Genomic DNA, 72,089 nt, shown 5'->3' with positions numbered 1-72,089 from the left:
ATTTCCTCTAGAAAATCAGTGAACTCGGCTACAAAATTTGCCAACACCAGGCCCTTGATCATCATGTGTGGAAGGTACTCTATGTAGAACTCATTTAGTTCAATTGCCCAGTTAGTCAGCCTATCGGAAGCGTCAGGCTTCTGCAAGATTTTTCTAAGGGGGATGTCGGTGAGCACTTTCATCGGATAGGCTTAAAAATACGGCCTAGCCTTCTTGCAAAGACTACCAATGCAAATGCCAACATCTTCGCTCGAGGGTATTTGGCCTCGACCTCACAGAACTCTCGACTCGTGTAATAGATGGGCCACTACCCCTCTTCTGTGTCGCGGATTATCACGGTAGACACAACATGCGGTGATATGACCAAGTACAATATCAAGTTTTTGCCTGGCTTGGTTTGATTGAGAAACGGTAGGTGGGCAAAGTATTCCTTTAGGTTCTTGAATGCTTGGTCGCATTTGGCGTCCCATTCTTACGCTTTCCTTAGGACCTTAAAGAAGGGAAGGCATCAGTCGGTCGAGCGACCAATGAAGCAATTCAAGGCCGCAATTCATGCTGTGAACCTCTGTACTTCGTGAAGGTTGGGGGGCGGGAATCCCATATTGCCTGAACCTTCTTCGGGTTGGCCTCGATTCCCTGCTCGGAGACCATGAAGCCAAAAACACTTTCTAATTCTACTCTGAAGGCGTGCTTCAGCAGGTTGAGCTTTAATTGGTAGCGTCGTAGCACCGCGAAAGCTTCCTGAAGATTAGATAAATGTTGTTTGGGCTTCTTGCTCTTGACCCACACGTTATCTACATACACCTCCATATTATGACCATTCTATTTTTTGAACATTCGGTTGACTAGCTGCTAGTACGTTGCGCCAACATTTTTCAAACCAAACGGCATGGCCTTATAGCAGTAGAGTCCCCGATCTGTGATGAAGGCCTTCTTTTCCTCGTCGTCTAGGCTTATTCAGATTTCATTGTAGCCCGAGTATGCATCCATGAAGGTGAGCAGTCGGTGGCCCGCAGTTGAGTCAACTATCAAGTCGATGCGAGACAAGGGGAAGCTATCCTTTAGGTAGGCCTTCTTCAGGTCGGTGAAGTCTACGCACATCCTCCACTTCCCGCTTGCTTTTTTGACCAACACTAAATTCGACAACCACTCAGGATAGTGGACTTCCATGATAAAACCAGATGCGAGGAGGTGGTCTACTTCTTTAGCCATGGCTGCATACTTCTCCACGCTGAAGCTCTAACATTTTTGCTTGATCTTCCTTGCAGTAGGGTCCACATCGAGGTGATGCTCGATGATCGAGTTGTCAATCCCGGGCATTTTCTCGTGGCTCTATGCAAAGACGACTTGATGCTTTATGATGAGCTGCTTCATGGCCTGCCTCAACTCAGGAGCCATTTTGGTTCCCACTTGTATGGTGCGCTCGAGCCTTTCTTGATCCAAAGAAACCAGTTCCAAGGGCTCATTGGGCTCCGCCTGCTCGTCTCGAACCTTATCGTCCCATTTGGCCAAATTGGGCAGTGAGGGTGGCCCGAGGACCTCTCATGCTTCTTCGAGAGTTCTGACTTCCTTCCCTTCATACCTCAGCTCCCTCGCATAACATTCTTGGGCCAACACCTAGCCTAGGATCTCTCCCACTCCTGTGTCGGTCGGGAACTTCAGTTTGAGATGGTACGTGGATGTTACCACCTTCAGATCTTTCAAGGTCAGGCAACCCTATATCGTGTTGTATGAGGATGGGGCCTGCACTACTAGGAAATTGGCCATCATGATTGAAGTTCTGGGGGCATTCCCGGCCAGAATGGATAGGGTTATGGCTCCCATTGGCTAGACGATGTCTCCTGTGAAACTCTTGAACGACATCGGGGCTGGGCACAATCGGTTCGGACTGATCCTCATTCTGACAAAGGCCTCCTAGAATAGGATGTTCGCCTAGCTACCATTGTCAACTAAGACCCTCCGCATTGTGCATTTGGCGACTTGTATGTTGACCACCAGGGCATCGTCATGGGGGTGGAGGATGCCTTCTTCATCATTCTCATTGAATGTTGTGGCAAATCTTCCCTCCTGTCTCCTGATGCTGGCAGTAGCGCTTCCAGTCTTGAATACCTCATTATACGAGGCCCTGCAGGCATGAGTCTTTTGTGCCAATAAGGTGGGCCCACCTCCATTGTATCCACCGACGATTGTGATGATTTAGCCTATTGAGGTAATCGCCCTTATTGGGCTTCGGCGTTGTGGAATTCTTTGGTCCTCCTTGTTTCTTTGTCTCCTTGGGCTCTCACTCTGCCTGGGTCTTGGGCGGTTATGTGCTTGCTGTGTCGATGTATCATCCTATTGGTATGTGCAGTACTTGCAGCTCCCCTGACCTCGTTGAGACCCTTCTCACAAGGTTGGAGTGCGTTTTCCCTCTACGGCCATACTCGCATGCACACATGGTCTGCCACGCACCTGGGCAGGTGTCTCATTCCTTCGTTTGACCTTCTGCGAGCCTTTCTTGTTCCCTTCACGGTTCACTTCGTCGTTCTGCCTCGCGGCTTTCTTATATGCTTGTTCCAGCTCGGTTCTCCGGGGGGCTGTCAAAGCCCGGAGGGTATCCTCAGCGTTGATAAAGCTGTCGGCCAGGTCCATGAACTCTCTTAGAGTTGTGGGGGTCTTTCGTGCTATCTCTATCATGAATGGGTTCTGCGGCCAGATCTCCCCTAGCAGGGCTGCCAGGGTGATATTCTTATCCTAGTCATCCATAGTCATACACTCTTGATTGAATCGAGAGAGGTAAGACTTCAAGCTCTCATTGTCACGTTGCTTTAGTGTTAGGAGGTAGGTGGTCAGGAGTCTCCTCTTCTAGCTAGCCATGAACTGTGTCACAAAAAGACGGGCCACTTGTACACTTATTCTATATAATAAAGTATGGACACCTCAGGGCTACCCCTATGAACTGTGGTCTCCCTGTTAGTTATCCCATCACCTTACCGACTCTTTGATTGGGTGTGACTACGTCCATATAAAGCAGTGCTCAGGCAGTTCGCAATTCACCTTCATCGTATTTACAATGTGTTGTACCCACTAGTGTTAGGTGTTGCTATCGTGCTACTTCGCTCCAGAATCCTTTAAAAAGAACCCATTTGAAATCCATTGATTGTACTTCGTCAACCCATGGGTTACCAATTTAAGCACTCTAGAGTGGACATAAAGATTCTACTAGAATATTCCCCATCCTAGCATTGGAGTCGTGACAAAAGTATATTTCTTTAAATACACAACTCAAAAACATGTGACATGTAATTTGTGATGAAACCATACAACTTTTCATGTAACCACATCATGTACTTTGCAGAGAATGTGTCATGTGAATGGCTTGAAATAATTTGAATATTCGGATACATATACATGGACATAACACATGATGATTTTAACGTGGCATGTATCAATACTTAGAGTATCCTCAATCGATTAGCTAAAAGCTAAATCCATTGAATATTTAGCTATTAGAGAGCAAAATATGCTCACAATGAATTAGCTAAATTTCAAATAATTAGAATTTAGCTACAGTGACTTTCAAAAGTTTTTCCAAATTTGAAGTATACTATGCATACATCAAATATATATTTTATCAATTATTTATCTCTTCATTTCTTTCTATCACATATTTTATCACAATTAATATATTAATTTGAGTTAGTGATATATTAATTTAATTAGAATATGATTATTAATTAATATATAATAGATAGAATAGTAAAATATGATAAAATAAAATAAATTAATAATTAAAAAAATTAAATATTTTTAAAATTATTAATTACTTATTACAATATAATGAATAAATGGATAATCCAATGTGGAGATTCGATGTAAATAATTAAAATTAAATTCATCTTATATTATTTTATTGTTATATAATGAAAAAATAGCTATTCCAATGTAGAGATTTATGTGAATGAAATAGTCAAAAGTCAAATTTCTCTTACATTCATAAAAAATATCATTTAACTTTGGCTAATTCATTGAGAATGCTCTTAAAAGCTCCAATCATATCATTTAAACCAAAATTCCAGCAAGCTTCATTTGAGCATATCATGAAGATTCAAGCATACGATAGAGGAAAACCGATCATATCATGTGACATTTGAAAGTAGAAAATTCATTAAACAAAACAAACAATATAAATGTAAAGTTTACACAAAAACATAAGTATATTATCTAAGAGTAAGTTAGAGGCTAAGTTATAAACGTTTCCTTGCTTACAAAGAGTATGATCTCCATGGGCTAAAATAAGAGTATACTAATGTTAGAGAAGTCCTCAATTGAAATACTAACTCACAAACACCATAAATCGATTACTCTTTCTCCAAACAAAGTTCTTCCATTAGAATACTACCTCAACCTTCTAACATCTATTAAGAAAATATGTAGAGAAAGATTACTTACCAAGTTGAAAACCTTGAAAATAAGGCTCGGTTTGCACTGCTGTAACCAACAGTCTTGGTTCTCACTATTTTCGTGTGATTTGCATCTGATTTGAGAGTAGGGCAGCTGAAACCTTGTGTATGCACTTGAGAAGAGAGAAGAAGAAGAGAAGCAAGGAACTAAGTGGGATTTTCATGTGCCCTGCTAAAATAGAAGATAAGGGGTTGACTTTATACTAAAATCTACCCAAACTCTCTTTTTCCTTGCTTTAGCTTTATTGTCAAGTGGATGGTCTTAGATTCCGTAATGTTTATGCTAATCTTGAGGCTCCATAGGGGGTGTAGAACTAAGCTACTGCATGTTGGACAAGTGGCGCATAATAGAACTAAGCTATTGCATGTATTCCATTGGTGGAAGTGGGCGGCAAGAGCATGCTTGGTGCTTTTCTAAGTGGCACATAATGTAAATGTAGTTTCTCATGACTCCATTAGTTGCTCCTCCATAAATGTAATGCAATTCCTCCCGAGCTTCATTAATGACTCCTCATAAGTGCTATACAACTTCACACAAGCTCCATTAATGACTCTTCATAAATGCCCTATCACTAAGCTTAACATGCTTGAGTGCCATTGGGTGAAGGTGGGCAGTAAAAATGATGGAATCCTTAGAGGAAGGATTTCAGCCAACTTCTTGCCTTCCACTTCTCAAATCTTGTTTAACTTTCTTGTGAGAGTAAGCAAGATCTAACCTCAATAATTACACTGACTAATCATGATTATCCACTGAACAAAAGCCTATAATCTTATTGGTGATATGGGCGGCATTGTGTAGAAAATTAATGGGCAAAAGTGTGGCTGCTAGCATGGCTTAGCATAGGCTTTTATGGCTTCATTTCCTTTGTTTGATTTCCAACCAATGCAACCAATAAATGAGAGTTTCTTCCCATAAATATAGCTGACCATAAATAATTAAGTAGGACAAAAAGAACCAATATGAGTGGCGGAAAGAGGCAGCATCACAACTGAAAAGGTGAGGGGCAAATTGCTTGTGATTTTCGACCAAGCTCTTAACCTCTTCCTTCTCAAATTTTCTAGATTTCTTACAAGCAAGAACAAGATATAAAACCTCATCATTATGTTGACTAAAATGATTAAAAAGCTGGCCAAAGTCAATGAGTTTCATTGGTGAAAAGGGGCAGCACACTAGACTAGGGCATGGGGAGCAAAAATATGAAAGTGTGTTCTTGAAAATAATCATTTTGTCAAGTGGTGTTGGTCCTTAAAATCTGAAATCCTCTTCATCTTCCTCATAATTGCTCTCCTTGAAAATGTAAAAACACCTTGCATGTGTAACAAGTGGCACTAGCTGAAACCCTTCAATGTCTTCTTCATGATTATTCTCTTTAGAAACCTAAGAGTCTCACATGAGTATTGCGGCAAGTGCCATGCTCTACCATTACTGAAACTTCTCTCTTACTCCCTTATTATTGCTTCCTTGAAATTTTAAGAAACATCCATGCATGGGTGCTATGTGGCGCCTCCTCTTTGTTAGCCAAACCTTCTATGCTTCCCATCATTAGACACTTCTTGAAAACTCAAGGGACACACACGCATGGGTGCCAAGAGGCACCTTCTTGTTGTGGTCAAGTATCTCCCCCCCTTTAGGCCAATCTTGAGATCCTCTTTCTTTATTATTCTCATATGCTTATTTCCAAGGTACCACATGATTACAAAACCTTGAAAAATTAATAGACACTTGAGCCATCTTGTGCATGAGTGCCAAGTGGTGTTTTAGGGCATGGATGGTGTCATGTTGTGTAAAGGGCGTGTGCCATCCATGTGCTCCTTCTCCTTCCCTTCAATCAACGTCACTTCCTCGGACATTAATGATTGGGCTAGTCGAAACCCTAATATGATGGGTTCTCTTGTAGTATGGCTGGGTCTCCTTCCATCAACCTCACCATTGATTTATTTGAACTCTAAAGGGCATGTTGCATGAATGCCAAGTGGCTCCTTACACTTGATGTAACAACCCGCTCCTCATAGTTAAGAATAAAGTCAATTTTAGAATTTCTTGGGAGTTGGAGTGCTACTACTGAACTTGACTTAAAAATATTTTCTTCTATTCTAAAGGAAGCGTCAAGTACAAAAGATTCTATAAAATAAATAAAATCATTCTTTATAAAAAAATATATTGAAAATTGAAAAAATAGTGCAGAAGCATTTATTAAAAATTTCTCGAACTTTGTACTATAGAAGTCATAACTTAATCTCTATGCATGATCTAGGCCTCTGTCATGCCTCACTGGATCAAGTCCCGTCTTGTAGCTCTACCTTCATAAATATTCTCATCTGGTGTGGTTTAAAAACATAAAACAACTAAAATGAGTCGATGATTGTGACGTCCCCAAATGTGGCTTGGGATCGGATGAACTCTGAAGCGTCGGGACATGCAACACAAGGTTACCTGCCCTCGTTCATGACAATTAAGGATGCAATATACCTAGCATGCACATACCAATATGCAATATTTGTAGCGGATAATTTTTTTCTTTGATCAATACTATGTACTGAATAAGATATATCCCAAAACATTCAAACATATTTCATAAACTAAAGATAATAGACGTTCAAGTTACATCGTATGTCCAAAAGATTTGTAACCATAAGAGTACTAGAGACAGATCTCCCTAAGCACATGCAAAGACTAAGATAACTATTAGGCTGAAACTTTGAGTAGCTCGTGCAACTCAAGCCAAGATCCTATCAATAAATGAAGCATCGTAGCAATAAGCTCCGCATAGCGTCTTTGCTACCTAATCGACTTCCTCCAATTGATCCTTTGTAGCATTTCTCGATCCTGGCACATAATCTACCACTACAGGGGAATGATAGTTGGGACTACCAAGTGATATTTAATTATAAATTTCAGCAAGTTAACAAATAACTTAAACTAACGGTTTAAAGATGCATGCATGACACTAAAAACATGAATGCAAAACGTGAATATGAGTAAGCTTGAAGTGATTTGAAAAATAATATGACATGAGCTAACATGACTTGAACTGACATGAAATGAACTAAACTGACATGAAATAAAGCATGACATGAAGTTGAACGTGAAATAATATGAATTGAAATTGAACGTGAACTAAACTGAACGTGAAACTGAACATGAATTGAATGTGAAACTAAACATGAACGAAACATGAAACTGAACATGAACTGAACATGAACTAAATTTGAAGCACAAAAAGTCACAAAATCTAACATAACACATTCGGTTTTCACCCTTTCACTAAAACCGAAAGCTATGTGGTTTGGTTTTGATCAAACCATTATATCCGAAGCCTTTTATGAAATAAATCATAAATGAACAACATTATATTCTTAATAATCAATTCCTAGAGTAGATTTAAGCCTCAAACCTAAGATCCCATGACGAAACTTGCATCAAAACATAGATCTACCCGAGAACCTCATATACAAGGCCTATTTGGAACTTTCCATGCATAAAACTTCTTATCTTTAAAATCAACACCATAAATCCTTAAAATAACATTCTAAAATGTAGATAAAAGTCTTGAAAACATCGTATGTGAATATCAAAGCCATTCGTGTATGCTTCTACAACAAAAGACCTAAGCTTATTCAAAACAGAATCTGTTTTCATATTCCCAGTTTTCAATTTTTTAGATCTTTACAAAAATCTCATAAAAACACTTATAACATACAACAAAGCTTCACCAAACTTGTATGATAGCATGTTAAATATAAACCGTAAAAAGATAAGACCAAGAACTTGCCAATAAATTAGTCAAAAACATCAAAATATCACACACTGGCCAGACTATCGCCCAGAATGACCTCTTCATACTTAAACAGGCTTTTCACCATCCAAAGACCATAAAAAGTTACACAAAATATACCAACAGAAATTAGACTCAAAGTGGAACAACTTATGTGAAGGTAACTTTGTGAGAAAACACTTACAATAGTTTCGAAAAATTCCAGAAAAAAGGCTAGAAAAGCTGTCAGAAATCACCTCTTGGGTCTTCTCCAAGAAAGTGAATGGAAAATGATCAAAGGATGAAGTGGAAGCTATGGACAACTTTAATAGAGCAGGAGGTGCTGAGAGGGGGTGTGAGAGTGACCACTTGGTGGTGGTTTTGTCAGCCAAAATGTGGGTAATACCATGTGCTACAACACATGTTTTCTAGCCAAGGAAGCTTCCATGTGAAAAGTGGTGGTGAGCTGACATTTGGCCTTTCCATCAACCACTATTTGGGGATAACTTGGGCAGTGAAAGGACACCCATGGCAGATGGAAACTTCCTCTACAAGCCTTGCATTGGTAGTGCAATTTCATGGGCCTTAATGAGCCTTAGCTGAATGGGCCATCATTTAGGGTTTCAATTGGATTCCAAATATTTAGGATTTCAGTAGGGTTGAAACCCTCTTTGGTTTGGCACAAATTCAATGGTCGAATGGAATAATGTTTGGCTTAGATGGCATAATCACAAAACTTGATTTCCTTCATATTTCCATCTTATGGTTCCTCTTGGTGCCAAGTGTCCAATACTATTCACTAAGTGTGGCTAAGATCTTGTCATGTGTTCAAATAAAACTTTCTTAACCTAATTTGGACATTCCACACTGTGATCTTGAAAATACCAATATGAGTGCTAACATCGAGTCTACTATTCACTTCGAAAAAGTGAACAATAAACTTTGCACTTTAAAATCCTAAATAATCATACTAACCTCAAGTGCAAATCGTTTATCAAAATTTGACTCTAAAGTGTTTGGAATAAATCAAAACTCGATTTCGAACAATTGTTGTTCTGAAAACTAAAAAACATTTTATTGCGCCATAAAATCTTAAATATTCATATAAGTCTAATGGCTTAGACCATTTCTCATCCTCACACTCCTTAATATCTCAAATAAATAAAATCACGTTTCTGGAATCATAGTGAGTGGTAAAACTGACTATACTAACAAACTAAAACATACACGATTGATTGATTTGTGAAAACTTTCGTGGTTTTCACGAGGTTCCTAAATCCTAAAGAAATTTATCCATTAAATTTTTGGCAGGCTTTTACAATGACTCGGTAAAAAATCCATCATAACATAAACATACTTAACAAGATTTTTTTTTCATAAAATAGTTCATGCTAATAATTTAAAATCATGATTGTTCATACGTACGCTATGACATGCATGATTTGTTTGAATTAACTAGTTTTTCTGACTAATCTGAATTATCTGATTGTTCTGACTTATCTTGCTGGCTGACTGACCAACATGTTTAACCCTGTGTGCAAGGTTGTGCACCAGTCCCTCATCATATGGCCAAAAGGGGAATCACTGATCTGATAAAATACTATGGTGAACCACGCTTTAGTTCGTGGCTTGCACATCCACCCTGTCCGCATTGGTACCATGCATCTAAATGACCATCTAACTAATCTAATTTTTACCTTACACTTGATCTTATGAAAACTTGCGTGTCTTAAGTAACGTGAGATACATGGAGTGCATAATATATACATAACTATAATATGTGTAATGGTTATGAATTATGATGAATGGCGTGCTTGCAGATATCTTGACATGCGTGGTACATAAACATTGGTTTCCAAAGAATTGGCTTGAATAATAATATATGTAACTAGCTAACATATGCTAATTCTAATTTACGATCAAGCTACTTACCTTATAATGCTTATCCAATATTTCTGGCACATAGTCGATCACCTATAAAATAAACATGTAATTTACATGCATTTTTAATTAAATTTGTACTTTGTAATTAAAACCTAAAATACTAAAATAACCTATTTTTCTTAAAAATCTGGAATTCTCATCTTAACCCTAAAATAGTTTAATCTTTTGTGGGCCCGAATTCTCATAAATCCATATTCTCCAATAAACCTGTAAAGAATAACTGCAAGCCCATGGTCCATTTCAAATTATGTAGCCCATAACCTAATATACATACCAGCCCATAATTGAGAGAAGGAACTAAATAACGTGAGAGAGTGAGAGAGAATAAGTGAGAGAAACCGAGAGGTAGGTAGAGAGAAGCGTACTGAGTAGAGGTGTAACCGGTCTGGTTCAGTCCGGGTTTGGAGAAATTTTGTACCCAAACCGGTATACCGGTTTCGAAAATTTAAGAACCGATACAGACCAATTCATTACCAAAATAAAAACTTTTAGTTTTTTCGGTTTCGGTCTGGTCTAGTCCGGTTTTCCGGTTTACTATTTACACGTGTGACAATATGTATGTTTAATATTATAATTTTTTTAATACTAAACTTAATTGTGAGAATTTAGTATTTATTATTAACAATTACTAATTGTTTAATGTTTAATTATAATAGTATAATATAAGTAGTGTCTAACTTGTTAGTGAGATTAATAAACTTGAATAATAAAATTAAAATAGTATAATTAATGTCTAATTATACTAATATATTAATTTTATGTTATAAGATTAATAGACTGGAATAATAAGATTAGAATTTCATGTTATAGTAATTAGTAATGTAGCATATAATATATATAATAATATAAAAAAATTAAAAATATCTATGTACCGGTCCGGTTTGGTTTAAATCGGTTTTAAAAATATGAAAATCGGTACTGTATCGGTTTAGGATCGGTTTTCGTTTTTAAGAAAGGTACCGCACTAGACCAATTACAAACTGGACCAAACCCACCGGTTTGGTCTGGTTCAACCGACTTTTCAGTTTTTTCTTATACCCTTAGTGCTAAGTGGGAGAGAAAGAGGTTAATTGAGACCTTGAGATAGAGTCACATTGAGCTAGAGAGAAAAGAAACGTAAGAGAGGGAGATAGAAAACGTGATGGATGCTGTGAAAGGGAGAGAGAGAGAGGGACATAAGGCCTAGGGGTGTAATCGGTCCGGTCCGGTCCGGTTTTGGATAAAATCTAGGACCCAACCGGTATGTATTGGTTTTGTATTTTTCAAAACCGATTACGCACCGGTTACCCTTCTAAACCGGTACTTCTGGTTTTACCGGTTTCCAGTCCGGTCCGGTCCGATTTTTCGATTTTTTTAAAATATAAGTTTCACAATTTGTCATTAAAAATTTGTTTATAAAAAAAAAAATTGATTTAAAAAAAATTGTTTTATACTTTTATTAATATATTAGACTATATAATAGTATTAATATTAGACTATTGGTATAGTTATAAGTTATATATTAGTATTAGTTATAAACTTTTAGTGATTTAGTATTAACATTTTATGTAATAATTTATAAATTATAATAAGAAATTATTTCATATATGAATATATATATTATATATAAAATTTCACATAAAAATTTATAATTATACATTATATATAAAACTTTTATATATTAATATTTAATATATATAAAATATTTTGTATAAAACTTATATATAAAAATATTATTTTTTATTTTTTTTAATCAACCGGTCCGGTCCGGGCCAAAAAATCCCAAAACCGGAACCGGCCGGTTTTTACATTTTAAAAACCGGTTCCGGACCGGACCGGTTCAAAACCGGTCTAGTTCGGTCCGGTCCGGACCGATTTTTCGATTTGAGTTTACACCCCTAATAAGGCCAGTTGGGGGAAGAAATTGGGTGGTGCAGCTAGTGGCTCAAGGATTGAGGCTGGAGGCGTCTACATGGTAGGGGTGGGCAGTGGGGCCCCGCCCCCGCCCCACATTAAAATTTTTATTTATTTATATATATTAAATAAATATATTGTATATAAATATACACAATTTATAAAAGACTTAAAATTATATTCAAGTCATTGGATTGCTTTGGCCTAGGAGGCCAAATCAATCCAAAATCTAACTCTAATGAGTTTAAATTTTTTTTATATTTATAAATTTTAATTTATTATTTAAATTATATTATAATTTTGGTCTAAAAAAATATTTTTAGACCAAAATTTTTTTTTTTTAACATAATGGCCGGGGGCGGGGCGGATGGGGGTTTTTCCCCCGCCCCCCGGCACCGGGGCGGGGGCCGGGGGAAAATCCCCCAACACCCGTATGGTGCGGGGCGGGGGGCGGGGAGGGGGTGCCCCCGCCCCGCACCATGCGGGTAGCACCCCTACTACATGGGCTGTGTAGCAGTGGCACTATGGTGGAGGAAATATAGAAGGTTGAGTGGGTGGTGGCCGTTTACGGGGGTTGTGGCGGTCTGGAGGTGCATGGGGTGGAGGTGTGAGGGTGGTGCAAGGTGGCAGTTGCGAAAGCGACGTAAAGACTAGGTAGTTCATGGTGACTGTGGGAGGAAATGATTGCTCTGCTTTTGTTGCTTGAAACAGGGGCATAACCGAGTGATATTGATGCATTGCTGGATGTGGACAGGCAACCCATGCGGTGGTCGTTGCATGAGAGAGCAATTGGTCGAGGTGCTTACTGGACAATGCATAAGAAAGAGGTGGCAGCTCGACGTGGTGTAGTGGTGGTTACGGAACGTGACACAGTTTGCGTCTTGGACTGTATCCACGTTGGTCCTCTTGGTGCCCATGGTGGTGATCGGCTTCGTTGAGGCGACAATTGAGTGAAGGTTCACGGTTTTTCCATGGGCTGGGCGGTGTTTGTGATTATCTCGTGGCATTGTTATACAAGGAGCGACGTAAAAGGGCTGGGTAACGTGAGGACTGCTCTGTTGGTTGCTGGTGGGTTTTGTTGGCCATGTGACGCGGTATGGGTGGCAATATATGACACAATCTGTTAATCTAATATGAACACGACAAGATAAAAGCAAGTTTGAGTTTAGACTTAATGAATTCGGGTCAAAACAGGTTGATCAGTTCAGACACGATTGCTTAATGGATCACTAACAGGACAACCCATTTTGACCCGTTAAAAAATTTACTCAAAATCACATTTATACCCTTAGAAACATAAAAACCAAAATCCCTAACCCTAGTTGTTATCTCTTCACTATCAGACACCCCCCCTTCTCTCACTGTTGCCTCACTCCTCACTCAGATTCTTCACCTCTCTGCTCCTTACGCCTCCCCTCACCTCACCTCACCTCATGTCGTGCGCCTCTCATGTCGCCTGTACTCTGTCTCCCACCTCTCAGAGCCTCGGGCCGCCCCCACACCCACCTCTAAGGTAAGAACAGTTCCTAAACATCTGCTTGGATATTGATGAGTGTACGCAAGTGCACTCTAAATACCTTATTATTGGACTAAAATGCTAAAATATTAATAGAAATCATTGAAATTAATGTGTATTCTTGAATTGAGTTTCTATTTACTTTGGTATACTTCTAAGTATATTTTTATGTTTAATTTCAGAGTCTATAAAAGAGTAAGTCCAAACCTATTCAAATTCAAAAGACTTTCAAGTGGGCAAAACTTTGGAACAACTTAAGAACTTTCAACGAGTATAGGACTCTTCAAATAAGGATAATGACAGGGTTTGAGAGTAATTCGGATTAGAGTCCAAAATGCGCTAGGAGACAGAATGGACAGACTTTAGTATTTTAATCATTAATTTCTGTTCAAATATCAGATTGATACTATTCTTGATACGTTGGAAAAGTTATCTTAAAGGGTTACAAAGTTGTCTCTATTAAGAATTTCCAAATTCAAATTGCTGAAGCCCATACGAGGCTGCTAAGTTGAGTCCTAAACTTTAAGCGATTTTGTGGGCGGGAATATGAGGACATTAAGGTTTTTTTCCTACCCTATTTAAACATATCATTAGCACGAAATTGGAGAGTTCAGAAGAGGGGAGGGAGACAGTTTGAAGGAGGAAGATCTGAAATTAATTTCCATTGCCACCGTTTGCTCTTGTTTTCTCTTGAGATTTTTGTTGTCCATTATATTTATAGGTAAATAAATTCTCAAGTAGGGTTAGGGATGAACTTACACATTAGATGGTATTTTTAATTTATTTTTGATTTATGTATTTGATTTTCAATTACTAAAACTCTTATGTTTTATCATTCTCAATTCATTGTTGAGGTTTTCTTCTCCAAATAATCATAGAATTTATCCTGTTTATGGATTAAGTCATGCTTTTTCTATTGAATGGATTAGATTTTTGATTATGTTTAGATCAATCATTTATCTATATTGATTTAATTATTTACTACAATATCGCTTCCTGAATATATTGTCATCGTTGGATTTTATCAATAGTGATAATAATTTACGTATTTTAAAAGTGGTGAATAATTTTTCATCGGGTTACATTTGGTTTAATCTTGTTTATAAATCTATACATTCTGATTGAGAACTTTGAGAATTGAGTTCTCAATTGAGTTATTCAATGAATTAAGAATAATTAAAATATCATATTTGTGCAAGGGATTCCCGACACTTTACTATTTGTCAAACTTGAGTACTTTTTCCGTTAGTCACTTTGCTTCACTTTAATTTGTATTTAAATTTAATCTTTGTTGTCCATTAATCATTTAATCTATTTCTTTAGTTTCTTTGTTCCTTCTACAATTCTTTTAATTTGTCTCTCTGTGGAATCGACACTTTAAATCTGTGCTACAACTACCGCATTATTCTTTGGGCGTAATCCGATATGCTAAACATATGTTCAATGTAGGCACTTTTTATTTTGTGCTAAACATCTTGTTAGGGTGCGATTGGTTGGCTCCACTGTTTGATTTGTGCTAAAAATCTTCGATGAGTTAGTGGGTTGGATTTGGATCTACTTGGATCTTTGTTTCTTCTGTGTTTCTTCTTCCTTTCCGAAACCATATAGAGATTTCATGAGGTTTTTTTTTTTTTTTTTGGTTAAGAATCCCTACTGTCGAAGTCATGAAATGGAAAACCTAAATATGAGAGCCAAGCCCTTCTCCTTTCACAAAACATAGATTTCATTTTTGTAAAAACCCTCCTGTCAAAGTCATGAAAGAACCAAAATATAAAAAGGGTTAATTATATTTTATCCATTCGAACTTTTACTAAATTTACAATGTGTCTCCGAAACTAATAATTGCATCAAAGTGGATCCTCGAACTTTCAAAACTTTCCAATCCTCCCATTCCGTCTACCAGCAACGTTAAATCTAACAAAAATTCACTGCACATGCTGCTCATGTACATAACATTCACTGTAAAGATGTAATTTTCATCTAATTTATTATCATTGACTATATAAAATATAAAATAATATATGCTATCAATTCATAAAAAATCATTAATCATTAAATAATTTTTTTATTAATTTATATATGGTTAATGAATATCAAATAATTTCATTGTGTATATAAATTATTCATACTTACTTGCAACTTAGGTATAAAATAATTTTATATATGGTTAATGATTAATGATTTATTATTAATTGATAGCATATATTATTTTATATTTTATATGGTTAATAATAATAAATTAGATAAAAATTATATATTTATAGTGAATTTTCGTTAGATTTAACGCTACTGGTAGACAGAATGGAGGATTGTGAAGTTTTGAAAGTTCGAGAGTTTACTTTGATGCAATTAGTAGTTTCAGAAGCACATTGTGAATTGAGTAAAAGTTCGAGAGGACAAAGTGTAATTAACCCATATAAAAACATAGATTTCTTTCTTTTTTTGTAAGAAACCCTCTTGTCATAGATTTCACAAAATTACTCGGAACACATATAAAACTCCATCTCATGAAGAACATTCTTGAAACTTTTAAGCAAGAATCAATGTTAAATACGGTATCAGCTTTCTTTTCCAATCCTTTAAGCTCATACTCTTTTTGTTTTATTTTATCTTGATTGAAAACGTTTTCCTTTACGTACAACCTAAGAAGATCATTTAGATAACAGGGAGAAAATAAATGCACATAACTTTTAATTAGAATGTTACGTGGTGGCTTTTTTAAAGTACTAAAATTTGTATGAATATATTATAACAGTCCATTTCGTGGAGAAAAATCAGATCCAATTTTTTTTTTTTAACCAAATAAAATATGCCTTTTTATTAATTTTTTAACCAAGTGCTATATAATATATATGTGCAAGGGGCAATATACGTGCAAGGCTCCTCAATACACATGCACACGATCAAGTTTAATTTAGCATGTGAACCCCTGGGGCTAGCTGTAGAATCACTAGAGGAAGCGTACAAGGGAATTCGACAAATTAAACTAATTAAGAAACAACAGAGAAGTCAGGCATTTTTCAGTGCTCAAAATTGTATTGACTCTATTACCTTCCGTGGCATTTTTTCAATTATTAAAATAATTTAATTTTAAACAATAATTCTGTTATATTTTTGGTATGCTAGGTGTGTTAATAAATTATCAACTTGCAAATGGATTTTTTTTCAAAACTTGCTGCTAATGAAAAATGATAAATTTAATGCTTTAGTTAGTACTTTAACACTTACCCGGCCTAATTTAGGTCAACATATAAAATATTTTTAATTTCTGAGGATATATTTTGAAGTTAATTCTAATAGATATACCATTTACAAGAAATCAGACCTTTTCTAGGGTTCAAAATTGTCGTAAATACTCTCATAATCGCTGTATTTGATCATTTTCGCAAATTTTGAAATTGCTACATGTTTGACGAAATTAAAGCGCCACTTTTGATCAATTTCAACGATAGGCAAAAATCGTCACAAAAAGATACTATTTCAGACGATTTTTTTCTGCCGCAAATGTCTAAAAAATCGACGGAAATGGGCTTCTCTTTTACCATTAAAATCGCTGAGAAAAGTTATTTCCGGCGAATGTATCGTCGCAAAGCTTAATAAATCGCCGCAAATAACTCATTATTTTTCCAGCGATTTAAATTAAGTCGCCGCAAATATATTTATGCGACAAAAAAATATTTCCGGCAAATTTTACTTACTGGAAAATGTGTTCCAGAAAATTAAAAAAAAAAACTGCACAAAACAGAATACAGAAAAATATTATACACATCCAAGTCAGGCTTCACAATATTAGCTTAGACTATGATGGATTACACTATTATTCTTTTTACTTACTCAAAAAAAATCCAAAGTATGAGCTACTAATATGGCCAAAATTGGCAACTACTGTGTTTTACAATATATAGGTAATTAACTAACCACAGAAAGCATTATGCTTGATAGCTGTTCTTTCCAATATACACTATTTAGTATTTACCCTAATCCCCATGTGTGATCCTGCTTTTAGAATTAGTATGCTCTACAAGACCTATTGATCTAAACCTCTGTAGCTAAGACCATTACATGCTAACTGCAATTGCAATATACAATATCAAAGACAAATTTTGTAAGAAGCCATGGGAAATATAGTAATTGTATTGAAAATTCGTTAAGTTGCAGGAGCTCTCACCCAAAGCCAGTCCAGGGTAGGTCAAATGTATTACTCACTGCCATTATAGCCTGTGAAGGAGGAGTTGGCCTAAAAACACATGTTGAACTTTAACAAATTAGAAGTATATTAAAACTTAAAAAATAAGCACGCAAAAACTGCACCATAATTGGCAACACGTCTGAATTCAATACAAAAAGTAGCTAGAAGTGAACAATGAGTTTGAACAATGACATATTTCATACTCACAGTGAACAATGACATCATCTAAATTATTTTGCCAGCCACTTCTCATCCAGGAGCTCAATCAATGATAGGAGCAGAAACTAGTGAAACTAACCCAACAATAACCGATGACATGGAGGAAGCCAACTCAGCCAACAATTTCTCATCCAAAGAACCAAGGGAAGAGAACTGCAATAATACATCATAATTATAAATCATCAAAAGATCCATTGCAAACATTTATGCACATAAAAAATTCAGTAGAAAGGAATTGAATGAAAAGACTTGATTCATAACAGCATAAAACAGGGAAACCAAATGAAGGAAAACTTCAACGAATACCATGATCTCATTAGCCACATATAACATTATCAAATAGTAAATTCATTACAAAACAAATGATAGAAAATAAGTAAAATTGAATTATCGTTTCCTTTTCTATTCATTTCAAAAAGTACATTTTCAAATCTATGGAACACACAGAAGAAGATGGCAAAAGATATACAAGCCATAGGCTAAAAAGAATATACTAATCAAATGAATATATTAAAAGGGAAAAGGTTGTGTCTTTAAGAAAGCATCAACCAAACAAGTACACCAACAAACCACATACCTGTCATCTCGATTTATAAGCTGTTGAAGATTGTCTTCCAGATTCTTTTGAACTTTAGTATTAGCATGTTGTTGTCTGTCTAGAACTTCTTACTTATCTCTTAACTTTGCAGTTTTCATCACAACATTCTCCTTACTGTAACATCAACATTCCAATAGGAATTAAAAGCCTCTTAAAAAAACATAAAATTCATAGATAAGCTATCTTGTTATGTAGAATAAAGAAGTAGAAAGATTTTCAGTAATCTATTTGTATCAAGCAAGGAAGGAAGCAAGCGATATGATATGCAATTGCTATGGAGAAAACTACTAGAGGATAAACTACCATGGACCAATCTATTCACCTACTGCCAACTGACAAGATTCATGGTAGTTTATGGGATTTCTCTATCTAATAACCATTATGTATGACTGCCGTCAACAAGTGAAATGCCCACATGAAAAACATACCAAATACATACAAACAATTACTCAAAACTTCACTCACCAAAACTATGGACAATACTAGAGAATGCTATTGCACAACTAATTTCAGCCAACAAGAAACTTTGCTTAGCACAGCGCATCGATTTGTTCTAGGATGCTTAAGAATAATGAAAAACCACATTACAACCTAAAACAGTTCCTCAAAGCAAATAGTTTGCCGCACGATTCTTAATAGGCACACACTGCAGTTGCCATTGAAGTAAAGGACACTGAAGAACTCGTATCCATTGAACATTAACTGCATGCGTTGTCTTTGATTTTGTATAATAGGACTTAGTTCCAGAGCTATATATATATTTATATATATAAGATTCTACACTGAGGAACTGCCAACAAGCAACATAGAAACTTAAATATGTAAAATCATTGACTCATTATAAAGGCCACATTTGGTTATACTTCACAAGCAATCATTCACAAGCCCCAGCTCAAAAAACTTTCAGAAATCAGTGCAAGCCTGCCTTGTTTCTGCCCTAACAAAACAACGTGTTTTAAAAAGAATCATTTAAGGAAGTACAACCAAATGCTGCCTTACCTTCATTTTACATAGAGAAAACTTCTGAACTTTTTTTTTTAAAAAAAAAAGAAGAGTAAATTGCATGTTGGTGGATCACAAAATGAAAATTAAAGCTGGTAAAAATATTTGAAAAAAGATGTAGTAGCAAACAAAAAGCTTATAATTTTTAGTGAGTTGATAGTCATAATAATGATATATTAGCAAAAACACCAAGACAACAAATTGTACAGTATACAAAATGTGGCACTACAAACAGCTAATGAAAAAAAAATCATAAAGGAAGAAAAATATATATGTACCCAAAGGACACTTTTCCTTGCACACTTCATGCATTCAATCCCTCCCCGATCCAAGAAACTAAATGTGTGAATCGAAACAATACATCCACAATGAACTTGCTGCAAAGGAAGACTAATTATTAAAAAGTATCAACAAGAAACTTCAGAATTTTTGTTTCAGGAATGCAATATACCAATGTGATATCTACCACACCATTCACGAATAATAATAAAATAGGAAAAATTGCAAGCAAGCATCATAATTTCATTGAGTATTTATGTTAAAATGTGACAGATCAATATAAGAGTGTTTCAAGTATCAATACAAAAGTAGGAAATATTTCATTTTGAATAAGTAATACATAATCAGAGTATTTGTCATTTACATTCTAAATGAGATAAAAACTCTATAAACAAAATAATGAAGCTAATATAGTTGCTAAAGGCACAAAAATTACACACTAAATTTTAAATTAGGCTGTTAGCAAAGATTCCACATGTCATGACACTCAATCAAAGTTAAAGAAATAAAACCCCATAAAAATTACGAACCATATTCTTGCCTAATCAAGTACAAGAATTTCACAAGGTGATCGATGGATGCTGATAGAAGTAGACCAGCTGGCAAGTATTTTGGTATACCAATAATTCGAAATCAGGGAAAAACAAAAAATATATAAATAGGAAAATGAATCTAACAGTGAGTATAAACATCCGAGAAACCAAAATAGCTGCTAGATTTATGAGTTATGTTCACAACTATCTACCAAACCCACCATCAAGGCACTAAGAATTTCGCTTAATTGGAGATAAAAGCTAATTTCCTATATGTTGGTAAACAAAAGGAGAGGGTTACTCTGTTCTGGGTTGGCTTATGGCGTTGAAGGGGAGGTGGTGGAGCATGGGGTGGCATTGCGGCCGTGTAGAGGGCTGACTTGCGGTGGTGCTTTGTCGTGGAGGAAGGTGGCGCAGGGCTTGTACGAGGCGCTTGAGCGAGATCCTTGCGGGGGAGAGCAGATCGACGCTGAGAGATAGGGAGAGCTTGTGGAGGGGTTGGGGACCGTTGGGTAGCTATGCCGGTAGCTGGAGGTGATGCGGCGTCACTGGGAACCCAAGAGAGAAACGACTTCGAGGGTGAAGAAAGAGGGAGATCTGCGGGAGAGAGAGAATCCGTGAGGGAGGGGCTTGGCTGGGTTGGCCGGCGATGGTGGAGGTGGATGGTGGGTCGACGGCGACGTGCAGTAGCAGCTGCATGGAGGCGTGAAGAGTATAGATTGAGGGAGAGATGCAGAACAGAACTGGGGGAAAGAGAGAGAGGGGAGGGAAAAAAGTGGGTATAAGGCGTTTTGGCGCTAAGTGATTAAAATTGAGTTTTTACGACTAAATTTACATTGCCGGAAAATGGTCTTTTTTGTATTTTTGATTGTTAGGGCGAATTATAGTCGTCGTAAAAGGTAAAAAATTGTTGTAAAAAACAATTTCAAACTTTGATGTAAAAACTTTGCGATGACATTAAAATCGCCGAAAATAAAGGTTTTTTGCAGCGATTTTATTTCCGTCAAATATAAAATTGCTGGAAAAAAGACATTTTTCCTGTAAAATAAATTGATATGATTGATTTAAGTGAAAACATTTTTCATCGGTCTACCGAGCATTTTCACCGATAAGTGCATTTTTATTTATTTATTATTAAATATTAAGAAATAATTTTTGAATGTTTAAAAACAAAAACAAAAAAAAAAAAATAGTAATTTAATAATAATCGGTCAATTCTATCGGTAGACCTTCGGTTTCCGTAGAACTGCCCTTCTATAAATCTTCTAATTTTGTCCATTCACTTTTGAACAGATTATGTAAGTCAAATTTTAATATGATTTAAGTCAAAGCCTGCCATAGAGTTGTGAACGAATCATCAATTTGATTGAGTACGCAAATGTTAAAAAAATATAAATATTTCATCTAAAAACTTTGTATAAAAATAAATTTATAAATTGGTGTGACATAATGTAATATGCTACATTTTAAAGTAATTTTTATTGTAAAATAAATTTAACAATTCACATCAAGTTATATCAGTCTATTATGTGTTTATTTTTATGAATTCTTTTTATAAATCTAACCCTTTTCTTAATGAAAAGGAATGCTACTTAATTTGTATAATCACTATCATGTATCTCAAGTTAAAATGAAATGGAAGAATGTATTATTTCTTAATGACCTCTCATCAAATAAGAGGGCAGGCTTGCAGGATAGCTGAAAATTCAAGCTTGGTGATCATCCTCATGATCTACAGCCCATAGGTACAATGATTAGCACAAACCTTGACCCCTCAATCAGTTGTTGTATGTATTGAAATTCAATGCAGGATGCTTACTGAAATGGCGATTGTAAATGCATGGTGGTTAATGTTGAAATCCATCGACTTAATGTGGCACTCATAAACCATTATATATATATGGTGCAATGACCCTGTATTCTTCCAGTTTTAACTTCGCGCACGGTATCTTTTGCCGTATTCTTTTAGATTTCCTAAATGGTTTTGGATCATTTCTTGAGTTTCTGAAAACCAAGAGCCTTTACAGTAAAGCATGGACATTAATCATATATATATATATATATATGAATTGATTTTTGGTCATCTGTGGCAACATTGAGTGTATAAAGGTCTTTGTTTCTGTGTACAAGCAAACTCTCCAAACTTATGACCAACCTTAATTCCTTCAGTGATCTTACAACAAACAAGAGTTTTTCCATTGTTAATTCGAATGGAGCAATTAATGAATTACAGCAAAATAGAAGATCTACGTGACAAAATTATTTTCCTCTTCAAAAGATCTCTCTTATTCTTCTTCATTCTCAACAGGAATGCATCAACTGGGTGGAAAGTGTTTTCCAGTATAAAATACTAAATAACGTATCACTCAAATGTGCTTTTCCTTGTAATTAGAGTGAGTGATATTGGGCAGACCTTTAAATGATGGTGATGGTGATGATGATCATAGAAAGAGATTTATTGAAGATAGTGACTCTCTAGAGATTGTGGCTTGTTATTTATTCCTATTTGTTGTTGCGTTTGCAGTTAAAAACTTTTGGTTGCAACTAAAGTTGGTGAAGAAGGGCTTGATATTCAGACATGCTGCCTTGCGATTCGGTTTGATCTTCCAGAAACTATTTCTAGCTCCTCTATTTGAATGTTGGTGAAATCTGTGCTGCTAACGGTTTGAAAGCCCCTCTATTTGAATGTTGCAGGAAGGACCAAGCCACTTAAAGTTGTAAGTCACGTATATATGTATATAGAACACGCACACATATTCATAATCTCTTTTGGGCAAGTCTATTGTCATGGACTTCAGGTGTGAGTCCATGATAATTATAGACCCTTTGTTTTCGGAGAGAAATTTATTCAGGACTTATGACTCATCAAATAACAGAAATTAAAGTTGATCATAAGTCCAAGGTGTAATTGGCATATCTTGCAGATTCACTTTCAAAGAGGCTGTGGAAATAGAAGCCCCAGATGTTATTTTGGAGTGCTTGGGAACACAGCAGTCAAAAAAGAAAGATGCAGCAGAGCATGCAGCAGAAGGAGCCCCTCGAAGGTACAACTTTATATATATATATATATATATATATATATATATATATAAACTCGAAGGTATTTTTGGAAACTACCTTCGAGTTTTGTTTTGTAGTTGTTGTTCTTCTAGTAAAAAGAAAAGCCCTCTCGATGTAAGGTACCGCACGAATATGCTGGAATTTGCATGGATGAACCATCACAAAATAATACTACTATTGGCAATTTGAGGTTGAAGCAGGCTTCCTTTGTTGTGCGTACAAGTTGGATTCAATGTTGTGATCATCCTCGTAGTCATCATAATCAACACGATGCCTCTTAGAAAGCTGATTTCCACCCATTGGATTTGCTAAATTTCCAATATCTTCAATGGGTGCATTCAAATGGACATCAATATTAATTGCATGATCTTTGGCACTCTGTTCATGCTGTTTGTATAATAGATGAACTCCGCAACGTTTTAAGATCATTGAATTTGGATCTCTGCTTTCAAATATAATCCTCAGATTGTCTACATGATCATGCATTTTTCCAAAATATCTTATGTATTTAAGTATCTTAACCATACATGATCTGAATCAATTTCATCAAATTTTGCATCGAAATTATATGTGCCCGCCAATAACAACTTCTGGCGCAGGTATCTTCTCTCATGATGTCAACGTCCAAATCAATAGTTGCAACGGGTTCAATAACAGCACAAAAAGCAATTCCTATGATGTCATCCAACTTATACGGTGGGGCCACTTTGATATCAAATTCACACCGATGACTATTTGAAGTGATCTCCTTCCAATGGCTGAACCAATCTGGAATCTTCTTTTCCGGAAAAATCATCTCAGCCTGTTGAATGAATACATCATAAAATATATTTCAACTATATTCATATATATAAACCAATTAGGCACACAAAACGAATATAAAAGGAAAAGAGAAATATATATATATATATATATAGATATATAGGGACTTACTTGATTCCTTGCAGGATTTGACATCCAATTTCCCATATTCACTTTATAGCATCTGGAAAAGTCAATCCAATCTAGACGTGAGAAATTGAATTATTTTGATATTTCTGGTAAATTTTCCAGTGATATGCATCCACTAGCTCTTACCACTTCTAGATTCGGTGGAAACTCTTTAATTTCTTGAAGTTGCTTGCAATCTTTCAATTCAAGATACCACAATCTAGCAGCTGTTTTGATGCTTGAAGGAATGCTTACCATCTCACTGCGTGATAGATCTAAATGTGTCAGATTGGGGTACCCAATGGATGAAGGCAATTCTTCTATTGCGGTGCCCCTTAAGTCGACTTCGTATAAATGTTTTATTTCACGTTTGATTTCAGGAAAGTTTTGAAGGCTTGAGCAATAACCAAGATCAAGGACTTCCAGAGATCTCAATCGAAGTCTCCTTGGAAAGCTCTTTAGGTTGTCACATCCACCAAGACTTAATTTAACAAGCTTATCAAGGATTAATCCAACAGAATCATAAACTTCAACTAGATTTTTACAACAATGAAGATTTATTTCCTTCAAATTTGGGCACCTTGAAATATCTGAGAATTTCGTTAAGAAATAACAATCACGGAAATTCATAATCGTGAGATTCTGTTAAAAAGAAAAGAACATTAAACTAAGTTTAAAGAAAGAAATATTGAAAATAATAATAGTTGTACCTTAAATTTTTGTATCTCCTGGATGCGACTATCGGGCATGCATAGAACAAAGAGTTTGTCTCCACGAAATTTAGATGACATAGATTGTAAAGGGCAGTTAGCCCAATCAAGCACTCTTATTGAATTAGGTAGACAATTAGGTTCGCCAGAAAAGTGTGCATTGCGGCATCTAAATAATCTAAGTCTTTTCATATTCTTGAAGGCCTTGGGACTCAAGCGGATAATATCAGCACCTTCAGGAAAATTAGAAACAATGTTTAATTAAAAGAGATTTTGATCTGACTTACTGTATCTTCCTCCAGTACATCACGGATGTCTTTTCGAACAACTTCTCTACCCATATCTAGTAACAAATCATGCATTTGCAACATTTCATAGGGCTTAGAAATAAGGCACTTCTCCATAAGTCGTGGGATCCAAAAGTTTGGGCAAAAATCAAAACTATCTAGTATCTGAATGACATCATCAAAATCATCTCCAATGAAAAAACAAGCGATGTCAAGAAAAATATTCTTTTCATTTTCACTTAATCTATCATAAATCCGAACCAAGCACCTCTAAAACTAGTGGAAGGCTCTCAGAGTAATTTACGATCTGTTCTACAAATTCCCCATAACCGTCATCCGGTTTATTTTTTTTGAAAGCATGCCAACAAAATAGTTCAAAAGCATCGTCGTGATCCAATCCCGTTATCTCATATGTTGAATCAACTCCACGAGCAGTCAACAAATGTTGATCTCTTGTTGTGATGATGATTCTACTTCCTTCACCAAACCAATCATGACCTCCTGCTAATTTTTCTAATTGGGTAAAGTGGTCTACACCATCAAGAATTAGAAGAACTCTTTTAGAGTGAAGCCTACGCTTTATCTTATTGATTCCCGTATCAATATTGTCAATCTTCAAACTTCTACACTCACCTAAAATGTTAAAAAGAAGTGTCTCTTGCAGTTGGACCAAACGACTCACTTGATTCGAAGTGTCCCTAGCTATCAATTGGAAGAAAACAAATAGCTTCAAATCGAAAAGCAATCGAATTATAAATTGCTTTGGCTAGTGTTGTCTTACCAATTCTCCCAACTCCAAAAATTCCCATCATTCGTATGCCTTTCGTTCCAACGCTTAAAAGCAAATTGACATCTTCTACATGAGGTTTTATTCCAACAGAATGCTCGGCAACATGTAAATATAAATGATCATTTGCCTTTTGAGTCAAAGCACGGTAGAGGTGGGCAGTAAAAGTATCACGGGTATCTTCTCCTCTAAAACTCAAGAACACATCGTAGGGCCATGGAGAGGTGTCTGAAGAAGAGGATGAAGAGGAGGCCATGGAAGAAATGAGTCTATGCACGTGTGTATGTATTGCCTGATCTACTGCATGTAGCTTGAGCGTTGGACATCATCGACTCTCCTTAAAAAGGACAGCTCCATGCCATGCCGCTTTCTCACACCATACCTATCAGTTAATGGTATCTTCATGGCAACTTCCTCAAGTAGTGCAGTAATTGAGTCAATGCCGCGTTTAATTATTAAAAGAAAGATGTTCACTAAGTTTTTGGCAAATTCCTTGCAACTTCTTCAAGCTTTAAGAGATGCCATTTCCAAACAATGTTCTCATGATTTCTGAAAAAAAAAAAAAAAACGAAAATACAAAACAAAATAAGTTAACAGTGGTACAACGACAACTGCATTAATAATATTCCGACATAGTAAAGTAATATTATTTTTAAAATTCAGACACCTTAAATTAAAAAAAAAAAATTTGGGAAATGTTTTGAAAGTATTAATATTTATGAATAAATTGTGTATAACTTGTTAATTAAGTGGGTGTTATTTTATCATTTTTGGAAGAAAAAAAAACACTTGCAATCCAACTTTTTAATTGTTTTTTTTTTTTTTAAATTTCGGCATGCCCTCCAAGTTGTACACCATAATTGGGGTTAAGGTTGTAATCAAGCCGAGCTGAGCCGGTCTTTGGCTTGCCGAACTCGAGATTTTTTTTTAATCTTTATTTGAGTTTGACTCGATAAGCTAAATTTCTGACTAGAGCTCGAGCTCGAGTTATTTTTTTTATAGTAAAGTTAAATAATTACTAAATTAAATAAATAAAAAATAAAAAATCTAATATTGAATTTGTATAACTAACAAGTAGAACCTCTATTGAATTATAAGATTTTAAAAATTTATAAATAATTAATATATAACTAGTTGATATTTATCTATAATAACAATATGTTATATACTTACATAAATTATTAATACATACACATAATATGATAGCATATATTTATTTCATATATGGTTACTACATACTAGTATATATAATTATTAAATTTTATCGACTAATTATTGTAAAAAATTATAAAATATAGCTCTGAAGTATATTCAATATATAGGTATAAATAATTAGGTTACATATTATATATTTAATTATAAAAGTGTTATGCTTATATTATTAGTTAATACATACATATATATATATGTATATACATAGGTGCATATATGTATATATTTTTAATTTATAAATGAGTTTTAATCGAATCGAGCTAATGAATCGAGTACTCAGGCATAAACGAGTCTTAAGCGAGTCGAGTTGAGTTCTGTTGAATATTTATCATTTACTAATCGAGTGAGTATCTACTTTTATAACTAAATTTGATCGAATGAGTACCAAGCAGACTATTTAACGTACGGATTCATTTACCGGCCTAATTGGGGTCAGGATTGAATTCTTCAAGACCATATATAATTATTGCATCCATGGGTGCCCACACCATCACATGAAGCTAGAAAAGGGTACGTATAAGAAGAAATTCTTGGGTAGGGTCTTACCTTGGCGTTTCTTTTTTTTTTTTTTTTTGATAATAAAGGATCACATTCCATTTATAAAAAAGGACATACAACTTTGACTTAAGTCAGTTACAAATGTTAATAGCACCTCAGCACACTTTCGTGGCTGACATGGTCTAGCCCAGACGACAGAACTCTAAAGACCGAAGTCTAAGAGATTCGTCGTACACATCTCTGTCCCCGACAGAGTAAACATACCCCATACCCCGACTACGCGAGGTAGGGTACACCAATCCCATACACCGCCAAAGTGGAGATGGGGACATACCACCAGTTTGGACCACGGTCCGCGGGGACTAAATTTTTGATTTTTTTTTTTTATAAAACAGAATACAAGAAAATACATTGGAACACAACTAAAACCAACAGCAGACAAAAAGCTCCGAACGGCTGCGGAGGCGCGTGCAGAACACGCGCCACCCTGAGAGAAAACCGTCGACCGATCTTGAAAGTTCCGGGCTCACAGACCCCAGCGGCGCCGCGCCAGCGACGGTAGAGGGCCTCTCGGCGTCGCAAGAGGGCCACTCGCCGAACTGGTACCTTTGCGTTTCTTTGTCATTAATGTCTTGACTCTTGATTCTATATTACAGCCAATGAATTACGTACCTGCCGTGGCATTTTTTCAGTTATTAAAATAATTTAATTTAAAGCAAGAATTCTTTTATATTTTATATGGTATGCTAGGTGTGTTAACACTACCCTCATTTAGGCCAACATATAAAATATTTTTAATTGTTTAAGATATATTTTGAAGTTAATTCTAATAGATATACTATATTAAGTTAGAATTTCGAATTAATAAATAAAAAAGAATATTCATGGATGTAATCAAATAATTCCTGTTAAACTGGAGAAGTGGTTGCCGGTTCATCGACGAAGATAAAAGAATAAGAGTATTGCTAAAGTTACAGTTGCCTCTGGTATGTATTTTTTATGTATTTTTTTATAATTATTTTTTATAAAAAAATTTTTAATAATTTTAAATATTTAAAAAAAATAAAATAAATTTATAATATTATTAAAAAATACTTCTTTAATCATGAAGTAAAAAAAATATTTCTTTAATCACGAAATAAAATAATTTTTTTTTATTTCATGATTAAGAAAGTATTTTTTAATAATATTATATTTTTTTTATTTTTTTAAATAATAAAAAGTATTAAAAACATTTATATAAAATTAAAATTAAAAAATATATATAAAAAAATACATTATAGAATCGCTCTATCATTATTCAAAGAATAAAGGCTGGTCACACGCATTCGTTGGTACAGCTGACAAAACCCTCAAACAAATAGAGGTTTCTTAGCTACTCCCTTGAAAGAGGTGAGAAACCTGTCGGCAATCTCTTCGCAACTTGCTCTCGTTTCTCAAGAAAATATAATGAAGTTGTCGCCATCTTGTATTAATAATGGAATAATGATAGAGTTATTATTTTATTATTATTTATTTATTTTAATTTTTTATTTTATTTAATAATTAAGAAAATAATTATTAATAAAATTATATATTTTTTTAATGATTAAAGGTGTTAAAATAATACTTAAAAAAATGATAAAAAATAAAAAACTTTAAATAAATTATAGGTAGTAAATGTGTAGTAACAAGATAGTAACCCTATCACTACTCTTAATAATGGACGTTGTTGCGGTGTCCCATGCATGATTTGTTCCCTGTACCGACTCCTTGTATTAATGATGGATACATCCGACTACTCCTTTTATTCTTTTTCATATATGCGGTGTGGTTTTGGAGATGGTGATTACAAGACACTCCTTAACATGAATATATTTTGTATTTATAAGTAAGATTGTTCATCTATATCGGATTTTTTCACGGCCTGATTCGAAACCTCCGAAACGGGTTTGTGCGGTGTCGAAAACCAGAACACCCAATCCAGCCTTACCAAGGTAGGGTGTGGTTATAAAACCCAAGGTTTGGGTTTAAAATCTAGTTATACCCGATTTCAGTTTAAAAAAGTTAATTTAGTATCAAAACGACGACTCAGTTTGGATACACAATTCTCTTATCTTATCTCATCTCATATTATCTCATTTCATCTCATTTCAATCATTACAACTTTCCCAAATTCTCATTGTGAGGGAAGGCCCGCACCCGTAGGGCCCATGCCTAAGAAAAGAAGATGAACACCCCTTCGACTATAGACCAGTTGCTAATCAGCTTTGACCTCCCTTACAGTGAAGGAATCTTGGCTATGCTGCCCCTTCCTCCCAAATTCAAAGTTCCCCAAATGGAAGCCTATGACGGGTCCAAAGATCTGTTGGAGCACCTGGAAACTTTCAAGGCCCATATGACTTTACACGTCTTCCCGGGAGAGGTCGTCTGCCAGGCCTTACCCCTAACACTGAAAGGAGTGGCCTGGAGCTGGTTCAGGGGGCTAACGTCAGGAACAATAGGAAGCTTTAAGGAGCTTGCGTGCCTCTTCATGACATAGTTTTTGGATAGCCACAAGAGGAGACGCCCCGCGGCCTACCTTTTGACGGTCAAGTAGCGAGACGGCGAGAATCTGAAGTCATACCTCTCTCGATTCAATCGGGCACTCGTGACCACTGACAACCAGGACGAGAAGATCACATTAGCAGCACTGCTGGGGGGTATCTAGCCTCTGAATCCATTCATGACCAAGATAGCACAGAAGACCCCCACCACGCTGAGAGAATTTATGGACCGGGCAGGTGAGTTTATCAATGTGGAAGATACTTTGGAGAAACTGACGGCCCCTCGACGGGCTAAGATGGAAAGAGCCGAGATAAAGGCACCGGCACAACATCTCAACCGCGATAACCGTAGAGGAGAGAGGCGAGGACCGCCAAATGTGTAGAGAAAGAGAAAAGCACCAGCTCGGACTCAGGGAGTGAGCTCGCCCACGCGAACTTGGCAGTAGAGGGAAACGCTCGGGTGGAACACCAAGGAGAACGCCCCCGTGGGGTAGAGGGCTACCCGTTTTGTGAGTATCACATGAACAACCGATACAGCACGCGCGACTGCTTCGCCCTAAAGAAGATTAAAGAAGAAAAGCAAAAGAACCGGGCGCGTCAGCCGGGGAATGGAAGGAATCGATAAGAAGAAAGGTGCCCAAACTTCCGACAGGGGGAAGTCCGAGAAGACAGGATGTGAGGGATGGCAAGCGAAGAAGCCCCACCATGGAGGACGGACCGCTTAGAGAAATAAGCACTATCACAGAGGGGTACATAGGAGGAGGAGTCACCTCGTCTGCCCGAAGGGCGCACCCCCAGAAGGCACGTTACAAGGAAGTCTTCAGTGCGGTAAAGGGAGTCAGCAGACCACAATGACGTACCGGAAGTGTCACGATAACCTTCAACGAAAGAGATGCGGAAGGCATTCTCCACCTGCACGATGATGCATTGGTGGTGACGATGCAGATTGCGAACTTCCGGACTCGGAGAATCCTGATAGACAACGGCAGTTCGGCAGACATCCTGTTTTGGGACGCTTTCATCAAGATGGGCATCGATCTGGATCGGTTGCGCCTGACCCCGATGCCACTCAAGGGTTTCATGGGAGATGTCGTTCACTCGGCAGGTGTCATTACCTTCCCAATCCTAGCAGGAATGGCACCCAGGACCGCCACCACCATGACTGATTTCTTGGTTGTGAAGGCCCCGTCCTCATACAATGCCATACTAGGGCGTCTGACCCTGAACAGTTTGAAGGCGGTGACGTCTACCTTTCACCTAAAGGTGAAGTTCCCCACTGACTCGAGGGTCGGCAAAATCTGAGAAGAATAGGTCCTAGCCCGGGAATGCTACGACAGGGAGATGAGACATAAGGCACGAGTCGTAGCGGCCATAGAAGCACCAAAGGAGGCCCCCACGCCTGGGTTACCCCCGGTCTTGACCGAGTGGGACAGGGAAATCCGTGACGAGCAGGCCCTTAGACAAGCCGCGCCCAATGAACCACTCGAACTGGTAGTAGTAGACCAACAGAAGCCTGGGCAGCAAGTCCGAATCGACACTAGGATGGGCCCAGGTATGAGGGTAGCGCTAATATCTCTCCTGGTCGAACACCGAGATGTGTTCGCTTTGAGCCATGAGGACATGCCCCGGATTGACAGCTCCATCATCGAGCACTAACTCTGTGTCAACCCGACGGCCCGGAGAATGAAACAGAAAAGCCACAGCTTCAGCAATGAGAAATACGGGGCAATAGCAGAAAAAGTGGACCGACTCCTCGCTGCGAGGTTTATTCGGGAATTCCAATACCCGGAATGGTTGTCGAATGTGGTTATGGTGAAAAAGCCCAATGGCAAGTGGCGAATGTTTGTAGATTTCACCAACCAAAACAAGGTTTGCCCAAAAGATAGCTTCCCTTTATCGCGCATCGATCTAATAGTGGATTCGACGGCGGGACATCCACTCCTCAACTTTATGGATGCGTAGTCTGGATACAATCAGATCAAGATGAACCCAGACGAAGAGGAGAAAATAGTGTTAATCACCGACCAAGGGCTCTACTGCTACCGGGCAATGCCCTTTGGACTAAAAAACGCGGGGGCCACCTACCAACAACTGGTCAATCGAATGTTTAAACAAAAAATTGGCCACAACATGGAAGTATACGTGGACTACCTGCTGGTAAAGAGCAAAGAAACCGAGAAGCATTTGGCCAATCTGCGAGAAGCATTCTCCGTCCTCCGACAATACCGGATGAAGCTTAACCCATTGAAGTGTGTGTTCAGGGTGGAGACAGGTAAATTTTTGGGATACATGGTCTCTAAAGAAGGATCGAAGTGAATCCCAAAAAAATAAAAGCGGTGATGACAATGCTTTCACCACGTAGTGTCCATGAAGTCCAGAAGTTAGCCGGGAGGGTGGCGGCCCTGAACCGGTTCATCGCCCGATGCTTACCCTTCTTCAAGGTACTGAGGAAGGCGCATAAATGGGATGAGGCGTGTGAGGAAGCATTCACTGAGCTGAAGTCATATCTCAGCCACCTAGGGGTGATAAACGGTCCGGTCGGACCGAACGGACTGACCGTTTCGGTCCAGACCGGACCAGACCGAGACTGAGACCAGTCGATCTCGGTCCATGTTTTAAAGGACCAAAAAGTTTCGATCAGGTCCACAGTCCAAGGTTTTTCCAGACCGGACAGGACCGAATGAAAAATAAAAATAAAAAATATTTTATATGTATTATTTATATAATAATTGTAAAATTAACAATATAAAATTTTAAATATGTTATTAATACTTATTAATATTCTATAAATTAACAATATTTTATATATATCTTCATCTAACCTATCACTATTAATAATATAAAATTTTAAATATGTTATTAACACTTGTTAATATTCTATGAGTTAACTAATATATAATATCAATTAGTTAATTATATAGTAATTATATAAATTAATAATATAATTTCCATCTAATTTATTATCATTGACCATATAAAATATTTTTTTATTGAGATTGTTACATAATTCACATTAATAAGTCACTTAATTTACTTTAGTATTTTAAATAAATTCTTTTTATTAATTATTTAAAAAAATAAATAAATAAAAATTAGGCCAGATCGAATGGACCGACCGGACTGGACTGGACCATTTGCACCTCTACAGCCACCCACTGCTACTAAGTCAGACGAGACCAGGAGAGACCTTGACGGTGTACTTGGTGGTGTCGCCACATGCAGCATCATTAGCATTGGTTCAGGAAACAGGAGGAGGACAGCGTCCCGTATATTACATGAGCAGAGCCTTCCGAGGCGCAGAAGCGAGATACCCCCGAACGGAAATGCTAGTATTCTGCCTTATTATTGCAGCCCGAAGATTAAGGTCATATTTCCAAGCACACCCGATCAGAGTACTTACCGACCACCCCCTCAAATAGGTACTCCAAAAACCAGACACGTCGGGACGACTAGCCAAGTGAGCGATCGAGCTTAGCGAGTTCGATATAGAGTACCAACCTAAGGTCTCGACCAAAGGACAAATATTGGCGGCTTTTGTTGCCGAGTGCACCAACTTCCCAGAAGAAGTCTCGACCGCACCATGAGGAAAACCCTGGCAAGTCTACGTTGATGGTTCGTCCTGCCGGGCTGGAGGGGGAGCATGAGTGCACATCGTCACTGAGCAGGGAAAGGAACACAGTTATGCGATCAAGCTTGCCTTCAATGTTACAAATAATGAAGTTGAATATGAGGCATTCCTGACCGGAATGATGGTTGCACGGCTACTTGGGGTCGAAGAGATAGAAGTTAGTATTGATTCCCAAATCGTGGCTGCCAGGTCCTAGGGCAGTTCGCCACCAAGGGGGAAAGATTGAAGAAATACCTCATGTTGGTCTGTAATGAGCGGGATCGTTTTCGCTACTTTAACCTCCAGCAGGTTCCAAGAACGGAGAATTAGGAAATAGACCATCTGGCTAGGGCTGCATCTGGGCAGGAGGAACTCCAACTAACGGAGCACACCATGACCAGGACGGTCGAAGTTCCATCCATTGGGAAAGAAGTATCTATTACGACCCCAGCCCTCCCTAAATGGCAACGAACATCTGAAGATTCTTGCAAGAAGACAACTGCTCGGCAACCAAGAGGAAGCACTGAAGGTCAAGAACCGGGCAACCCGATTCATGCTGCTCAAAGGAGTACTGTACAAAAGGGGTTTCTCCGAGCCGCTCCTTAGGTGCATCTCGCCCGACGAAGCCCAGTATGTGTTGTCCGAAATCCATGAAGGCATTTGTGGTAGCCATTTAGCAGGAAGAGCGCTAGTTGCAAGAGTGACCCGGGCCAAATATTACTGGCCCCGTGCCCTTAGAGATGCTGAGGAATTCGCCAGAAAATGTAAAAAATGCCAAGAGCACGGACCGGTCCCACACTATCCGGCAGAGGAATTGACCTCAATCACAGCCCGTGGCCCTTCGCCCAATGGGGCCTCGACCTGATCGGCCCCTTCCTGGTGGCAAGAGGGGGGGCAGTTTCGTCATGGTCGCAGTCGACTACTTCACCAAATGGGTGAAGGCGGAAGCACTCGCAAGAATCACCTCTAGGGCCATAACGAAGTTCTTGTGGAAGTCGGTAGTTTGTCAATTTGGCATACCACAGAGCTTTATCTCGGACAATGGAAACACTTCGATTGCGCACACTACCGGGAGTGGTGTGCAGAACTCGAGATTAAGGTAAAATACTCCTCGCCGGATCACCCCCAGGCCAACGGATAGGCCGAGGCAACCAACAAGACTCTCCACTCCACCCTCAAGAAAAAGATCGGGACACACAAAGGAGCATGGGCTGTAGAGCTCCTGAGCGTGCTTTGGGCATATCGAACCACTGTCTGAACCCCCCGAACCCCCACATACAAAACCCCTTGCTCTCACTTACGGGAGTGAAGCTGTGATTCCTGTAGAGGTCGAGATGCCCACTTTCCATGTCCAGCATTTCGACCTAGTCACGAACAATAAAAGGATAGCAGAGAACCTGGATATCCTAGAAGAGAGAAGGGAGGAAGAGGCTATCTGAATGGCAAACAACAAATGAAAGGTGGAGCAATATTTCAACAAACGGGTCAGGCCACAATCCTTTAAAGTAGGTGAGATCGTGTTACGAGAGGCGGGAGTAACCACCTCGGAAGAAAGGAAGTTGGGAGCGCGATGGGAGGGGCCTTATGTAGTCGTGGCAAGTAGCCGACCCGGTTCCTAACAGTGAAGGACGCGACCTGCCTCACCCTTGGAACGCTGAACACTTGAAAAAGTTCTATGTATAGAGACTTTACCGCACCCCATATGTGGCGGCAACATGTACGGGCAATTGCTAATGATTGAGAATGATGAAATGTTCCTTGTGCAAAACTCCTATTGTACAAACAAAAAAGACGAGTCCTAACAATCGCAAGCAGACAGGTCCCTTGACTCGATAAAAAGTCGACTCCTTATACTCGCAAGAAGACAGGTCCCTTGACTAGATACAAAGATGAGTCCTTACACTCGTAAAAAGACGGGTCCCTTGAGTCGGTAACACTGCGGGGTACCTTCCAAGTCCAAGGACTTGGAACCGGACCCCGCCCTGACTAAGCTGAGTCCTTACACTCGTAAGAAGATGGGTCCCTTGACTCGATAAAAAGTCGAGTCCTTACATTCGCAAGAAGACGGGTCTCTTGACTCGATATAAAGACGAGTCCTTACACTCATAAGAAGACGAGTCACTTGACTCGTTAAAGCTGTGGGGTACCTTCCAAGTCCAAGGACTCAGAATCGGATCCTGCCCAAACTAAGCCGAGTCCTTACACTCGCAACAAGACGGGTCCCTTGACTCGATAAAAAGTTGAGTCCTTACACTCGCAAGAAGACGGGTCCCTAGACTCAATAAAAAAGACGAGTACTTACACTAGCAAGAAGACGGGCCCTTTGACTCGATGAAAAGTCGAGTCCTTACACTATTAAAAAGGCGGGTCCCTTGACTCAGCAAAGCTGCGGGGTACTTTCCGAGTCCAAGGACTCGAAACCATACCCTACCCCAACTAAGCCAAGTCCTTACACTCGCAAAAAGACGGATCCCTTGACTCGATAAAAAAGAAGAGTCCTTACACTTGCAAGAAGATGGGTCCCTTGACTCGATAAAAAGACGAGTCCTTACACTCGCAAGAAGACGGGTTCCTTGACTCGATAAAAATTCAAGTCCTTACACTTGCAAGTAGACGAGTCCCTTGACTCGATAAAAAAAGACGAGTCATTACACTTGCAAGAAGACGGGTCCCTTGACTCGATAATAAGTCGAGTCCTTACACTCGTAAGGAGACGGGTCCCTTGACTCAATAAAGCTGGGCGATACCTTTCGTGTCCCAAGACTCGGAACTAGACCCCGCCCTAGCTAAGTCGAGTCCTTATAAGGAAAAGGAGATAAGGAAAAAGTATAAGAGAAATGGATCACAAAGTCCTTTACATTGTCAAAATTTTATTATCAAAATATATAGAGTACAAGGATTGTGCCTGTCAAACAAAAGAAAAGAGTACATATGTAACTGTTACAAGAGACGCTCGGAAAGCCTAATCGCTAAGATGGAGGGGCTGAGGGACCCCCGAGGAGGAATAGAGGGTATCCGGGCTTCCCAAAATTCCTAATGAAGGCCTGCTCCTCAGGACGGAGTGGGAGAGACGCCAAGGACAAGGTGCGCAAGTCCAGCTCGGGATGCTGTAGTAGATGTTGCTGCATTCTCTTCAGGCCGTCGTTGTAACCGTAGGACCAGGTGGCGTCACAAATGGTCTTAGTATTCACGATCCGAGATCGGATCTCTTTGGTGAACCAGTTGACGTACCCAGCTGAGACTTCAAGTTGGCAATCTCCCGGTCGCGCGATAGAAGGTCGAGATTCTTCTGGATCCCGAACTGCGCTAGCTCACCGACCCGAGTCGTCGCCTGTCGCAACTGATCTCTCAGGTTTCGAGCTTCGTGAGAATGCCTAATGGTCTCGAATAGCAACCTCGAACACAGCCTGACCACTGAGGCCCAAGCCTGGCGAAACTCTTTAACCACCTTCTGGAGGGATTCTATCTCCTCCTGGGTCTTCAACAGCTCTTCCCAGACCGACCCTAGTTGAGCCTGGGAAGCGCTCAACTCAGCTTCCTGGGTGATCAAGGGGTGCTCGGAGGAGAGGCGGGCCTCCTCGAGATAGTTCTAGCTCGGCGTCGTGAAAGAGGCCTTTCAACCTCCTCTTTTTGTCCTTCTGCCTTTCGACAGCGACCTCCAGGCCTCAGTTCTGGTCCTTAAGGAGCATTATCTCCTTCAGAAAATCCCTCCGCTCCATTTTTAGCACCTTTATCCGTCGAGTCGCCTACTTCAGCTTAAAGTAACTGAAGCGACCCAAGAAACCGAGGCCCCCGGTTGGCCTCTTCCAGCTCCCCCAGCTCGAAGCTGATCAAGCCAGCAAGTTGGTCCGTGGCCTACAAAGACAAGAAGCACAAAAAAATAGGGGGGCTCAGTCACAAGACATCACAAACCGTAACTAGGAATGAAGCAAGTTTGCAAAGAACAAGCATACCTGGGCGAATAAGGGCCTCAGCATGTGGCTGACTCGCTCGGTAGCCTCGGTCTGGGCTTGATCCAGACCTGAGGGAGGTGGCAAAGAGCCTTATGCTCCCGAACAGGATGAGGGGCCGGTAGTCACCAACTGCCAAGAAAAAATGGGAAAAGATTCCCAAGTCTCGTCGCAGGGCCCGGGCACCACTTGAGTTGAAACCAGGGACACGTCGTCATCGCTGAGATCGATGACCAGGGGAGCAACCTTCGGCATGATCCAAACCGAGGCAGGGGAAGCTTTGAGAACTAGATCCTCGGCATTATCACCCCCAACGCTCCATCCTTCTTCATCTCGAATGGAAGACTGGCCAGGTCCTTCCTCGGGGCTTCCAGTTTCGAAGGGACCAGGCTCTGCCTCCCGCAATCCCAGCTCGCGCATGGAGTCACTGTGGTTGCCTGCCTCCTCCCAAGGAACGTTCGTCTCCACGTGGGTTCTGAGGGGCATGATGCAGGGCCCGACTCGCTGCCCCCCGAACCAGAGGCGGGTGAAGAGCTTTGCACCCCCTCAGGAGGCCCGGATCCCAGGAAGGCATCGTCTTCCTCGTCTCCACTCCCGCCAAAGATCGAATTTTCGAAAGAACGAAGCTCGGCCGTTCGTAGCTTGGTCGGCGAGTCGTCTCAAGCAGACGCAACAGGAGTCTCCTCTTGGAGAGTATCCTCGAAGGAGGAAAAGGTTGCAAACGAGCTCGGTGTGCCAGTGAAGCAAAAAAGGCCACTTGAAGGTCGCAAGCCTCCAAGTCTTCTTCAAAGCGGGGCAGCGGGCTTTGAGAGGGCTCTGCGACATGGGAGCTAGTGGAAGTGGAGGGACCGTCGGTAGAGACTGGGCCCCTTAGGAAAGAGCTGGGCCCCCATGACGAGGGGGCTGGCGCATCCGCTGGGGCAGATCCCTACTAGCCAGCCCGGCTCGTGGATGAGCGGGCGCAGACTCCCGACTAGCCAGCCCGGCTCGCGGATGGAGTAGAACCCCTGGCAACATGGCTCGGCGGGGGAGAGTCATGCCACACCAGCGGCCGCTTGGCCTGACCACTGGAAGGCCGTGTGACTCTCTTTCGGCGAAGGGGGCGGGCGTCTGGAGGGGAGACACTGCCTAGAAAATTCCTTCCGTAGCATACAAACGGTCAGGGGATGACAAGTAGCTGCGGATGTTTTCGTCGGAGAGAATGACATCAGGGTTCGATTCTCCGGGATGGGCCCTCACCCAGGCTGTGACCAACTTATACTCGTACTGGTACCCTCAACTTGCCCGAACGGGAAACTCTTTGTGAAGGGCTTCCCCTTCAGGGTACTCCCAGCCCGATTCGGACATGAAAAAGAACTTACGCAACCACTCTTTGATACTCGAATGACGTTGCACGAGAGAAGCTATCTTGCGAGCGAAAGACCGGACTTGGAAGCTGACGATGTTGCCAGGGCGGTAGACTAGCCGATACGCACAGAAGAATTCCCTCGGCGTCAAATCGGGATACTCTTCCTGGGTCTTGCTTAGCACCATCCTGTAGATGATGCAACTGGAGATTAGGAGGCACCACGCATTGGGGTGCAGCGTGGCGGCAGAACCGTTGGTGAACATCAACAGTGAAGTAGCAACGTCCATGGAAGCCATCGAGTGTGCGAGGAGAAGGTTGTTGAACAAAAGGAGTGAGAAGAAGGAGAGAGTGGCTGGGAAACTGAGAGCGAAGGAAGAAGACGAACTAGTGGGCGGGAAAGTAAGAGTAGAAGGAAGGAAGGAAGACTAGGGGAGGAAGAACGGCTTAAATAGCGAAGAAACAGGCGGGAGGAAGCTTGAGAAGCGAAACAACGCCAGGGTCAGTGAAGTCTGATAGCGCCACGCGGCACAGCTGGCAGTCGGAGGGGCAAAGGGACACCAGATATGCACCAGAAAGGTGTCAGGACAGTCAGAGGTGCAGTCTGCATGTCTCATCGAACCTCGAGAAGCAGGACGTTTATAGAGGCGAAGTGGCGCATTTACTAACCCTCGGGAACGAGGAGCTGCCCGCACCCTCAACAACCTTCGTGAAGCCGAATCGGCAGATATCGAGCCGTCTCTAAGAAATAGCGGGAGAAGGGCTTCAAAAGACCCTAAGCTACGGGAACCAGAGGAACTGGCCAGAATGAGGAAGGATGGAATTCCCACCACGTGTCCACAGTAGGAATTCGCAGGGTACTGTGAGGGAAGGCCCGCACCCGTATGGCCCATGCCAAAGAAAGTCGAGGCCCATTCCTGAAGGGCTCAGGCCTAGGAAGGCTGAATCGCAAAGTTTGGGACCTAGTAGGGGGCTGAAGACCCGGGGCAAGAGGGTCGGGAAGTCGAGTAAGCACGGGACTGGTCTATCCGAGCCTATCCATCCGGCCTACCCCAGCCTGTCCATTCAGGGTTCGGGAGGATCGGAGTCTAAAAAATCGGGTTACCGAATCAGGTGGGCAATGCATTGTCATGCCCCCGACCCCAGGGTATCAAATCCCAGGCACGAGCCAACCCAGATCGATGTCAGGAAATCCGGCGCATAGTGGAGCATCCCACAAGCCAAGGACGGCTCGCCAGCAATCTGACATCTCTTGGCATGACAGAGAGGTGGTGGCCGCACAGACGTAGAACAATAGACACAGCGCGATCCCTCGCAAGGCTGCAGACTAGCCCCCACTAAGGCGACAACGAATGAGTGGTGGCAAGCCTAACATCTAACGAGCCACGATCTCCCATGACTTGGGGGGGCCCGACTCAGGTATAAATAAGGGTAACCTTCTTACGGGAGGACCTCGATTCAATTTGTGCAACTCTTATTCTGCATTATATTTTCCCTTCTCTAAAGAACAATCACTAACTTAGGCATTAGAGTGATCTCGGCGGCCACGGGAGCCTCATCTTCTTCTAAGTTGTATGTACCTGAAAGCTTGGGCTTTGCGGAACTGTTCGGGCTACGAAACACGACGTTAGCACTCGTATAAAAATATAATAAATAATACATCTTTTTCACATCTCAAAATAAAAATATGCTAAAAAATATATTATAATAATATTTTATTTAATTACTATTCAAAACATCTCATCTCATCTCTGAATTGTCTATCTAAACCCAACTATAAACACAACCGGCTCTTTCTCTCCCTCTCCCTAGTGCTAGACCACTCTTCCTCGATTGATGAAACTTCGTCACTCTATGTCGCTTCGTCAATCATACGAACAGCCTCTCCATCCTTCACGTCAAGAAACCAAATCCGTTTCACTCGCTATCTCTCTCTCTTGATTTGGGTCTATTTTGTTTTCTATCTGTTGATTTGGATCAATTTCGTTGATAATGTTTGAATCGAAGAATATCTTAAGAATATTTTTATGGGGTTTAAGGAATAATTAAAACAAAAAACTAAGGTTGGCCTTTGGCCACCAAGTCAGTGTGGCAGTGGCTCGCAAGCCACCATCACAGTGTCTCAAGATTGAGGAGTCAATTTAGAGGTGGCCCTCAGCAACCACAAGAGGTGGATGTGTGGATGATCTATGAATTTTTTTACATTTTTTGAAAAACTAATTTAAATATTTACATTATTAATATGTTTATATTTGGAATAAAACTCTTCTACTACCTATTAGAGCACTAGTATTGGTTTATTTACATGCATATGTAAAGTTATATTTTTTAAAGATTAATTTTGTCATTTAAGAAAAACTCTCTCATTGAATTATGCATATTTGAACTAAAATAATATAAAATATTATTATTTTATTATTATTAATTTTTTCTTAAAATTATTATTTCTATATATTTTGTAATTAGCATCCACTATATTTGTAGAGTGAATAATAAAATAACATTTATAGAGTTAATGATAAAATAACATTTGTAGAGTGAGTAGTAAAATAATAGTTGAGGGAGGAGAGATAAAAAAGTTAGTAAAATAAGATTTGAAATATGAACAGTATATCTTTAAATTTACAAAAATATTATTCATAATTATACAAATTTTTGAACATGTATAATCCAATACAATCTAAATTAAGGTTATATTATGTAAACAGTAAATAATTAGATACATATACAGATACATAAAAAAAAAAAAGAATTTAATAATAAATTTTTTTTTGTTAAATAATTATATAAAATTTACACACTCTACAATTATATATATCATTATTAATAATTTTGTATGCATGCAATTCTTCCAATGTCACTGACCAGTACTTTCTTACGTGGGAATAAGAAATTTGGCGAATCCATTGAGAGGCTGAAGCGTCAGGGCGAGAAGCAGACTTTACAACCGAAAGAGACGTGGAGTACAATTGCAAGTGAATGTGGGTCCAAAGATTGCAGTCTTGAATAAAAATCCATTTTTTTGTAGGTCCAAACACAAGAAGCATTCCAGCCATGCATCAGGAACTAGCCAATACAATAACAGTAGATGGAACGGCTGGACAATGACACCATGTGATCTCAGGAGCTCCACTCCTTATAGTTATGATAACTACAGACAACATAAAAGGAAGGTTAAACAATATGGAGCATGATAATGACTTGAGCATATATACCGCTGAGTGCTGAGAGAAGGAAATAAAGAATGATATCTATTGTGTGTATTTATGATTTGAGCATATGATCCTTTAAATCGATAAGTATATGTTTTACATTATTTTTGCTAAGTTTTACTATATACAAGTAAGTTTGCATACTAATCTGCGTATTAATGTTGTTGCCTTCATATTTTAAATTTAAATTAGTACTGTTTTCAATAAAATTTATTTTCTGACCAATCATATTAAATGAGTACGCATATTAGAGTGCATAATCGCTTACAATATCGAGGGAGACTTAGGATAGTAATGATATGCTCAAGTCTATTTGGTGCTTCCACAACTTCTGAAACAAATGTCTGTGGAGGTAAATATTATTAATATTCTTTGTTTAACGATTTATATTGTATTGTTATTTTATATCATGTTGGCTTGAAACATTTATTTATTTATTTATTTTTGTAGGAATTTGATTTGAAACTGATGATCTTGATGCCCACGTACAAAAAAGTCAATTGGAGCTCTATTTGGGTTCACAACGATTCTATTTTGTGCTTTTATCCGTAGCTTTTTAAAGAAAGACTTGCGATGGTTCACAATACATTCTTTTTATTAACTTTTTATTGTTGCTCATGCATTTATTTAGTACATCAGTAGTACTTGTGATGTGCCAACAATTACATGCTGGTTTTTAATCAGTTAATTTAACGAGAATATAAATAAAGGATGTGCACGTTGTTGCATTGTAATATGGAGGCATTACTATTATATATTAGCATCGCATGTCTTTATATGAATTTATTTGCAATATTTTCAGTTTAACTATCCAATCTGAAAATCCGCTAAATACATCAATAGACTTATTCTGTTAATTGTATTGTTTCTCACCATGCTGATTTTTCATGCTCTATTTTATTTTGTTATGTCAAATGTCTGAGGTAGTAGGCAATAACGATATTATAGAAGAGCCAATTGAAGATGTTATAGAGTTGGATATCAACAAGATCAAGGAGGACGTTTCAATTCCTTCTGTAAATCAACCAAATGTTTAGTTTTGGGATTGTAATTTTAATATTTTTACTTTTTGGCGTTTATGTTTGTATTTTTATTGTAAGTTTGGGCTTATGTTTAATATTTGGTATTGTTGTGATTTTGATTTTTGTTTTATTGTTTAGATTTTATTTTGGATTTTTGTCTTTATTATTTGGATTGTCATATTAGTTTTATTAGATGTTAACAGATGAAAAATGTTTATATTTTTATTAGTAGTTAGTTTTATGTTTTTGAAAGATATTGTGATTTTAATTTTTATGTGAAATTATGTGAATTAGGTTAAAATAAAACAGGTTGAAATGGGTAAGTTCAACCCATTACCATAAAACGGGTTGAAATGGGTTGAAATGAGTCTTATCGTGTCAACTCATTTTTTGATTAATTAATAACGGGTCATAATGGGTTGTGTCATGTCAACCCGTTATGTTAATGGGTTATGTTAGAGTTTGAGATTTTGACACGTTAAGGTTAACGGGTCGTGTCTGTGTTGACCCATACAGTATAATATTCATACCTTGACATGATACGAACACAACCCATTAATATAATTTGCCACCCAAGTGACGGTTTAGGTGGGGAAGAAGAAAAATCAAAGCGGGGAAGGAAGAACATACCGACAACTTGAGGAAGGTTAGGGACCACGGCTTGCTCCTGGCTTGAAAATATTCTCACGAAGGATAAGCAAGTATATATATTGTTGGTTTAAGAAGTTTTAATGTGAAGAGGGCTCATGTAGAGTTGTAATCTTAGTGAACTTTGATGATGAAGACGTGCATGGCTTGGAGTTCATAGACGAATTCAGCCTCGAGTCTCATGGGTTTGGGTATATTTGATCTATCAAATATTAAATAGGCTTAATTATTAAGCTCAATAAAATTTCATAATCCATTTAAATAACTTTTGGACCAATCACATATTTAAAATTATTCCATAAATCTCAATTGGGTCTATCAAAGTATTGGCCCATTAAACATAATTTAGGCCCAATAAAATTTATTAATATTCCGACTTTAGAATTATTAGACTGGGTCGTTACACTTGAAGGCCAGAATTTACAAGGGCCTAAAGCCTTAATAGGCTTGGTTGACCATCTATTCCGAAAGGTAGGGTAATAAGCCTCTAAGGAAGCAAGTTCCAACTATATTGGCCGAGAGTAATGCTATATACAGTTGTGGAGTGCGCAAGCGCCGTGTAGTCGCTTTGAAAAAGAGTGGGGTCCACTATTAAAAAATTAATTTTTTTTCATGTGAGTCACATATTTATTCACTTTTTTCAAAGCGACTGTATGTCGCTTGCACACTCACGACAATCTAACTCCTTTTGGGTAGTATTAGTAGTCCAACGACAACCTTTAAAGGCCACTGGTAGAGATGACTCGTCATCGCAGGATCCATCGGAAGATCAGCATGATCGAGAAGACCAAGGGGCTAAGCAGGAAGAATTCTTGGGAGCCATTTGGGAAGAAATAGCGAGAAGTTTTGAAGGAAAGGGAAAATAATGTAAACTGACACAAAGAGTGCAAGGGTAGAGAAAGTAGAAGAATCGAACAGATGTACAAAACCCTTGGGGCAAGAAGAAAGAAGGAAGAAGTTAAAGAAAGAGGGCGATGATGATTACAGGAAGGTGGAATAGCAAAGGGCGCAGGAGCTGAAGCCAAAGGGGAAATGCCATGTGTCAAAAGTAGAGAAAACATGCCGAACATGCATATCCTGATCTAAGCTAGATATTCGCGTCGGATAGACGCCATTAACGGTTGAATTGTGCCAAAGAAAGCAACATACCAAAATTGTGCACTAAGGATCGTACCTAGAAAGAAGTCTTTCCATTTCAAGTCAATCCTCTTCTTTAAATAACCAATGAGGTATGCATCATTAGATGGATTCTTTTTGGCTACCAAAATAGAGTAACTTATCGTACCCTAGCGGAATCAGGGGTGTACTTGGTGGGTTGGATAAAGGCTTACCCGGGTGGCGCTACGTATAGTCCAATTTCTTGGACTCATTTGCAGTCCAAATATAGGAATAGACAAAAAGACCTTCACTTTACCATTGACTTGACCAAAACACCCATAAATTAAGAAGTAGTCCAAAATCTGAAAGAGCATTTCAGTCTCCCACTCTCTCTCTCTCTGTGCCGTGCATCTGCTCCTTGCCTTCTACACCATCGACGACTCCTCGGGACCTCGGGCGTACAAAGGTACGAGAAATAATCTATGGAAGCATTATTTTAAATTTAGGAATAAGTTGATCGGCTCTATTGCTGCAGTTCTTGTCATTGCTATCATCTTGATCTTGTATTTTACGGTTCTGTAAGGGTAACGGCACAAACAACACAAACAACTCTCTCTGCTACAAATATCATCCCCAGCAATTGTGAACCTAAAGCCACTTACATTGACTCTCACCTCAAGTTCTTAAGTACCTAAAGCACTTTTTTTTCTTCCCAAAAAGGCTTCTCTGCATGGCCATGGCTCCCTTCCCGGCCCCCAATGCCAAAAACTAGACCTTTTTTTTTCTTTTTAACTCTTTCCAATTTATCACTACTTTTGCTTTGGGTAACAATGAAAATGCAGCCCTTTCCAAAGGAGGGAGAGCTTGCAGTATTATATGTTGGGGTTGTAGGTTTATGGGTCATGTAATTTTTAATGAATCTACACCGCTCAATGCATATGTGGTCAATGTCTCATTATGTTTATTAGCTGAAAAAATATTAAAAAGCACATGATTAGTGGAGCTAATATTAAAAATATTAGTTGATTTGTCCATAGAATTAACAATGTCAAATTAAGGAATGAATGATTTTGCATGTTAGAGTGGAATTAACAGGGGATTAATATCATCATTCCTATTTAAAAAATAGGACTTTCATATCTAAAAGAACAAATGAAAATTGTTTACAAAATGTTCTGATATTCTTTTGGGTTCTTGTGTTTGTACAATAATTTGAAAATTATTATTGAAATTGTTTTGGAAATTCTGTGTTTGTTTGTTTGTTTATATAGCCAGTACTAATTTATTTAATTTTTTTGATTTCATGCTGTGCGAAAATATATGAGGATTGTTCTTGATGGAGAAAGGGGAAGAAAGCACATTTGGTAGGTGATCACTATTTTTTCCTGAAAGTAATAATTATATGGATACCCCAAATGTGAGAGATGATGAGAAAGTAATTGATAATCATGAGATTTTAGAGCCATCATCGAGGAATGATGATGATGAGATTTTAGAGCCAACTCTTGAGAATGATGATGATGATGATGATGAGGGTTTCAAAGCCAACTCTGCAAAATGATGATAATGAGATTTCAAAGCCAACGGTTGCGATGTTTTTTTAAAACTGACAATAACTCATTGACTACTATAAGCAATATGGGAGACAAACTGGATTTGGTATAATGACCCAAAGAAGTAGAAGAGAAGCTAATGAGAGTGTTAAATATGTAACACTTGGTTGTGTGCGTGGTGGTAAGACAATGAACCAAATTACCAACCTTTCTAAACCACACCCGACAACAAAGACTGATTGTAAGGTAAATATTAATGCACACTTGGTTGGTGATGTCTTATGCATAACTACTGTACATAATGCATACAACCATGGACTAAGTCCACAAAATGCAAGATGTTTTAGATGTAATCGAGGTATTGATGACTCTGTAAAGAGGCAGTTAGATATCAATGACAAGGTAGGCATCGACATACCGTCTAGCACACAACAAAGTGTTGTTTCGCAAGTGTCTAGTATACAACTAAGCGTTATTTCTCAGTTAAATGTAGTTAATTTTCCCTTTTATTTCTATGTTGAACAATTAATGAGAAGTTTTGCATGAGTTTTACGCAATGTTTCATACTACTTGTAGGTGGACTTTCAACATCATGGCCCTCTTGAGGATTGATGAGAAGACGTTGTGGACTGCTTCATTTTTATGATGTTAAGAGATGAGAAGATGTTGAAGACTGCACTTTGACTTCTAATATCATTGTATTATTTAACTCGATGTATTGTTGACGACGTTATCATAGAGAACTCACTTTTTTAAAATTTCAATGCATGGGGAAACAACCTGAGAGGAATGCTTGGAATTAAATTTCTTGTTTGAAAATTTTAATTTCCTTGTAAATGAATAGTGGGTACAAATCAGCTTTGTCTTTTAGGCAGTCTCCATCATGTCACCTACTTCCTAGCTTTGTCTTTTAAAAAGTCTATAAACAGGGAATTGATATTCTGAGTATTGAAAACATGACAACATTACAATATATTAACATAATAATCCAACTACGTTGTTCTTGAATATTACAATATTGATAAAATGTCTAAACCTATTACAACCTATCCAACAACATTACACAGTTTGGTATACCAAAAAGCTCATCCCGATCATTTTGGATGTCCTCCCTTACACGTTGGAGTTATTCTTCCCTCTTTTGGAGTTCTTCATCTCACTTTTGGAGTTCCTCCTCTCTCTTTTGGAGGCAACATTCTCTTTCCCATTCAACTTTTTATTCATTTTGTACTTCAGTTTCTTGGACTTCATCTTATTGCAGAATGCAGGGTAATTGATGTTCATCTTATTACAGATTGCATGTGCTTCATCAATAATAGGCCTTTGTGCCTCAACTGGATCCCATCTAACTGATATATGAAACATACCAATTAGTATTTGAACCCTTGGAGAACAAAAGACTGATGCCATTTAATGGCACAACTATACATATCAATATGCATGAAACATCATAACCCATCTAGAATTGCAACCTGGGCCGACTGGGTACTCGAGGAAGGGGGTCCTCTCTTGAGGTAGGAGACGGCGACGTCAATGCCGATGGGTTGTTGCGCAGGTGATGGCTTTGGTGACGATGATGGCGAGGGCGACGTTTCATCAAGGAAGGGATTTCATACCCCTTGGCTGCTCTGTGTATTTCTTCTTTGCTATGGCTGTAATCGAGCTGAGCTGACCGGTCTTTGGCGTGCCGAGCTCAGCCCTACTGAAAATATTCGAACTCAAACTCGAGCCTGAACTTGAGATTTTTTTTTTTATTCTTTGTTCAAATTCGACTCGATAAACTAAACTCTCAACTCGAGCTCGAGCTTGTCTCATAAGCGAGTTCGAGACGAGCAGAGCTCGACCTCAAGCTCGAATTGTTTACTTTTTTATTTTTTGAATAAAATTTAATAATTAATAAATTAAATTAAAAAAATAAAAGATTTAATATTGAATTTGTACAACTAATAAGTAGAACCTCTATTGAATTATAAAACTTTAAAAATTTTAAAAATAATTAATATCTAACTAGTTGATATTTATCTAAAATAAAAATCTATTTATATGCATACATATATTATTAATACATACACTTAATATGATAGTATATATCTATTTCATATATAGTTCCTACATACTAGTATATGAAATTATTAAATTTTATCTACTAATTATTATACAAATTATAAAATATACATATGAAATATATTTACTATAAAGACATATAGTAATTAAATTACATATTATATATTTAATTATAGAAGTGGTATACCTATATTATTAGCTAATATATATATATATATATATGTATATATACACATAAGTGTATGTATATATTTATCAATATATATAGGAGTTTTAATCGAGTCGAGCTAACGAATCGACTCGAGCATAAACTAGCGAGCTTTAACGAGCCTTAACCGAGTCGAGTCGAGTTTTGTCGAGTATGTGTCATTTACAAATCAAGTAGGTATCTGATTTCACGAACGAGCTTTCTTTTTCACGAGTCAAGTTTGATATGAGTTTAACTGAACGAGCTATCGAACAAACTGGTTCATTTACAGCCCTATCATTTGTAGTCATGTTTAATTTCTCTTGATGAAACACCCCGTTTAATCTGTAAGCCTAAACTGTGGACTGCAAGAAGAATTATTCAATTGTTAATTGTGATATTCTTAGGGTGCTAGTAAATATATAGCATGAGATACTCGGGAAGGTTTAGAGTGAGTTGAGTTGAGATGAGATGAGATTAGATTAGATTTGAAAGTTGAATAAAATATTATTAGAATATAATTTTTTAATATTATTTATGTTTTAGAATTTGAAAAAGTTGAATTGTTTATTATATTTTGTTTGAAAGTTTGAAAAAATTATAATTATTAGATGTGATAAGATTATATAAGTTGAGATCAACTCTGAACTCAAACAACCCCTTAATTTGTCAAATATCTATTCTTACGATCTTTCAAATTATTTTTAACTATTTATAATTATCTCATACATGATTAGATGTCGCATTGGCATTAGATTAGTCATCTCAATCTTTAAAATTTGACTAATATGAAACTTTTTTACTTTTAACCAATAACTCAAAACTTGAAGTCTACGTTGGATTAACCATCATACTCTCTATAATAATAATATATTATTATTTATATTATTAATATTTCTTTAATTAATTTGTTATAAGATAAGATTATTTCATTATTTTGTACTTTATAAATAATTAATAAAAAGTTTATTCATATTTTCTCATATTATTATAATTTTTGCATGATTATAGATAGATGCAAAAAATAATTCTTAATTATTTTTATAATTTTAAAAAATATTAAAAGAAAGATGATTAATATTATTTTATAAAAATATAATTGATAATAGGAAAATGCATCGTAATTTTAGGGATGAAGTTACTGTAAAGATGAAGTTACACTTGAGGGAAGGAAAAAGGAAACACAAGAAATAATAAAATATTAGAATAAAGATGCTACAATTCCCTTCATATATGACTTTAGGGATGAAGTTAATGTAACTCATCTTCAAAATGAATTGTATTTAACTAATCCAATATAACAAAAATTTAGTGAACATCATTCAAAGTATGACTTTCACTTACATTTGATTAAGCCAATGTCAATTAATAGAAACAATGCCATTTCTTTAAAATATTATGTAGGTGAAAGATATATGACAGCTCCTCTCCAACTTTCATTTTATCTATTTTAAGAACTTTTATTCATAGAATAAGACTCATTTTAATATATAGAATTTTTTCATATAAAGCATATAAATCTTATAAATTAAAGTGTTTTGATGTAATGCGTTAAATTTATTTTATAGTAATTTTACGATTTAATGTACAATAAATCACGTTAGTTTGTGAGCTGATTTTTTGAGATCAATCAGTCGATCAAGTATTTATATATTCTTTAGATATTAAAAATATTGTTAATCTAAAATTAATACTATAATAATTGCAAATAACAAATTATATTAAGTTTATACGAATTTAAGATCTGAATTTAAAAATAAATAGGATTTAATAATGTAATAAAAAACATGAATCGAGTCGGTTGCATAACCACGCGCTCTCTCTCTCTTTCTCTCCAACTTTGGAAAAAAACTCTCCAAGTAGCCAGCAGCAGAAGAATCTGATTCTTTGAGAATACGAACGTACCATTAATAACACATTATCTCTCCTCCCTCAATCAGCATTATTGTTGAGAATAAATGCTGAAAATTCCCGGCACCCATAATTCTATGTGGATTCTTCTTTATATGTTCGATCCGATTGATCAAAAGCAGGAGTTTTGCTTGGGAGTTTTGTGCAGTGCCACCAAATCCAAGTGATGTTACTGTTTTTGTTGCCTGTTTTTGTTATTGGGTTTGGAGTTGGAGCGCTGGCGATTGTGCTCGCGGAAGCGGCGGGCCTCTATTTTATCCTCAATTGGTTGAATTGGAAGACCAAAGAAACGGAAGCCCGGATAGCATCACGATCACAAGAGTTTTTTCGGGACCTTGATCCCAATCAATCCCTCAATTTCACTAACAACAAGAAGGTGCATTGTTGTTTATAATTATCTCTATATTTACAAGTATCTCCTGCCGCTGGCATTTCTTTCGTTTTTTCTTTTGTTGTAATGTTTTCTTTCTTGGTTAAGATTGTCAGAAGTGGCCAGCATTCTTTCATTTCTTTTGTTATGCTATACTAGAATGCCAAGAAAAGAACAGAAAAGTAAAAGAAATAGAAGTTTTGATGTCTAAATCAAACCAATGGTCGATGCTTCCTCGTTTAACAAACACCAAGGAGATTGGTGGCTTTGGAACATTAAGACGCTCTTTGCACATTACTCGGAAGGAACTTCTTATGATCTGAGGGTTAAAGGCTTAATCAAATTAGTATTTAATAGTCTTAGAGCTTTTGGATCAATGGTTGGGTCTTTGATCATTGGTAACAAAGCAAGAACCATGTCATGAGTTTAAGTAACGGAGGGGGAGACCTAGGCTGGATTAAAATGCCTTGGTACTATGTATGAGCATGTTGTTAAGTTATTGAATATTGATAGATAAGTGAAGCCGCCAAAAGGGAAAGAGCTGCAACCGAGTTAGTGTCGATAGAGTGGGCCGCCGTGGATGACCGATTCGGAAGTGTGGTGGAATGTTATGATCCTGAGGGTTAAAGACTAATCAAATCAGTATTCAACAGTCCTAGGGTTTTTGGATTAATGGTTGAGTCTTTAACATAACTGCAGGGATATGCTTTTGATACTTATAGGTGGTACCATTGCAATTGATATGCTAAAATAACTCACTTTGGGCTCATACCCTTGCATTATTGGTATTATTCATTAATACTTTGTGAGAATTAGGGTAGGTTTGGGGGGTGAGATGAGAATTTTGTGTTTTGTTTTGAAGTTTAAAATATTAAGTTTTAATATTATTATTGTTTTGGGATTTGAAAAAGGTGTATTGGGATTTGAAAAAGTTGAATTGTTTATTATATTTTGTATGGAAATTTAAAAAAAGTGTAATGATGAGATGAGATGAGATGAGAATTTTGTGTTTTGGTTTTGGCCCCAAACCTGCCCTTAGTTTAGTGCGTCTTTGAGAGTGTAGTTGTTTATCAGGAAAGAATATTTTAGTTATGTTTGTCCATTTCATTTTTAAGCTTTTTTTTCTGGATTGGCTTTGTATGCTAGGGGGTAGTATGGATTCTAGAATCAGAAAATATTCCAAGAAATTGGCTGGACAAAGCACTAAGGGAGCAAAAGAGAAAGAAGGATTTATTGGAGGTTTACCCTGTTAAAAAGCATGCAAAAATAAAGGACCAAAAGCTTGTTCTGACCGAATCAGATGGTTCCCACTCAGCTATTGAGCTTAAGGGCTGCATGATTGAAGCTGTTTCAGCAACAAGTCTTGTTTCACGAAAATGGTAATGTGAGCTTTGCCATACCTCCTCTCTTTGGTGCTATTGTAATTTTGGCTTGATAGCTGTTGACTTCCGTTGGTATATCTATTTCATGCTAAACTCACAATTATAAACTATTTTTGGTTTGTTTGAATCAGTTATGAGACTCTTTGTTTTTCTGATTCCCAATTTTCATATCTTCTTTTCATGGTTTATGCTGGAGGAGAGATTTTTAATTTTCTTGACACATTTTTGTTCTTCCCCTTAATAGGCTCCACTTTCAGCATCTCATTTCCATGGCAGTGTAAAACTTCTTGCTCCTTTAAAGTTTAAAATGAAAACTCAATCCAGCTACTGAATCCCAGTATCATGAATGACATAGATTTTCAATGATTGTTAGTTGGAAGATTTCCTTTTGATTATTTTGTAACATGGCTCCTTATTGAACCTCTCAAACCCAGAGTTGCTTTGTCCAACTTATGATTGGGTCATTGCTTCCTTGATTTCAGCTCCTATGTGTTGTGATATCCTATAGTAGGCCACAATAAAATGTTACTTCTTTGTCAGAGCTGTGACCTGCCACTAACTTTCTAAGAATTATATGTCCACATATAGTGGTTATTGTCTAAGTATGGGGGTTTACTTTCTTGTAAAAGAAGACACATTGGAGTAGAGATATGATTGTGTAAAAAGTTGACCCTGATTCACTAAATTACTCAGACCAATGATGTAGATAATGAGGTCTATAAAATCTTTTTTTATGTCTTTCATGATCTTTGACTAAATTTCTTAAGGTTATGTAATTTTACTTATAAAAAAAAGATATTCAGCATCGTATTGCTGTCTAATATCATTAGTCCTATATGTTAAAATATCAGTTCTATTCTGGTTGTTTTCAGGTGCTTATACTGATCACATTGAACTCCTATGTATCATTGTAATTGCGGGAAGCAGATTTTAGCTTTTAGATCAAGCTTGAGATTATCAATTAATGGACCCTTAAGACTTTTGTAATTATGGTAAATACTAGGGGTCTAAATCTTAACTTTATTTAATTTTGAAACCTGTATGATCTACATGCATCCTTGTGATCTACATTGCCCTTGAATGATCTTTAGTAACTATATGGTTTTAATGGGATCTCTTCATTTTGGAAATCATGTGCCCCTAGTACATTTTCAGTTCGAAATTTTAAACTCTCATTGCACTCATTTTGTGCACTGCAAGGATTTTTTATTTTTATTTTTACAAATGTAAACTGTCACAAATCTGGTTTATGTCATGGAAAAATATAAATCCTTGTTCTTTTTCATTTTCTGATTGTTATTATAGGGCCAAAAGGTTTCCCATAAAAATAGAAAGCAATACCTCAGTAATTTACAATGGAAATAAAACTTTTTACATCTATCTCGAGACATCTTGGGAGAAGGAAGCATGGTGTAAGGCCCTCCGTCTCGCTTCAGGCCACAATAAGGAGAGAGTTGTGTTGTTCGCTTCGCTGCACGAAGAGTTCCACAGGTACCTGATGACCTTAAATGCAGGCTATCCTTCATTCATGAAACCCTCGATTGGGTTCTCTGCTGAGCCAGCAGAACGAACAAATAGGCCTGATGGAACTTCCTCAAAGGTTCGCCTGCTTTTGAAGAAAATAGTTAAGAAGAGTTCTAGGGTAGGTTTAGAAAATAGGTCAAGTGGGACTTCATCATCAGGTCGTGCAGAGAGAAAGGCAAATGAGAAAATTGTTCCATCTCAGGAGACAATATCAGCCTCTGGCTTGGGGAAGATATCTAAGAGTGAAGAAAATATGGTTCAACCATCGTCATCAACATGTTCTCGTTCTGGAAGCCCAAGTCATGCCTCTGTCATGTCTGATGCAGATTCTGATGATAAGTTTGGTACTGATGAGGGCACACTCTGTTGGAACTTGTTAATCTCAAGGCTGTTTTTTGATGTCAAAAGCAATACAGAGATGAAAAGATCCATACAATCACGTATTCAGGTTTATTCAAATCATTTGCTGTATAAGATTTCGTATCATATTTTTTTGGGGCAGAATTGTAGCACATGTGCTGTTGTGGGGGAAGCTAGAAGAATTTTTTTTCATTTATTTTTTTCTATTTTTTATTGTTCTCTTGAAGATACTTTTTTTTTTTTTTTTTTCATTTTTTTAACTTAAGGATAAACATACTTAACATTTCAGGACATACATAACATTTCAGGGACAAGCAAAAAGATGCTGGGCTTTGCTGGAACATTATATATATTATTTTGTCTTTCTTGTAAATTTGAAGTACAAATTGCACTTAGTTTAAGGGGCCAGGGCGTCTAGGATGAATTTAATTAGACTCACCAGATTGAGCCACATCTATGCCCTCAAGTTTGTAAGTGTAATCAATGAGCAGAAGGAACTACAAGGCTCAAGAGTTTATGATATGATTGTATAGATTGGAACAGGAACACTTGTTTTCATCATAGAATATAATTCTTTTTAAAGAAAACAGAAAGAAAGCATCTTATTAATTTGTTTCTTGTGGTTCTGCTCTTTGATATGATAGAGAACGCTGTCCAGTATGAGAACCCCCAGTTACATCGGCGAACTCATCTGTACTGACATTGAGCCTGGGAATCTCCCACCTTACATTCATGGTGTGAGGATTCTTCCAGTGGACATGAATGAGGTATGGGCGTTCGAAGTCGACATTGAATATTCTGGTGGCATTGTTATAGACATTGAAACAAGACTCGAAGTTCGTGAATTAGATTCCCAGAAGGGCGTAGTGGATTTGGATATGGAATCAAGCTCTGTTGGGGAAATCCCATCAGATCTTCTTGAAGGTTTTGAGTACTTTGGAAGGCAGTTCAATCCTACTGGCGTTGCAGCTGATCCACTAGATGGTAAGGAGAAAGTCGATCCTAATACTGGTTAGTATTGCACTATTTACTTTTTTTTTCTCCAGAGAAGCAACTGTTTTCTCATATTACAAACATCTAAATTTAGAGTTTCCAATTTGCACTTCAATGTGCATAATGCTGCCCTAGGTTTGGAGTTTTTTGAAGCTGTTGTAGTTGTAGTAATATAAGCTTTATAAATCATTCTCTATGGAATGATTATTCCAATCCTCAAGTTGCACCTCTTAGTAGAATATGACATCATATATCTATATTTTCTGTCTTAGTTCCATCATTACATTACTAGGTTTTGTTGAACCAGTGAAGCTTATACTAAGAGTTTATCTTGTTTCCTTTTAGAAGAATGTTCTATAGGCTTGTAGCATAGCTTTTGATGCTTACAAGTTGCCTTCAGTTGAAAGGACCTGAGAAAAGCTTAAATTTTGTTGTAACAGTACTTTATGTTTGGAGTCTTTATGATAGATTGTGCTAATTTGAATTTAATCTGTTTTGTTGCAGATCGGTCAAAAAACTGCAAGAGCACTACATCAGCATCAACTTATGGTTCCAGGTGGAAGTCTATTCTTAATTCCATTGCTAAACAGGTTTCACAGGTGTGTAGACATCTCTCTGGATGTACATATTTACATCCTCTCCCCTATACCCCCACCTCATCTTCTAAATACATTGCACAGCCACATGCCTGATGTACATTGTTTCTTGCTAAAGGTGCCTCTCTCTTTGGCCATAAGGGTAACATCCCTTCGAGGAATGCTGCGGTTCCATATAAAGCCCCCTCCTTCTGATCAGCTATGGTTTGCTTTCACATCCATGCCTGTTATAGATTTTAACCTTGAGTCTTCTGTTGGGGAACACAGGATAACTAGTGGACACATTGCTTTGTTCCTGGTCAACCGGCTTAAGGTATGGAGATTTATTTTTATTACATACCAATATCCATCCTTTTATTTGTTGTAATAATATGCATCTTGACTGATGTTCCGTCCATTGATTGAACATCTCTTGACATATGGTGGATTTGGTAATAGATATATACGATTCTGTAAGCACATGTTTGCATACATATATGTGTGTGTGTGTGCGCGCGCGCGCACGCGTGCAAATGAAAATGCAAATGCCTCAATAAATTGTAAATCTGTTAAGTACAGACAGAACATCTTTCATGTCCAACTTGTATTCTTGCACGCAGGTTTAACAGCTTGCCAAGTCATTTGTTGATAGCCTTGTTCAGAATTGAAATATTGAGTGTTCCTTTAAACAAGATGATGTAATTCTGTGGTTGGAATGCTAATTGTAAGCATATTTGTTGGATAGGACTTCTGCACTCTAGCAATTGAAAGAAAAAGAGCAAAAAAAGGAACTCTGCTTTGGTTAAAGTTTCTCTTTGCTGAAACAACAAAATCATGTAGAATAAATACTTATAAAAAAAAAAAAAAAAATTCATGTAGAATAAATGATTAATGCTATGGTGCTTCACCTGAACCTTATTTCACTCATGCAGGCAGCTATCCAGGAAAATCTGGTGCTTCCAAACTGTGAGAGTGTATGCATTCCTTGGATGATAGCAGACAAGGATGACTGGGTATCAAAGAACATTGCTCCATTCATATGGCTTCACCAAGAAGTGATTAGTGATCCTACCACTGGGCTTGAAGTAACCACCTCCCAACCAACTGAAGGAAAACTGAAGACAGAAGCTAGTAAGGGAACCTCCAGTGACCCAGAGTGCAAGCATACAAAACTGAAGAATGCTGAGTCAATCAACGAATCTTCCGATGGATTGGAAATTTCAACAAGAGCACGTAGCAGCAGAAATTTGCAAGAGTTGAGAACTCCTTTGTTAGGGAATGATGAACCACAAGAAACTTGCAAGCAAGTTGAGGAAGTACCAAAGCATCAATCATATTCTAGGTCTGTGACTTTGATTGACAAACAGAACAGTACCACAGAAGGGGATGATTTGAGGCAGAAGAGAATGGGGAGAAGAGCAAGGATGCTTGATTTAGGGAAGAAGGTGGGTGAGAAATTAGAAGAAAAGAGGCGTCACATCGAAGAAAAGGGTCGGCATATTGTTGAAAAGATGCGTGGACCATGAAATAGCCTGAACAAGAAGATACACATCTCATAAGATACAAACTGACAAAAAATTACTGTTTTCAAATGGAGGAATGTTGAGGCATCAGGTATTTGTTGTGTTGGTGGTAAATAGGTTTCGAATTACATGGAAATCCAACTGTTATTCCTGCTTGCAGAAGAATGTTTCACATGAATCATGCAGATGATTCTACTCACACTGATTAGATCTATACAACTTTACACTATACAATAAAACCGGAATATAATAGAAAACTATCACATAGGGAGTATTTGAATGTACTGTAAGAAATAATTGCATATACATTTATGGTTATTCCATAAAAAAATGATCTTCAATCATACAGATTATGGAGAATGGCATTATAAAACTGAAGCAGAGCTTTTATTGATTCATGACCATATAGTTCTTTTTGGTAGTCATATGATTTCTCTCTTAGTTTTTTGAGAATAAAGAATGGGAACTTCATTGGGCTTCCATTTGACATGCTGGAGTGAGAATGTGAGTAAGCGCCCAAGATAGTCGAGATTTAAACAAGACCAGAAGCGAATAGGCTTTCTAACGCCGAATAATTAGAATTATTTTGGCGACTAGTTAATCAACAAAAATTATGGGATTGAGATTGAAAAGAGATGTGAAATAGAGAGAAAACTCTTGGAAGAGGTACTATTCATAATATTCGAAATCCGTTTTGAAACCCACAAGCTAGACTTAAGTAGCCGTGGAAATTCGAAATTATGAAAATTTTGCTCGAAATGGCTAAATCCTAATTATTGCATAAAATATAAATAAGAATACTACAAAAAATCTGCCAAAACTGAAATCAAAATCACCTCCAAAAGTTAAAATGAAATATTTTTTTGATGATTTGAAGGGAGAAGACTAATTCGGGGGTTGAAACGTTGGCCACTAGGTGTTACGTGGCGATCACGATGTGCACACCAAAAAACGTTTTTCCTAATTAGAGTCTTATGTGCGATTTTGATATCCATAACTAATATTATGACCAAAATAATAGCACATGCGCAATATTTTCCAAAATTGAGGAAACTTTACATTTTCTTGCCATATTTATATTGATTTGCCTTATCAAGATATTCTAGCATTATCAATGTTAAATTTGATAGCCTTGCATTATCATATCCAAATCTCCTATGTGAGGACTACGTCGAAGCAAGGGAAGAAATTCCCTCCTAAGGACAAAGGGTTGGCAAAGAAGAGGCAACTCCCTGCGATTGAAATGTAGGCCACTAGGTGTTACGTGGTGATCATGATGTGCACACTGAAATTTGTTTTTTCAAACTAGAGTCTTATGAGCGATTTTGATATCCATAACTAATATTATGGCCAAAATAATAGCACATGCACAATATTTGAGGAAACTTTACATTTTGTTGTCATATTTATATTGATTTGCCTTATTAAGATAATCTAGTGTTATCAATGTTAAACTTGATAATCCTACATTATCAAACCCAAATCTTCTATGTGAGGATTGCGCTGAAGCAAGGGAAGAAATTTCCTCCTGTGGACAAAGGGTTGGCGAAGAAGAGGCAAATGGGCAGACAAAATGTGGCCAAAATGAGAATACGGCAAGTAGCACGTTATAGAGCGCTTGGCTGACATGGTTTAGCACTGGGTGATAAAGGACTTTTCACCTTGTGCCAGGTGGACAAACGTTGTGCCAACCATACGAGGGGAAGAATGAGAAGCTGAAGAGGTTAGTAAGTCTGGAAAAGGTTTGCTCTAAGTATAAGGGCAAGCAACAGTATAAGACAAGATTGATATGGACATGAGAGCTCTCCTAGATAACACGGAGGTGCTCAGAGGTGGCAGGTGTCGTATAAAGAGGCCCATACTCCATAAGATATATCATATCTTGAGTGAGCCCATGGAAAAAAGATTACGAATATACATGCCATATCATATGATATCAGAGGTATGGTTCAATGCCACGTGGGAGACCCTTATTAGAGGACGTGCTGCAGGATTTGACCGAAGGCAAACTGCAGAGGGCATGCATGCCTTGTCCCCGTCAATTTGTACCAGCCTACTATGCCAGAGAAAAAATGGATGGACGAGATCGAATGTCTCCTATTCAATCATATCTGGAGTCAGATGGACTTCAGAGATATGATTGATGTCCCCCAGTTTAAAAGACATTGAATAAAATTTTAAATCTCACTTTTGTGATTATTAATGTGTCTACTATTGCATTTGGTCAGAGTTTTCAAGAAAGTTAGTGACTTCGAAGGGTGCGACAGACGGTGCTAGCACTACTGTAGTGATAGAATATTGTTCAAGTAAGTTAACTTTTATGACCATACTAGGAATGTGTAAATGTTTGTAAGTATGTTGTAAGATTAGACTTTGCATATTCTGTAACTCACATCTTTCTATATGAAAATAATATATATTCTTCATTATATATTGGTTATATTTATGCTGTGATTTTGAGATGATGAGTTTGAAAGATACAAAAATTGATGATGTTGTGGTTTTCGAGTGTTGAATCTTACTGTGTGTTGATTATTATGGACGAGTTGAGGAGTCCCCGAGCCATTCCTGTGGCATGTTTTTTTCGAGTCAGTTGATCGGGTAGAGAGATTTTCTAGGTTGATGATGCGTGTTATATTTGGATTGATCGGATTGAGTGATTCCTTGAGTCGGTTGGTTTAAATTTGGTGAATGAGCTCACGCGTTGGCAGGGTAAAGTAAGTCCCCGAGTCGAATGGGCGGAGCAACTTCCCTCCGAGTAATAATACATTGTTTTGGTAACGCTTTGTCTAGGGTTATTGTAATGATATGTATAAATGAGTTTTGCCGAGAGGGTGATTCTCCACCATGCTTATATACTTGAGTTTTATTTAGAGGGTGATTCCTCATCATGACCTATGAATACATGAGTTTATGCCCAAAGAGTAATTTCTTGCCATGCATAAATATATGTGTTCACTGACTTACTTACATGAAATTATGCATACATATTCATCGCCATTATCTCTCATTAATAGTACTGTCATGGTTTTTAATCTACTGAGATTTCTTAGAAGTCTTATTGTGGTGGTCCCAACTGTGGTTGTGTTTACAAGAGCCGTAAATCTTGATGCATATGTAACCCAGGCAGAGTTTCCCAAGGAAGAATAATCGATCCCACTCGAGTTGTAGATACAGAGGCCTTCTCCTTTAATTGTTATTTTTTTTTTTGTTAAGATGTATATTTTGGTTAAGTGACGAACCATGATCGGTTTGCTTTATTTTGATGCAAGTGATGAACTAATGACGGTGTATAATATTCTTTAGTAAAAAGTGATAATGACATATGGATATTATTATTAATGGATGAGTTTATTAATTGTATAAACCTCTGGTACATTTAGTCTCTAACTAACTATTTACTTATTCCGTTGTGATTTATTTCATTTACTGCAAACTCGATCCATGAATATGCACCTAGACCCGAAAAAAATATTTGGGGTGTTGCCGACTGACTGGCATCTCTGACACCAAAGATCCTTACTAGGCTCTTTACCGAGAAACGAGGTGCCACATCTTGCATCATTTTTCTCAGCCCGCCTCGTTAGTTATTAAGTAGTTATCAACAAATAGTACTCACATTATTTTATATGATCTCATGTCAATTAAAATTAGTATTTATATAAAAAATTTTAATTACATGCCTTGTTATGAAGGATGAAAAAATACTATCCATATTTCAAGAGTACCTAATAATTTTCTTTATAAAAGTGACATGTAAAAGAATTGGCTTGTTGGTTACTTAATACTACCTCTCCTTACAATTTTGTAATCTTACTCCGTTTTTTTTTTTGAAAAGCCGGCAGCCACACACATAGCGGCTTCATCCCAAATTTATTAATAAGTCCTCACTTTTAGCGGAGGAAAACTGTGGTAGCATCATTACACTTGGGGGCTTACAGGATAAAACACTATAAACTAACCCAAAACCAAGTGTCAAAAACGAATTCTAACAAGCCTAAGCCAAACTAACAAGCCTCAACACAGCGTAAAGTGTATCCGTAAATTATCGTGAATGCTTTACAATGATTAACAAATCAACGTAAACCAACGTGTATTCATCGTAAAGCAGTGTGTGTTCAACGTAAACCAGTGGCACTTGGTTTACCAAATCAACGTAAACCATCGTGTATTCATTGTAAAGTGCACTTGATTTATGCTGATTTGCGTGTATGCAGCGCAAAATAGCGTAACTGCAGCTTATTCTGAGGACCTAAGACCTCAAAGAAGGAATGCCTAATCTATCCACCTGTAAAATACCTTTGAGCTTGCATGAAACATCATCAAAATTTATCCACATACCAGGCTGATGATACGAAGCCATACGAGAAGGAAATTCAGGAGCAAAATCAGCTCCTGAGTTTCCATCTCTATAAACATGATTGATCTTGACTTGCAAACTCGGCAAGACCTCTTGGATTTCATCCCAATAGTCTTCAAGATACCACATGCCACATCTCCCTTTAGCCAACCAGTTAACAACAAGTAAAGAGTCAAGCTCAATCTCAATTCTTTGCAAATCCAACTCCTTGCAGTGTTTCAGCCCATAATAAAGAGTCAATAGTTCCGCTTCGTTATTAGACCCATGCACCAACTCCTTAGCAAAAGCCAACCTCAAATAGCCCCGATCATCCTGAATAAGGCCCCCCGCCCCATGCAACCCGGATTTCCTAATGAACACCCATCAACATTCAACTTAAACCACCCCCTATTTGGCTTACACCACTTTACCAAACAAACCGGCTTATGTAAAGGAGCTTTAATCAGAATTGAGAAGGCCTCCAATATTCTAGCTTCACCATTATCCAATTTTTTACTCACCCTCAGACGTAATCCTACCCATGCAATTGCAGCTTTGATCGCACTCCACAACGACTGCACAGAACCATGTTTCCCTTCCATACAAGCCTTACACCGCCACACCCAAAGAGACCACGTTGCAATAATGGGAATCACACTGAGCAACGTACCTTTTTGGGATGAATGTGAGGCTCGTCGAAACCAAAGCTCCATAGTATTCTTCCAAGGCCTGGATGGGTCATAAGGCATCCCTAAACTCAAAGACGCCTTGTGCCAAATTTTCGCTGCTGAAGTACCTGTGGCCAGGACATGATCCTGATTTTCCAGACAACTCTGTACACAACATTCACATTTAGAAACCACTGGAATGCCCAACTCTTTAATACGCGCATCCACACTTAGGCAAAAATTCAAAGGCTTCCACATTGTAACTGAATACTTCTTTGGTAGTGCAGAATGCCAAATCCAACGAGCCCATTTTGTTTTTGGGGCCCTAACACAAATACATTCCCAGGCCAACTTCAAGGAAAAATTACCATCCAAACTCGGCTTCCAAATCAGGATATTTGCCCCATCTTTATGCTCACCTAAAGATGTCAGGATTTCTTCAAGCTTGGATTCCCCCACCAATCTTCTAAGAAGATCCACATCCCACCCATTATGAATACGACACTCCCTTATTGTGAGAAGCGGAAGATTCGAGATCTCACAAGAGTCTATAATAGCACCTGATGACAACTAGTTATCCCTCCAAAAAGAGACACGACCATCCCATACCTTCCACACGGTGATGGGCACCAAGATGGACCTAGTCTTAAAGATCCTTTGCAAGTTCCAGATGGGTCAATTACATGGTCAAGAGCCAAGAAGATCAAGGAGGCAATGCAAGGATTGATACAATCCACTTGGGATGAAGCTAGCAAGACTCCAACACTCAAGATGAACTTTAAACATTTGATAAGCTATGGAAAAAGGCAACAACATAACTTAAAGACTTTGGTCTCTTGAAGACTTTCAACTTGTTTAATTCAATTAAATGACTTATTTTATTAGTTTATAATTATTGGGTTTAATTATGAGAAAGACTTAAGGGGGGCCTACTCAAGAGCATGTTGGAAAATTTATTATTTTGTTGAACTAGGGTTTTAAGAAGTATTGTAGTGAACTAGGGTTTCAAAAGTACTGGAGCCGAGTTACTGTAACGTCGTACTGTAGCTGCGTCACTATTCATCCAGGGGCACTTTTGGAAGATGAAAATTTATTTTGGCTAGGGTTTGATTAGATTTTGCTTTAAATACTCTTTGTTGCCTCATGTTAAGAGGTTTATGAAATTTGATGAATTTATTATTTGTGAGTTGAGTTTTACTCCTCTTGTTCTTGATTGAACTTTTGAACTTATTAAAGGTAAATCACAACCTTTGTGGCGTTCCTCCTTATAATTTGGGTTCTTGAGACTGGTTTTTTCAACGGGTCTAGATTTTAATATAATCTAGGTTCTTGAAACAAGTTCTCAACGGGTCTAGATTCTCTATCCATTGACTTGATTTTGGCTTTCTTGAGAAATTTTCAAATTGATTGTGAGTTCAAGGGATTCTATTCCTACAGGTTCATATCATTTAGTATCAGAGCTAGGTTTCCAATCAGATCTGATTCTATCTTTTATTTTTTTGTATCCTGAAATTTAATTCTAGGGCGTAATTGTTCTAGGGTTGCAAAAAAAAACAAAAAGTAGGCCGCTGAAATTCTTAGGGTTTTTCGTTTGGCTAAAATTTGCATCACCTAGGGTTTCAGAATTCTAGGGTTTCTTGCATCTCTTTGTCAATTGCTTGGAGTGCCGTTCCATTGTTTCTCTTCTAGTTCATTGTCAATTCTTGTGTGCTTGAATTCAATTGCATGATTTTCACAATTGAATATTACTGTTTGTGATTGAATTAGAGAAAATAAAATAAAGGAAAAGAAAATAAAGGAAAGGAAAAGAAAAGAAATGAAAAGAAAAGAAAAGAAAATTCGAAAAAAAAAATAAAAAAGAAAAAAAAATGTAGCATATTCAAAAGTTGCTATATAGTTACAACAAAGAGAAAGAATTACATTTGTTGATTGAGATTTATCATCAAAGTAGCTGAATAGATCTTTCTAGTTGGTATCTTGGTTTATACTTACTCTTTCCCTCGTATAAACTTGAGTCTCGTGTCATTTTATTCCTTCATTATTTCTTGGATCTAATTACTAGTTAGGATAAAAGAAGGTTACATTGTCTTGATTGAGTTCAATTAGTTCTTAAAGAACTTGAGTGGGAAAACTCTTAAGGTAAAAGGCAAGAGAGTGTGAGATTACTATCGAATAAAAAGCCAATTCAGAGTGAAACACGAGTGGAGTGACATTATTTGAGTGTAAACACGTAAGGGAGTGTATGAGGTTTTCTTTTTTACCACAACATTCTTTTGTGCAGCATCTTATAATGTCTCACCGGAGTAGCTCATCACCAAAGAGGATGATAGATAACTCATCATTTGTGTTGTAAGCCATGCAACAACGGTTTGAGCGATTGAACTTGGTGTTGGGTGAAGTGAGAGATAGGATGGATCATCAAGAAGCGGCAATTATAAATCTACATGGCAGCAGAGATAGGAGGAGGAGTGAGCCTTGTATTGAACATAAGTGAAAAAATGAAGATTATGGTGAGTCTCTTGTTACCAGGCATGCACTTAATACACAAATTAAGATGAATGATATAGAGCAGCAGAACGAGAACATTTTTCATACTAGATGCCATATCAACAACAAGGTAGGTAGTATGATCATTGATTTGAGGAGTTGTATTAATTTGGCTATCACTACTTTAGTTGAGAAATTGAATTTACCTATCTTGAAACACCCTAGACCATACAAGTTGCAGTGGTTGAGTGATTGTGGGGAGGTTAGGGTAAATAAGCAAGTGCTAGTTACTTTCTCAATTGGGAAATACTTAGATATGATGCTTTGTGATGTAGTGCCTATGCGTGCTAGCCATATTTTGTTAGGGGAAGCCGTGGCAGTTTGATAGGAAGGTGATCCATGATGAGTTAAGGAACATGTATAACTTTGAAAATGATAGAAAAACAATCAAACTTGCTCCTTTAACTCCAACACAGGTCCATGGGGACCAACTGAAACTGAAAAGTGAGGATGAGAATGAGAAAAAAAGAAATAGTGAGGCCGAAATGGGGAAAGAGAGAAAAATGAGAGAGAAAAAAAGAAAAAGGTGAGACTGAGAACTCAAGAAAAAGAGAGAATGAGTTGAAAAATAATAGTGAGGTCGAGATTACAAAAAAAGATGAAGAAATAGAGAGTGACGGAAACAAAGAGAGTGAAAATAAAAAAGAGTGTGAAAGGGAAAAAGAGAGTGAAAAGGAAAAAGATGGTAGAAAGAAAAGAGAGAGTGAAGAAAGTGAGAGAAAAATAAAGAGAAAAATGAGTTTTTATGCTAAGGTGAGTCTTAATACTAATGAACTTGACGTATCTTTGCATAGTATTGTTGTCTCTTTGTTGCAGGGATATGAGGTCGTGTTTCCAAGCAGTGTGTTTAGTGGATTGCCACCTATTAAGGAGATAGAGCACTACATTGATTTTGTGCCAGGTGTGACAATTCCTACCCGACCTTTCTTTGAAGAACATGAGTCCTTGACACACTTGAAGGGACAATGTAAGTTGTTGACTAGAATGCATGCTAAGTGGAAGGACTATATTGAGACTTTTCCTCATGTAGTCAAATACACACATGGTAAGGAAAATTTTGTGGTTGATGCTTTACCAAGAAGGTATGTCCTTGTCTTCATTTTATATGCAAAATTATTAAGATTTGAATATGATGAGGAATTGCATGCTAATGAGGATGACTTTGCTAGTGTGTATGGAGCATGTGAGAAGGCGTCGTTTGGTAAGTGTTATAGACTAGATTGGTATTTGTTTAGAGAGAATAAACTTTGTGAGCCTACTAGTGTTATGCGTGAGATGCTAGTGCATGGATGTAGTTTGTTGGGTCATTATGGTGTAAAAATAGTTTTAGACGTGTTGCATGAGTGTTTGTGGGGATATCATTTGCCATTTATTGACTTGTTGCATGAACGTTTGTAGAAGTATCATTTGTCATTGATTAACGTGTTGCATGAACGTTTGTGGGAGTATTGCTTGCCATTCATTGAGTTTGCATATAATTGGAGTGATTATTTTGGTGTAAAGAAGATTTTAGACGTGTCACATAAACGTTTGTGGGAGTATCATTTGGCATACATTGACTTGTTGCATGAACATTTGCAGGACTATCATTTATTTTTCGTTGAGTTTGCATATAATTGGAGTGCTCATTTTGATGTCAAGAAAACTTTAAACTTTATACATTTTACATTTTACATTTCTTTTGGTTTAAGATGAAGAAAGATGTCAATCGCATTTATGGCAAGTGCATTACATGTAGAACGGCCAAATTTAGGATTTTGCCACATGAATTGTATACACCCTTATCCGTTCCTAATGAGCCATGGGTAGACATGTCTATGGATTTTGTTTCAGGACTGCCTAGTACAAAAAGGGGCAGAGATTCTATTTTTGTGGTTGTGAATAGATTTAGTAAGATGGTACATTTCATTCTATACCATAAACCAGATGATGCCACAAACATAGCTGACTTGTTTATCAGGGAGATAGTGCGACTCTATGGTGTACTTAGGAGTATTGTTTATGATAGAGATGTTAAATTCCTTAGCTACTTTTGGAAAGTGTTGTGGGGGAACTTGGGTAGTACTAAGCTCTTATTTTCCACTACTTGTCATCTACAGACTAATGGTCAGATTGAAGAAGTTAATAGGGCTTTAACTCAGCTTTTACGCACTGTTGTTAATAAGAATTTAAAAACTTGGGAGGATTGTTTGCCATTTATAGGGTTTGCATATATTAGGACCATGCATACTACTACTTCATATTCTCCGTTTGAAATTGTTTATGGTTTTAATCCACTTATTCCTTTATCTTTGATGCTTTTGCTTGTTGATGATAGGAGTAACTTGGATGAACATTTTCAAATTCTTGAGAAAATTAATGAAAATGAATATAAAATGGATCTTTTAGGTAAGTATCATGTTTTTGCTATTTTCAATGTTACTAACATTTTTCCTTTTGATGCAGGTGGAGATTCGAGGTCGAATCCTTTTGAGGAGAAGGGGAATGATGGGCACCAAGATGGACCTAATCTTAAAGATCATTTGCAAGTTCCAGATGGGTCAAGAGCCAAGAAGATCAATGAGACAATGCAATGATTGATACAATCCACTTGGGATGAAGTTAGAAAGACTCCAACACTCAAGATGGACTTGAAACATTTGATAAGCTATGGAAGAGGGCAACAACATAACTTAAAGACTTTGGGCCCTTGAAGACTTTCAACTTGTTTAATTCATTTAAATGACTTATTTTATTAGTTTATAATTATTGGTTTAATTATGAGAAGGACTTAAGGGGGCGTACTCAAGGGCATGTTGAAAAATTTATTATTTTGTTGAACTAGAGTTTCAAGAAGTACTGTAGCGAACTAGGGTTTCAAAAGTACTGTAGCCGAGTTACTGTAGTGTCGTATTGTAGCCGCATCACTGTTCATCTAAGGGCATTTTTGGAAGATGGAGATTTATTTTGGCTAGAGTTTGATCAGGTTTTTCTTTAAATACTCTTTGTTGCCTTATGTTAAAAAGTTTATGAAATTTGATGAATTTATTAATTGTGAGTTGAGTTTTACCCCTCTTGTACTTGATTGAACTTTTGAACTTATCAAAGGTAAATCACAACTTTTGTGGCATTGCTTCTTGTAATCTGGGTTCTTGAGACGGGTTCTTCAACGGGTCTAGATTTTAATATAATCTAAGTTCTTGAAACAAGTTCTCAACAGGTCTAGGTTCTCCATCCATTGACTTGATTTTGGCTTTCTTGGGGAGTTTTCAAATTGATTGTGGGTTCAGGGAATTCCATTCCTGCTGGTTTATATCATTTGGCCCTAGCTAAAATAAAATCCCTTTTACCCAAAAATGCCCTTGGATGAACAGTGCCACGGCTACTATATGACGCTACAGTACTTTTGAAATCCTAGTTCTCTACAGTACTTCTTAAAACCCTAGTTCAACAAAATAATAAATTTTCCAACATGCCATTGAGTAGGCCCCCCTTAAGTCCTTCTCATAATTAAACCCAATAATTATAAACTAATAAATAAGTCATTTAAATGAATTAAACAAGTTGAAAGTCTTCAAGGGCCTAAAGTCTTTAAGTTATGTTGTAGCCCTCTTCCATAGCTTATCAAATGTTTCAAGTCCATCTTGAGTGTTGGAGTCTTGCTAGCTTCATCCCAAGTGGATTGTATCAATCATTGCATTGCCTCCTTGATCTTCTTGGCTCTTGACCATGTAATTAACCTATCTGGAACTTACAAATGATTTTTAAGACTAGGTTCATCTTGGTGCCCATCACACGGTATTACTCAACACCATAGGTAGCACCGCTACTATTCGCTTCCAGAATAAAGAGCCCTTACTAGCCTCGATCAAAGAGATATGTCTCTCCTTGACATATTTTGCCTTAAAGAAATTAACCCAAATGGAATTTTGAGTTAGAAGCTTCCAGGCAAACTTCATAAAGAGTGACACCTGCTCATCTTAAAAATTCAGAAGATCCATACCTCCTTCAAGAATCGGACTACATACTGTAGCCCAAGAAACCCACTTCTTTTTTGGTTTACCATTGTAGAAGCCCCGAAACAAATTACTCATGAGCTGATTAAGACTTGCCACCATTGCCTTAGTAGCATACAAAACAGAGAAGATGTGTATTGGTAAACTTGCCACAATATGCCTTAACAATAAAATGCGAGCACCAGACGATAGGAACTTCGTTTGCCATCCTTCAAGCTGGCTCTGGATCTAGTGCATTAGCCCATCAAAATGTATCACTTTCAGCCTTCCTGAAACCAACGGCACACCTAAATATTTCACCAGAAAGGAGCCATCTGAGAAAGATGTAATTCTTAAGGAACTCCTTTTTTGAGCACTCGTAAAATGTTTAGGGAAGAAAATAGAATACTTCTCTTTACTCACCACCTGCCCAGACCAATCTTCATACTGAGCAAGGACTTCCTTGATAGCACGGAGTGAGGACTTCCCACCATTAGCAAACACAACAATGTCATCAACATACAATAAATGTGATATATGAGGAGCACCCTGAGGGATTAGAATAATCCTCTCATCGCCAAAATTATGCTTTAACTATCTGGATAATAATTCTTCCACAAGAATAAACAAGTAGGGAGATAAAGGATCGCCCTGCCTCAAACCACACCCATTGGGAAAGAATCCCTTCATTGTGCCATTCATAACCACATAGAACCATGGAGTAGAAATACATTGTTTGATCAACTCACAAAACCGAGGGCCAAAACCAAAAGAGGACATGACCTTGTAAACCACAGAACATAGACTGATGGGTCTAAATTTGTCAAACCCAGTAGGGTTTGGCACCTTTGGAAGGAGCACAATGTGAGATGCCGAGTAGAATCTGGGTAGAGGGGCACCACTAAAGAACTCCCGAACTGCGGTCACCACATCAGCCTCCACAATATCCCAACACGAACAATAGAATCCTGACCCAAACCCATCTGGGCCTGGGCTACTATTTGCCGGAATAGAAAACATAGCCTCTTTAACCTCTTGGATTGAAGGGAGCTAAAGAAGAATGTTGTTTTCCTCTTTTGTAACGACATTCTGCACAAACAAGGATAAATCTGGGGTAACCCTCCTTGGTCTTGCCTTTAGGAAATCACTCAAGAATTCCACAGCCCCAGCATGAATAGCCTCCAGGGATGATAAACAAGAACCATCACGTAGTCACATTTCCTGCACCATCGGCTTATTAACAAAAGCAAAAGTTTTAAAAAAATTGAGTGCAGGCCTCGCCCTTCTCCATCCACCTAATTTTGGCCTATTGAGATAACCGAGTCTCCTATCTAAGAAGCCACACCGCCAACTCTTTCTTGGCAATTAGTAAAACCTCTTGAGAAAAGCTAGCCTGCAATTACCCATAAATTATTTCTCTGCTTCTCCAACTCACAAATATTTTTTTTTTCCGTTTGCCTAAAAACTCTACGATTCCAATCTTTCAAAACCATTTTCAACTTTTTTAACTTAGCCCCAAGACGAGACAACCCCACATCAGCAATTGGAGCCTACCAAGCTCCTTGCAAAACCTCTCTAAAATTTGCATGAGACACACATTTGTTGGAACTTAATAGACAATGGACCATATCTACATGCCTGAGACTTTAAAACAAAGAGCATAGGAGCATGATCCGAAGTCGAGCGAGGCAAAAAATTACACAAAGCCTCCAGTAGTAAATCCACAGCCAGAGGATTTAGGAGACATCTGTCCAGTTTTGACTAGCTTCTAGCCAAACCTTGCTGCCCATTATACCAAGAAACTTGTCCCCCATTGACTTCATTTCCGTTAGCCCACATGCCTCAATAAAATCATTAAATTCATCCATTGCCATTCTCGATCGGGGTCTACCACGCCTACGTTCCTCATCCCCAAGAATAATTTTGAAATCCCCAAGACAAAACTAGGGGATATCTTGCACGACATCCAACTGTAACAACCTCTAGAGATCACACCTCTCCATATGGTTACATTTTGCATAGACCACAGAAACTATAACAGAATGAGAGGCATCCTTCAGCAAGACAGACACATGCTGGGAACTAAATTGATTAACCACCACCTCTAACTCATCTTTCCATAACAACCATAATTTTCCACCAACACTTTGATTGGAGAAACCATAATCAAACTTCAACCAATTTTTTAAAACATCCAACTGAGTTCCATCAACAAAAGGCTCAGCTAACATAATAAAATTAACTTGCAACTTCCTTACGAACTTACAAAGACGTCTCCACGATGTTCGAATACCATGAATATTCCAAAAACGAGGCGTATAGATCATAAATTCATCCGAGTGGGCTTGCTAGGAACCCGAGATGAGCTTTTAAGAGTTCATATAGCATCCCCATCAGACGGATACTCTTTAATTTTTCATAGGTGCTCTATCCTATCTTCATCGGGTTCTAAGACATAATCCTCAACCATTCCCTCAAGTGGGAACGCCACCCTTTCAACCATTCCCAAAGACCCCAACCCTCCATCTTCCACAACGTCAAGAAACGCCCCATCCCTTGTCAACTGCTCACCTAACTCCTTTGCTCCCATCATACCACAAGTCTCCACCCTCTCCGCATTCAGATTGACATTCACTAGGCCAGACTCAACAATATGCAAATTTTGCTAGCCTCCAAGTCCAGTTCCTTCCAATACGACGACAATCACCTCATGGTTTCCACCCGACTTCTGCACTATCAAGGAACTGGAACCAGCCCCCATTTACATCCACCTTTTCAGCCTCTAAAGCATCAACAACAAAATTATTATGGGTTATAGCACAAACCTGTAAATCCAGCATGTTGCTTACTACATGGTC

At 37.8% G+C, this 72,089-nt stretch overlaps 1 protein-coding gene and 2 long non-coding RNA genes across 6 annotated transcripts; 1 reads left to right on the top strand and 2 right to left on the bottom strand.

The window, feature by feature from the left end:
• Positions 1-17,436: 17,436 nt before the first annotated feature.
• LOC109012229 lies at positions 17,437-21,113 on the bottom strand. Of its 2 annotated transcripts, none has more exons than XR_004798492.1 (4): positions 20,672-21,113; positions 18,536-18,670; positions 17,947-18,111; positions 17,437-17,787 (listed from the first exon to the last, which is right to left on the bottom strand). It is a non-coding gene; the product is annotated as an uncharacterized LOC109012229 (long non-coding RNA). The 2 variants fall into 2 exon arrangements; XR_004798493.1 differs by lacking the exon at positions 20,672-21,113 and adding an exon at positions 19,837-19,926.
• Positions 21,114-23,539: 2,426 nt separating this feature from the next.
• On the bottom strand, positions 23,540-26,462 carry LOC109012224. 2 transcript variants are annotated; one of them, XR_004798442.1, is made up of 4 exons: positions 25,071-26,462; positions 24,508-24,622; positions 24,364-24,415; positions 23,540-24,232 (listed from the first exon to the last, which is right to left on the bottom strand). It is a non-coding gene; the product is annotated as an uncharacterized LOC109012224 (long non-coding RNA). The 2 variants fall into 2 exon arrangements; XR_004798441.1 differs by lacking the exon at positions 25,071-26,462 and having other exon boundaries at positions 24,508-25,056.
• A 24,437-nt stretch (positions 26,463-50,899) lies between these two features.
• LOC109012201 lies at positions 50,900-57,904 on the top strand. 2 transcript variants are annotated; one of them, XM_018993726.2, is made up of 7 exons: positions 50,900-51,352; positions 52,493-52,725; positions 54,034-54,700; positions 55,257-55,596; positions 56,110-56,204; positions 56,320-56,514; positions 57,113-57,904. In XM_018993726.2, the coding sequence occupies exons 1-7, from the start codon at positions 51,143-51,145 to the stop codon at positions 57,704-57,706; spliced, it is 2,334 nt and encodes a 777-aa protein (XP_018849271.1). In that variant the 5' UTR covers positions 50,900-51,142; the 3' UTR covers positions 57,707-57,904. The 2 variants fall into 2 exon arrangements, with proteins under 2 accessions (XP_018849271.1, XP_018849270.1); XM_018993725.2 differs by having other exon boundaries at positions 55,257-55,623.
• The last annotated feature ends 14,185 nt before the right edge of the window (positions 57,905-72,089 follow it).

Source organism: Juglans regia, chromosome 15, assembly GCF_001411555.2.
Source record: "Juglans regia cultivar Chandler chromosome 15, Walnut 2.0, whole genome shotgun sequence".
In the NCBI taxonomy this organism is placed as follows: domain Eukaryota; kingdom Viridiplantae; phylum Streptophyta; class Magnoliopsida; order Fagales; family Juglandaceae; genus Juglans; species Juglans regia.
The sequence above is the reverse complement of the archived record's forward strand: the minus strand, read 5'-3'. Positions and strand labels throughout refer to the sequence as shown.

Bases quoted from the DNA above. Each gene is read 5' to 3' on its own strand.
- LOC109012201 (XM_018993725.2), top strand. From the start codon at position 51,143: ATGTTACTGTTTTTGTTGCCTGTTTTTGTTATTGGGTTTGGAGTTGGA. The intron at 54,701-55,256 runs GTTTATTCAAAT...TTGATATGATAG, and splicing joins CCATACAATCACGTATTCAG to AGAACGCTGTCCAGTATGAG. The intron at 56,515-57,112 runs GTATGGAGATTT...TCACTCATGCAG, and splicing joins TCCTGGTCAACCGGCTTAAG to GCAGCTATCCAGGAAAATCT.